This window comes from Macaca fascicularis, chromosome 4, assembly GCF_037993035.2.
Source record: "Macaca fascicularis isolate 582-1 chromosome 4, T2T-MFA8v1.1".
NCBI classification, from domain to species: Eukaryota; Metazoa; Chordata; class Mammalia; order Primates; family Cercopithecidae; genus Macaca; species Macaca fascicularis.
In genome coordinates this window covers 7,180,014-7,252,102 of record NC_088378.1, presented here as the reverse complement: position 1 = coordinate 7,252,102, position 72,089 = coordinate 7,180,014, and the positions used below count along the sequence as shown (strand labels likewise).

Below are 72,089 nucleotides of genomic sequence, written 5' to 3'. Positions count from 1 at the left end.
CCTTTTGTCCATGTTAAGCACCTTGCTTATGAACTCATAGAGTCCTCTGTCTTACTGTACAACATATCACTTTATCTGAGCCCCTCACTAGTTTGTAAACTCTATGCAGTAAGGATTGTGCTTATCTCTTCCATTCTGGAATCCACAAGACACAGCATTGTACAGGAACTATATCTTGAAAGTTTCTTACATGCACATGTAGTTAAGAATGTTTCACTGAAAGATATTATTGTTTAATATATGCTGTTAATACTTCTTAATTTTTGATATTTGATAGTGACAGAGTTTGGGGCACATCCATCAAGGCATTGATTCTGAGAACATTTGGATTTTTTGAGGTAATTCATGGATTTCTAGGATGTAGTTAATCTCATCTTTACTTTTTGCAAAAAATCTCCTACCTTTCCCATCAAAAATACACATAAATGATCCAATCAAAAGGTTTTCGAAAGGTTACAAAAGGAGTTTCATGATGGACACCTAAAAAATAAAGCAACGCAGAAGAATCTTCTGTCATTTTGTTTTTAGAGACTTAGAGACCTTAATTGTTAATGACATTTGTATGTTCACTGTTTGAGATTTCACTAGGGACAATAATAATACGTATCTTAAACATTTAAATAGTCAATGTGTAAAGGATTGGCTCATCAGCTTTCTGTACTTCAATTCTAGTTACCTTATAAGAAAACTAGAATTTCCTAAGTTTCAGGAAGTGAGGAAGTCACATTTTCCTTCCCCCACCCCTGATAGCTAGAGTTGATGTGCCTCACAGGTAAGAAGACCCACCCCTGCCTCGGCAGCCCCACCTTGGGTTTCCACAATGGTGGTTCACCACGCACAGTCCTCCCCAGCAGCGTCAGTCAGTTCTGGCATAGGGCGCAGATGGAGACTTCTCTGCCACTCTTCAGTATTCCTGTGAGCTCTGGGAAACCTGTACACACAGAGCATGTGGTCTGGCCTTGGGGGTTGTCTTGTCACGTGGCCTTGTGCAACCATGTTGTCACGAGCCCTTCTCATGGTTGCTGAGCTTTCATTCACACTTTCTCCCGTCTTTTAATTTTATTTTTGCCTATTGGAAAATCTGGTAATACCTCAAAAAAGGCAACTTTGCAGTGAATTAATTTGCTATTTTAGTATCGGCAAGAAGTTAACAGAAATGCAAGTGGGAGGTGTCACTATTTTGCGTACGGTATGGATTTGAAGATGCGCAGAAGCAAGTCTCACGCTCCCGGGATCTTCACACGTCCACCGCACACGCCGACTTGCGGTTTCCACGGACGTGCTCTTCAGCATTTGGCATAACAGTAGCCAGCAGGTATCAAGTGTCAAGATAAATTATCTACTGCTGTGTGAGCACTGACTATGAAATTGATTCGCTATCTTTTGGGTACTGTAGTTTTGTAAGAAGAACAATATAAACTTTAAAACCAATACATTTATTAGTTATGCAGGTGCTGTTCAAGTGCAAGATCAACAACTTCGGCTATTTTGATGGATCTGTCCATTTCCGATGTGGTGAGGACCATTTCCAATGTCTGTAAAGAGTTGAACTGTCTGACTCTTTACTCACATTTTTCAGAAACTGTGCCAGTTAACTTTTGCTATGTAAAAACCTACCCTAAAACAGTGCATTAAAACAACGACTGTTTAGATCACGGTTCAGTGGGCTGGACATTGGTGCTGGGCTCAGCTGGGCTGTTTTCTAGTTTCAGCTGTATTTAATTTCAGCTGTGATTGCCATGCAGCTAACTCTGGGATCCGTTTGGGGCAGCTGGCCTAGGATGGGTTCAGCTGAAATGGCTCATCTCTGCTTTTTGGCATCTCTTATTTTCTAGTAGACTAATTGGGCTTGTTCACATGGTGGCTGGACATGGTGGTTCTAAGAGAATGAATGAAATCACATAAAGCATCTTGAAGCCTAGAGTTGAGACCAATGTGCTGTCACTTCTGTTGGTTTTATTGGCCAAAGCAAGTCACAGGACCAGCTTCAATTTAAGAGAAGGGGAATAGACTCCACTTCCTGACTATGGGATCTGCAAAGTCACATTTTAAGGGCACATAAAAACATTTTTTAAAAGTGGAAAGATACAAGAAAGAGTGAAGGATTTGGATATCATTGTGACTGACCACAGAGATAAATAAAACAGTTGTAATATATAGACTTCAAGGTAAAGATGGTAGGTTGAATAAATACATTTGCTTTTGATACCTCCTAAATCCCTGCTAAAATGACAAACATAAGTGCACAAGGACAGACAGAAAAAGATAGGGGGGAAATTAACAAATTTTCAAAGCTAGAAACACATGAGTGAGTGGTAGCAGAAATGAACAAAACTGATTTTAAGCCAGTAGTAGGGAAAATCAGAAAACTCCCTGATTTATAGTACAGAATTACCAGCATTTTAGGATTTAGAGATAGCATGGCCCTCTGATAATGGATACAAGGTGGGAGAACAATCAGGAAGTTGGGTTTGAGGTCTGATTCAGAAATGACTGCCTTCCTAGATTCCCTCTCCACCACCATGGAAGATTAGAGAGAAAGGGTGTTCTCTGGAAAGGTCACGAGAGAGTCTTCGTATTTTCAGCAGTGTCAGGCACAGAAGGATCAGATGCCATTGAAAACAAGAGGATTAAATAAAAATGAGCATACAGAATATGTAGCGCCTCAGGCCCTTTTCCTCACTTGAGTTCCAGAATAATGGCACATACCAGTCTTGTAAACTCTAGTACAGAAGATCCTTCAGTGGAGAATCAGACCAGCCCCAGAGAAAAGACCAAAGAGTACTGACATCAAAGTTCTTCAATGAACAGACCTAATCATTCACACACTTAAGGCTACCATTCCGTTTTTCACAGCCTACTCTTAAATATAAGCAGACAACTAAGGATTATTAGATATCTTAGGAAGTCTATAATATGAAAGATAGAGATCAAGATAACAAACAAAACCAATCAAAGGAAGCATCAATTCTATAGGAGAAAGATACTTACAAAACCACACACACACACACAAAACCATCATTACTGTCTTCTGAATAATGAAAAAAATGCATACATTCAGGAAGAAGAATGTGCTATTGAGAAAAGATATATTAAAAAACTTTTAGAACCGATGAATTCAGTCAAGTTACAGGATGTAAAATCAACATACAAAACTGGGTAGCATTTTTTCTATGCACAAATAATAAACTAACTGAAAAACAAATCAAGAAAGCAATCCCATTTACAATAACTACAAAAAAATTGCTTAGGAATAAATTTAACTAAGCAGGTGAAAGATCTCTACAAGGAAAATTAGAAAACATTTGGTGAAAAAAAATTGAATAAGACACACAAAAATGGAAAGACATCCCATGTTCATAAACTGAGAATTTTAATATTGTTAAAATAAACATACTACCCACAGAGATCTACAGATTCAAGGCAATCTCTATCAAAATACCAATGCCATTCTTCACAGAAATAGAAAAAAAATTCTAAATTTAGATGGAATCACAAACAACTCTGAACAGCCAAAGCAATCCTGAACAAAAAGAACAAAGCTATAGGCATCACATTACCAGATTTCAAAATATAATACAAAGTTTTAGTAACCAAAACAGCATGCTTTTTTGCTACTGGCATGAAAACAGATATATAGTCCAATGAAACAGAACAGAGACCTCAGAAATTAAACCGTATATCTGCAGGCAATTGATTTTTGCCAAAGGACCAAGGACATTTATTGGTGAAAGGACAGTCTTTTCAATAAATAATGCTGAGAAAAATGGGTATCTATTTGCAGAAGAAAGAAAATAGAACTTCACCACTCACCCTTTACAGAAATCAACTCAAAATGGATTAAAAACCTAAATGTAAGCCCTAAAACTATGAAACTTCTAAAAGAAAACATATATGCACCCAACACTGGAGCACCCAGATAGAAAAAACAAATATTATTATATGTAAAGGGAAAGATAGAATCTAATATAGTAATAGTTGGGGACTTCAACACCCCACTCTTAGCTTTAACTAGATCATCTAAACATAAAATTAACAACAAAAACATTATATTTAAACTGCACATTACCCCAAATGGACCTAACAGACATTTAAAGAACAGTTCATCCAATAGCTACTGACTACACATTCTTCTCATAATTACATAGAACATTCTCCAGGATAGACCATATGTTAGGACAAAAACAAGTCTCAATAAATTTTTAAAAATCAAAATCGTATCAAGTATCTTCTTGGACCATGATGAGGTGTAACTAGAAGTTAATAACAAGAGAAACTTTGGAAAGTGTACAAATACATGGAAATTAAATAAAATGCTTCTGAATGACCACTGGGTCAAGGAAGAAATTAGGGAGGACATAAAACAATTTCTTGAAATAAAGTAAGAAACCCAGCATACCAAAAGTTATGGGATACAGCAATAGCAGTGCTATGAGGGAAGTTTATAGCAATAAAAACCTGGATCAAAAGAGTAGAAAACTTTCAAATAAAAAATCTTCTGATGCACCTCAAGGAAATAGAAAAGCAAGAATAAATCCAGCCCAAAAGTAGTAGAAAGAAAGAAAGAATAAAGATCAGAGCAGAACTAAACAGAGACTAAAAATGATATAAAGGATCAATGAAGCAAAAACTTGTTTTATGCAAAAATAAACAAAATCGATAATCTACCTGCTAGAATAGCCAAGAAAAAAAAGACAGCAAACCCAAATAAAAAAATTATAAATGAAAAAAGGAGACATAACAGCTGATACCACAGAAATATGAAAGAGCAGAGACTATTGTGAATTATATACTCACAAACTGGAAAACCTAGAGGAAATAGATACATTTCTGACACATACAACCTACCAAGATTGAATCAAGAAGAAATAGAAAACCTGAACAAACCAATAATGAGTAATGAGATTGAATCAGTAATAAAACATTTCCCAACCTCCCCCCCCGCCCCCCAAAAAAAGTCCAGGACCAGATACTTTCACTGCCAAACTCTGTGAAACATTCAAAAAAGAACTAATACCAATTATCCCAAACTACTCCAAAAAATTGACGAGGAGAAAATTCTCCCTAACTCATTCTATGAGGCCAGCATTATCCTAATACAAAAGCAGACAAGGAAGCAAGAAAAAAAGAAAACTATAGGCTAAAATTCCTAATGAGCATAGATGCAAAAATCCTTAACAAAATACTAGCAAACCCAAGGCAACAGCACATCAAAAAGATAACACACCATAATCAAGTGGGATTTATGCCAGGGATGCAAGGATGATTTAACATAGGCAAATCAATAAATGTGATACATCACATCAACAGAATAAAGGACGAAAACACAACCATCTCAATAGACCTAAAAAAAGAATTTCATGAAGTTTAATATCCCTTTAGGATACAAACTAGGAAGAGTAAGAAGATATCTCAAAATAATAAAGACCATATATGACAAACCCACAGCTAACATCATACTGAATAGGGAAAAACCTTTCTTGTAAGAGCTGGAACAAGACAAGGATATCAAGAATGCCCACTTTCAACACTCCTATTCAACATATTATTAGAAGTCCTAGCCAGGGCAAGCAGGCAAGAGAAATAAATAAAAGGTATCCAGATTGGAAAATAGGAAGTGAAATTGTCCCTCTTTGCTGATGACAAGATCATGTATCTAGAAAACCTAAAGACTCCATCACAATAAACATTCAGCAAAGTTACTGGATACAAAGACAATATACAGAAACCAGTAGTATTTCTATACACCAATAATGAACTAACTGAGAAAGAAATCAAGAAGGCAATCCCATTCATAATAGCTACCAAAAAATTAACTAGGAACATATTTAACAAGGAGGTGAAAGATTTCTACAAGGAAAACTATAAAACACAAATGAAAGATATTGAAGGGGATATAAATAAATGGGAAGACACCCCATGCTTATAGATTGAAAAAATTAGTATCATTAAAATGACTATACTGTTCAAAGCAGTCTACAGATTCAATGAAATCCCTACCAAAATACCAACATCATTTTTCACAGAAATAGAAAAAATAATCCTAAAATTTGTATGGAACCACAAAAGTGCTTGAATAGCCAAAGCAATCCTGAGCAAAAAGAACAAAGCTGGAGGTATTACACTATGTGATTTCAAAATATATGGCCGTTGTAACCAAAACAGCATGGTATTGATATAAAAACAAACCCATAAAGCAATGGAACAGAATGGAAAACCCAAAAATAAATTCACATATTTACAGTCAACTGATTTTTGAAAGGGTATCAAGAACATATATTGGGGAAAGGACACCCAATAAATGGTGTCAGAATAACTGGATATCTACATGCCAAAGAATAAAATGGGACCCCTATCTCTCATTATACTGAAAAAAATCAACTCATAATTAATTAAATACTTAAACATAATACCTGAAACCATAAAACTACTAGAAGAAAAGAGGAAAAACAGTTCAAGACATTAGTTTAGGCAAAGATTTTATGGCTAAAACCTCAAAAGCGCAGACAGCAAAAACAAAAATAGACAAATGGGATTATATTAAACTAAAAAGCTTCTGCACAGCAAAGGAAGCAATCAGTGAGTGAATAGAAAACATATTGAATAGAAGAAAATGTTTGCTAACTATTCATTTGACAAGGAACTAATATCCAGAATATATAAGGAACTGAAACAATAGTAAAAACAAACAAACAAACCTCAAAAAACCAAACCAACACATTGAAAGTGGGCAAAAGACATGAATATACATGTCTCAGAAGAAGATGTACAAATGGCCGTAGGTATATGAAAAAATGCTCAACATCACTAATCATCAGGGAAGTGCAAATCAACACCACAGTGAGATATGATGTTACCCCAGTTAAAATGGCATTAGGAAAAAGATTAAAAAAGAAAAACGGTTGTTGGTGAGGATGTGGAGAAAAGGGAACTCTTGTATACTGTTAGTGGGAATGTAAAGTAGCACATCCACGATTGAGAACAATATAGTTTCCTCAAAAAGCTACAGATAGAATGATTCAGTAATCCCACTACTTGGCATTTATCCAAATAAACTGAAGTCAGTATATTGAGACATCTGCACTCTCATGTTTACTGCAGCAGTATTCACAGTAGCCAAGATTCCAAGTGTCCAAAAACAGATAATTGGATGTTAAAAGGTGGTATTTATATACAGTGGAATACCATTCAGCCTTAAAAAAGTATGAAATCCTGTCATTTGTGACAACATGGATGAAACTGGAGGACCTTATGGTAAATGAAATAACCAAGGAATAGGAATTTTAAAACTGCATGTTTTCACTGATACGTGGAAGTTAAAAAAAGTTGGTCTCATAGAAATAAAAAGTACAGCAGAGGTTACAGGAGGCTGGGAAGGGTAAGGGAAAGGTGAGATAGGGAGAGATTTGTTAAAGGATACAAAATTACAGCTGGATGGGAGGTATGACTTCTAGTGTTCTATACCACTGTACCTTGAGGAGAGTTAACAATAATGTATTAGATAGTTGCAAATAGCTGGAAGGAGGATATTGAAGTTCTCAACACAAAGAAATGATAAATGTTGGAAATGATGGGTATGCTAATTACTCTGATCTGATTGCTATACATTGTGTGTGCTGAAACATCACTATGTACCCCCAAAATATGTACAATTATTATGTGTCAATTTGAAAAGTACACTCAGAAAACGAAAATGTGCTCTTAAAAGTAAAATATGATAGAAACAATAAGAAAGTGAATAAGGTGGATGGAAGATAAAGTTGAAGAAATATCCCAGAAAGTTAAAACAAGAGACGAAGTGATGGAAAGTAGGAGAAAAAATATAAGAGAATCAGAAAAAATAGTCGGGGAAGTCAAACATCTTAATAAGAGAGGTTATGGAGAGACAGCACAGGGAAAACAGAACATAGAAATCATTATTGAAATAAATCAAGAAAATTTCCCAGAACTGATGATGATGAATTTCCATGTTGGAAGGTCAATTTAAGAAAAACCACAAAACCTCAGCACAGTGAATTGAAGTAGACCAACGTTAAATTACATCATCATGCTATTTTGCAATATTTTGGGAAAAGAAAATATTCTTTAAGCTTCTGAGAGAAATGTAGATGTCATCAAAATGATTAAGAATCAGAAAAACTTTGGACTTCTCAATAGTTGTATCAGATGTTTGAAGACAGTGGAATAATGACTTCAAAGTCCTGAAGAAAAATGATCTCTAGCCTCATGTTATACTCAGTTCAATTCTTAATCAAATGTGCATGGAGAAGAAAGACACTTTCACACATGCAATTTCTCAAAAGGTTTACCTCCCACACAGCCTTTCCCAGGAAGTCACTGGAGGATATATTCCATCAAAATGAGGAAGAAAACCAAGAAATAAGAAGACTTGTGATAAAGAAAATAATAAATACAATGTAGAAGAGAGGCAAAGTGGATCCCCAGGATGAAGGCATGGGTGATCTCAATACAACATATGTGCAGCTGGCATGAGGTCACAATTCCAAATTGGAGCAGGAAGGGGAGAACACTTTAAGAAAATGAATATATAATGAAAACATAGCAATACAGGCATGTCATTTAGAAATACAGATGTAAATATCAAAAGACAGCAATAAGTGGTTGAGTAGTTTCCTAGGAGACAGGAAAAATGGAAATGGAGAATGCTGCTGTATTTTTAATGAATTTGAGGGCTCCTTGACTCTTTATGTACATGTACCGTGTTTATGTATAATTTTAATGAAATATAAATCTTTACAAATGTTAAGGACAAATGCATTATCTTTTAGGTATCAGAATGTATTTGAATAGGGCTGAAGAAGACAAATAGGTCACAAAATATCCAAATCCATTCCATTGACCTACTCTGAGGAGACAGGACCAGTTTAAAAAGTATCAGGAAGGCAATGTCCCAGACACAAAAGTCTCTTCCATGAGACTGAGGGAGGATAGGTAAAAAAGAGCCGAGGTGAACAGACTCGTTTATTTCTGTGTTTTGGTGCAGAGAATTCCATTTATAATTGGCTCAAACCTGAGTCTATCCTTCAGGCTGATTAAGTCAAATTGGGATGTTTTTCAGTGTTCTTTGAGGCCAAATCTGTTTATAATGTAGTATTTCATCTACCCTCTGATGACATGTCCACTGTGTTAGACGGAAAAGGTTGTTAGTTTCTTGGGAAGAGGTTCCTTACTAGTGTTACAGTAACTAGAGGTCAAAGTGTATGGCTATGAAATAAAGCTAATATACCTTTTCAAAAACCTGTAGTTGGCGTCTGAGAATATGGGAGACATTACAAGAAAAATAATTTTGAGCACAAATACACAGTTTGGAAAATAAATCATTTTACTTTTTACTAATAATGTATTGTTTTCAGTATATATTATTTTTCTTAGTGGTATTACTCAGATAGGGACAGACACATTTTCCATCTGAAAATGTTGATGAGTAAGCAAATATTTTTAGCATTTTAAATCATAGGATTTGGTTATATACAACAGTCTGTAAGCTACATATGTTCATGTAGCTATTTTATTTTTAAATCTTGCACATGAGTAATTCATCTTCTGTGAGGAAATTCAAAATAGTAATCAAGCTTGAGCTCAGTCAGCCACATGGCTCTTAGAGAGGGTTGCCATCTCTGTAGGACCTTCCCAGGGTCACCTTCATGGCTGTAGTCTGAGGTCAGACCCTAGGCTTGGAGGCTCAGAAAACTGTCATACTGGCACATAAACAATTGTCATATTTCAAGGGCAGAGGCCAACTTACCAAACCATGAGAGTAGGTGCAGAATCTAAAGGCCAATGGACAACAAAGAATTAAATAATTCAATGGTAACACTGATATGTTCCTGTTGGTAAAGATGGAGTAAGAGGGATCCAATTTTCTCCCATCAAAGAAACTAAAAACCTGGGCAAAATATGTGAAACAATGGTTTTCCAATACAGGTTGAGCACCCCACATTCGAAGATCCCAAATCTAAAATGCTTCAGAGTCCAAGACTTTTTGAGCACTTATGTGACACTCAAATGAACTGCCCATTGAAGCATTTTGAATTTTAGCTTTTCAAATTAGGAATGTTCAGTCTGTAAGTATAATGCAAATATTTCAGAATCTGAAAAAATATGAAACCCCAAACACTTCTGGTCCTAGGCATTTTGAATAATGGATACTCAACCTGTATTAGACATTAGGGAGTACAGAACAGTGATTCCTGAGAAAGAGACAACAAACATGAACAGTCCAATGATTAAATTCTGGTTACTACACAAAGAGAGTTTCCAGGCCACTGCAAAGGGAGAGGAAATCCAGTTGGAGTAGGAAAACTTCCTTTGTCGAGGAAATGAAACCAGGAGTCCAGGTAGACCAAGATAGCTAGAGTTCCAAGAACAGAGGACTGGATAGCAGAAAGTTGCACATAGAGAGTTCCAGAGATTAACGGAAGATCCCTGGTCAGTCTTCTTCTAAATGCTTATGAGCGTATATGTGTGAGGACATTACTGAAAGCTGTAAGAATAACCACGTGAAAGGACAAAAGGGAACAATTCTCGCAGCCCATGCAGGGCTGAGAATAGGGCTGTTCACACCAGGCAGACTGGAAAACCTTAGAATTCACAGGGCATTGAATAGAGTACTCAGAAGGACTAGACTAAAAATTTTCTATTACTCCCTAACAAAGTGTAAAAGCAAGGTTAAAAAGAATCAAACAATTGCCAAATAATTTAAATGCATCTTAGTACAAAGTTCAAGATATTTATAGGAATACAAAAAAAATACAGCATACAGCAAAGTAAAATTTACAAAATCTTTTGGCATCTAATAAAAAGATTACAAGCATGCAGAGAAGCAGGAAAATACAATCCTTATGGGGGAAAAGGGAAGTAAAACAATCATTCTAATTATTTCACATGTGTTTAGTAAAGTAGAGGAAAGTTAAGCATGCTAAGTAGAGATATGGGAGATGTAAAAACGACCCAGATTGAACTTCTTGTAACATACAATGTTGGGGATGAGAAATACACTAGGTATGATTAACAGCAAAGTAAACACCACAGGAAAAAAGATTAGCAAGCTTAAAGACACAGCAATAGAAACTACTCAAAATGAAACAAAAAGCAAAAATAAAACAGAACCAAAAAAACCCTGAAATTAGCAGATCAGTGAGCTGTGGAAATGTGGGACAACTTTTAAGTGTCCTAATGTATGTGTAATTTAATTGACATCCTCCAATGATGGGATGGGGGCAAAAATATTTGAAGAAGTAGAGAATGAGAATTTTCAAATTTCAGTAAAACCATAAGCCCACAGACCCAAGAATCTCAACATATTCCAGACAGAAGAAATGTGAAGAAAATTGCATCAAGGCATCATAATTAAACTGTTTAAAATAAGTAATAAAGACAGAATTTTAAAAGCAGTTAGAGAGAAAAAAAAAAAGACAATGTATAGAGGACTGTTACCATGAATAACAACAGATTTCTTGCCAGAAACAATGCAAGCCAGAAGACAGTGGAGGAGTATCTTGAAATTACTGAAAGGAGACAAATAAACAAACACATCTGTAAATGTAGAATTCTATGCTGAGCAAAATATTTTTCAAAAGCAAGGGCAAAATAAAATATTTTGTAATTAGTCAAAAACTAAAAGAATTAGCAGCAGACTTGCATTACAAGAAATGTGAAGGAAGACCTTAAGCAAAAGGAAAGTGATAGTAGATAAAAATCTATAAACACAAAGATCTGCAGGAAGAGATGAAGAGCACCAGAAATGCTAAACATTCGGGTAAATATAAACAAGTTTTTAGATGTTAAATTTTTTTTTTAAAGAGAATTAAGTGCTTAAAGTAAATAAATAATAACATATGTATTTAGGTTTATAAAATGACATGCTGTAAATGCTTAACAGTTAAATTTCCAGCAAAAAACAAAAGCCTCAATTTGTAGCATTTGCCTAAAATAATTTCAAGTTACTAAACCGAAGGTAAATTTGGGAAGAGATACACACAATTGACTTTCAAGACATGGAGACATGGCAAAAACTGAGTTTATAAAACAAATAGACATAATATACATGACAAAAATGGAACAAAGACCAGGAGGGGAGAAACGGAAGTATACCATTTGTAAAGTTCTAATACTAAATCTGAATCTGAAGTGGTATAATATTATTTGAATAGAGAGTGTAATTACATACAGATGTTATCCCTAAAGCAACCAGTAGATAAAGCAGAGCTATAGCTCATACACCAACAAAGACTTAATATTCAATCAAAAAGTAATAAGCCTACATGTTTTTATAGATGAATTTTTTGTTGTTTGTTTGTTTGTTTGTTTGTTTGTTTTGAGATGGAGTCTTCCTCTGTCGCCAGGCTGGAGTGCAGTGGTGCGATCTCAACTCACTGCAACCTCTGCCTCCTGGGTTCAAGCGATTCCCCTGCCTCAGCCTCCCGAGTAGCTGGGATTACAGGCATGTGCCACCACGCCCAGCTAATTTTTTGTATTTCAGTGGAAACGAGGTTTCACCACGTTGGCCAAGATGGTCTTGATCTCTTGATCGTGATCTGCCTGCCTGGGCCTCCCAAAGTGCTGGGATTACAGATGTGAGCTACTGTGCCCAGCCTTTTATAGATGAGTTTTAAACCATCAAGGAACAGACAATCCTTGAAAACATAAGGAAACAAATTTACAGGCTGTGGCTAACAGTTGACTTGATACCAATACAAGACAACTAATTTGCTGGGTAAATTGGTCATAACTAGTAAAAATGAATATTCATAAACACAGTGGGTAAATATTTTACTTCTAGCAATTATCAAGAAGAAATTGTTACAGATGTGCACAAGAATATCCACTGCACCATTATCTGTAATGGTGAAAAGCTGCAAACAACCTAAAGACTGCCAACAGGAAGTCAAATAAGTAAAATGGACATACCCCTATGCAATGTTAAGCAAATGTACTAGAGCTACGTGTGTCAACATGGAGAAATCTCAGAAATTAACATTGACAGAAAAAAGCAAATTGTAGTAGAATATATACCTATAATACTGTGCCTATACAGTTTTAAAAATATGTAAATTATTACTATGTGTTTTATAAATATATGCCACACATAGGTGGTTGTAATATTTAAGTATGTTTGGGGATAACAAACATTGAAGTCAGAATAATCATTACCCCCGGAGAGAGAGGGAGGAGGAGAAATGACTTGGCAGAAATTCAAGGAGAGATTCAACTCCATCTGAAATATTTTCTTATCTAAAAAGAAATCTGAAGCAAACATAAGCATGGTCTGATTTGGTAAAGTTCAGTATTGGGATATGGGTGTTTGCTATACAGGGTTGTTATTCTAGCATTTTATAATAAATGCATTTGAAGCAGTTTGTCCGTCACAGGATCCAGCACATGTGAGTTTGCACAATCACTCTCCCCTCTAGGCACCATTCACGGCAACTCCCATTATAATTACGGCAACCAGAGTGCAGCTTGCTGTGCCTAGCTCCGGAGGGAAAGTCGGCTGGTGAGATGGATCAGATGTTTAATGGCACTAACCTAAGAAAATCTAAGGTTACAGAAAGTCTTGCTGTTGGGCTGTAAGTTCTTGAAGCTTATTGTCAACCATTTAGATATTTTAATATAGTCCATAAGATATTTTAGTACATTCAGTATGATATTTTAGTATAATTAGTAAGAGTTGGGAAAAAGTTTGCAAGTCTACTCGACCTTTCCTTCCTCTGCCTCTCTACCTTCCCGTATTTCTTCCTTTCTTTTATCCTTCTTTCCTTTCTCCCTCCTCCTTCTTAAACTCCTCTTCCTCCTCTATCTTTGTCTTTCTCTTCCTCTTTCTCTTCTGCTTATTCATTTGCTAGTACTTTTTTACACAGCTCTCTATTTTGGTTCATTCCACGTGAATATTTTAAATTTAAATTTCATAGGGAAGCATTTTTTTCTTCTTCTTAGACTCTGAAGGATGGAAGTAGGTTGTGGAATAGAAGTACTTCCAGGTAATCCCAAACTACTGGTTATAGCGTACAGCAGATTTTAAACTTTTATTTGATTTTAATTTAAATAAAAATAAATTTTTATTTACAGATTATTGCTCACATAGAAACCATTGCAGATATGATTGTTTATATAGATTATATGCTATTTTTACTTATAATTTTTTTTGAACAAAGGTGATTTATATCTGACCATAAGTTATCATTACTATAAAGAAATTATAGTGTATTTCATCACAAAACTGTGACTAAATCATCTACTGGGGTTCCTTTGGCTAATGGAAGGCTTTGGGCAGAAACAGACTCAAGTTCTGGGTTGGCTTTGCCCTACTCTGAATGTGCCAATTTGGTCAATTACCATTCCTTCCTCTCAGTTTCCTCATTAGTAAAATGAGAGAAATGGACTTTCGGAGGTTTTGGGAAGACCATATGTCACTTGTTTGGTAGCTCTAGTGTCTAGTGTTTTATTCCACGTGTTGAGCTGCCTCATGGTGAATGAGTTGGAGATACACCAATACATAGGAGTCCTCAGATGTCTTCATTGCAGATGACATTCAGTATTTGGTTGTCAGAATAAATACGTAGCATGATCTGGGAGTAAAATGTATTGTTATGGCCATTGTTATCAGGAATTCTGTGGGGAGCTTCAACAGTCTCTGGTGAATTGTTTATTGAATGATTTTGACTGGAACTATTTTCTACAGTTTCTACTATCTGCCCTAATACTGAGAGAAACCTAGATTATGTTATTTTTAATGTTTCAGAGCTCAGGGAAAATGTGGTCAGTCTAAATTGTGAGCTTGGGTTTATGAGAAATAGAAACATGGAATAAGATCAAATTATTCTAAAGTTATTAAAAAATTAAGTTCAACTAATTTGGGAAGGTGCTGTAAAATTAAAAATGAAGAAAATGAGGCTAAATATGGCCTGAGTCAATGTCTAGTATCATTCCTGGTGTCTGAGTGTCAGCAAGAGTCCCCAGACACTGAAGACTGACAGAGATACATTGAATAGATATAATGAATGTATTTTCTAATTTTCTGATGGAAGAAGTCAGAGAAATATAGGTCATAGTTATCCCTGTACAGAATCACCTGTGAAGATGACTAATGTCCAAATATCCAGCCCTACCTATCCAAGATCTATCAAATCAAAATATCTGGGTAGAGCCTTAGCCAAGTGTGGGCTCGACAGGCTCCTCGGTGGTTCTGATGTACACCATGTATAGGGGATCCCAGGGCTACCTCCTTCTTCTCCAAAACTCAGAGCAGGGGAGCCTCTCAAACCTCAAATCCTCCCTCTCTCTCCAGAGGTAATGATTATTCTGACGTTGATGTTTGCTATCCCCAAACGTATTGGTTTGGTTTGGGTGCCCTGGTTTCTCTAACATCCTAGGCCTTTCTCCAACAGCATTGTAAGGAGGGTTTCCTGGGCAGATCTACCACAAGACTTCAAGCTCATGGCGCAGGAACCATGTCTCAGTCAGCCCTGTCCTGTGGCAGCCTGGCAGAGGGGCTGGTGTGTTATAGGTGCTCGGTCGAGGTTTGCTGAACGGATGGTTCTGTGAATGCAGTGGAGTGTAATGATTGTGAAGTGTGTGACTTAAGTGTAATTGTTACAGAGAATACCACTTTTCATATCTTGTCTGCAAATACAGTCTTCCCAGATACTTAGGGAATAGTAATACAGCTTATCCCTTATTAGTATTATTAATATTAAATATAAATAAGAATACCTTACACTATTTTCAATTAAGCATTTTGGATGATTCACCTAACAACCTTGTAAAGTATATCTTTTAAAAGCTCCCATTTTACAGATGAGAAAACTGAGTAAATGGGAGCTTAAGTCGCTCGCTCTCGCATTCCCTCCGTTAAATCCCGAGTCCAACAATCCAGTGCCAGCCTCGCACCTGGGAATATTTATGCGGGGGCTGCAGAGCGGGCGCTTCCTCCATCTGGCAGGACTGTTTTCTGGGAGCTTAGAGAAGCTGAATCATACAGCCAGACAATTTGGTGGAGGCTGGAACAAGGCTTAGCTAGAGGCCATCTGCTACAAAGGACTAGAAAGCAAGGAATGGCTCCTAGAGAAATCTGTTTAAGCTGATAGACAGGATTTGGGGAGAAATTCTTTAAATAAATACTAAGAGGACACCAAACAAGGATTGCATCTCAAGTGGGTGCTCAGGTGTCCGTGGAGGGTGCACAGGAGAGTCTCACCTGCAGGGCCAATAAGGAGGACTCAGAAACGTCATGGGTCATGTTGCGACCCCACTGGCCTGAGAGTCAACGAGGTGGAAACCGTGACCAATTCAGACTCCAGGGCTTTATCCAGTTGGGTAAGAAATGACTGAGTTGTTTACACTTGTTCACTTTGAAAAGGCACCACCACGTAGAGAGGTGTCAGAGATCATTAAAAACTAGAAGTAACTTTGATGGCAACCGAATGTAGAGTCCCTGTCCACTGGTGGGTTTCCTTCAGCTTGTTTCACTGCACACCACCTGGGGTGACCTAACTCGTACTGTTTAAGGGCATGGACCGATTTACACTCGCTTGTAAACTCTAGGAGGAGTTTTCATTTGTTTTGTCTTTTGCTGTATAAAATGCTCTCTTGCTTTTATAAATATTTGTTCAATAAACAGACTGTGGAGTGAGGCAGACCTGTACTGAAATCCCATCTCTGCCACTTACCAGCTGGGATTTTGGACAACTTAGTTCATTTCTCCAAGCCTCAGTTTCTTCATCTATAAAATGGGGACAGTAATGTTACCTGCCTGTTAATTTCAAGGATTAAATGCTAAAACTGTAATATGCTGGAGACAGTTTGTGCCAACAGTGGCTAAACTGTTGGCAGCTTGAAACTGGCAATGGTGGAAGAATTTACACAACAGAAATTGGCAAATAAGCATCTTTCCTTTGTCCCAGAGAACTAGTTGTTAACCATTTCCCAGAAGACTTCTGAACATTAGGCACTGGAACACAGCACCTGGCACCCAGACCTCCGCAAAGGCTAGGTCCTGGTATTTATCACACAAGATGGGAAGGGAGGGGGGCCTTCCTGGATAAATAGCTTGAATGTTGATAAGAAAGCAGTTGTCTATGAAACTGCATTTAGCATATGCTCATTGAAAGGGAGAACGTGCTAAAAGTCCCAGAACTGAACTCTCGGCAGAGATGACGCTGGTCAAAGGAGAAATTTGTGGATGTTGGGAGTTAACAGGTGTCTGTTTCAGTCTTTGTTGACCTGGATGCTAATACTTTAATTGTTTTAGCATGAGATCCCTGCCTTCTTACAATTTATTTTCTACTAGTTTGTGGTCTTCTTGGACTTGCACTTTTTTCCCCGCCCCACAGAATGAGACGGAGTCTCATTTTTTTTTTTTTTTTTTTTTTCCCTGACAGAATGAGACAGTCTCATTCTGTCTTCCAGGCTGGTGTGCAGTGGTGCAATCTCAGCTCACTGCAACCTCTGCTTCCCAGGTTCAAGTGATTCTCCTACCTCAGCCTCCCAAGTAGCTGGGATTACAGGTGTGCAACACCACACCTGGCTGATTTTTGTATTTTTTAGTAGAGATGGGATTCCACCATGTTGGACAGGCTGGTCTCGAACTCCTGACCTCAGGTGATCGACCCGCTTTGGCCTCCTAATGTGCTGGGATTACAGGCATGATCCACCATGCCTGGCTGCACTTTTGATTATTTGCATTACAAACCACCTTGAATAACTAAAGCTATGAGCAGACATTACTACAGACATTTTTCTCATGGATCTTATGAATGCTGAGTAGCCTATATTAGATTAATTTATTCAGATGCTTATACCATCAGTGCTAAATACTTTTTTGTTAACATCTTCAGGTTGATGTCTAATGGAAGGCCCTTCTCCACACAATCTAGTTATACTACAATTTTATTTCAGTAAGTTTCTCTAATTAATGTGGGATTATTATAATGACTACTTCCTAGTACCCATGGGAAAGAAACTATATTTATTATGACCATATGTCCCAGATTTTCTAAGATGGTTCCAATTTTATATAATTTTATTCATTTCAATTAAGGAGATTCATTATATGTCAAATAATCATTATCTAATTTTATGCCCCTTTAAGACTCGAATACGAATGAGTTTATGTATTATAAAAATAGTATAGTTTCTTAATGCAAAAAGGAAATTAAAAAATCATACAAAGGTAGAACAATTAAATCACATTTGGTCATAAATTTAATAACTCCCATTTATTAAAAAGAAGAAAATTACCCAATATTAAAACTGTCTTGGATGATTCAAGACATGTGGTCACCATACACGGTCTTGGGCAGATGGTGACTGATGGTAAGCAATGTGCGGTATATTCATGGATGAACTACTATATAACAATGCCCACAGGATTAAGTTTGATAATCCAGACAGAAAAAGAGCTAAAGCAAATTATTACCTGGTTATTCAATTTTAGAAAAGTCGAACTATGTAACTTTTTCATTACAGGAAAGAACCCCCAAAGGATTAATTCTAAAATATGTAAATAATCTATAGGAAATGTGGAGACTGATTAAGAAATCCCCCACCTTTTATTTTTCTCTGCCAAGGATAGAAAGGCAGTGAATTCAGAAAACAAAAAGTTGTATATGGCTAACTGGATCAAGAACAGAGGCTGTTATGAGTGGGCAATGGTGCTTTCCACAAAAGGAAGATGGTCTAAGCAAAGAGCAAACAAGCATGAAGGAAATACAGTAGGTTCTTTAGGTTGAGGGGGAGGAAATTAACATTATTTTGAGCACAGTTATGTTTCAAAGACTGCACGAGGGGCTTTAGATCTATTTTAAAAGTTTGATTCTCAACAGTTTATCTGTTGAGAATTTAGGTCTATCGGATTTCAAAGCCCTCTCTTTTCAGGATGCTGGACTGACCCGTAGCCACTTGTTGGGCCTCTGCTAAATGCCAGGTTCTTCACTGGCAATTTCTCAGTCCCAGAAAAACAATTACAATTTTTTTAGACAAGTGTGTCTCATTTGTAATATAATATCCCAGTTTTAATTTGCAAAAGTTCTTTTTCTGTTATCTGAATGTTCCATTATAAGATTTTTCATTTTGATGATAAAATCAATACAACATATGAAGGCAAAATTAAAAAGAAGATAGCAGAGAAAGACGAAGCAAATTAATCACATTTGCTTCAGAGTGGTACTTTTAGCTGGTTGAGCTCAATGCTTAATTTAAACCTAGTTTAATAATTTTGAGCCAAACTGTGATTCCAAAGATTTAGCTGGGGAACTTGATACCAGTGCAGTTTTGTGAGCCTGGTATAACAACAAGTTTCACTGTGGTGACTCTGGAGTGCAGCTACAGGCCCGTGCTTACACAGGTTCCCCTGTTCATCTGCCTTAGTCTTAACTCTCTCATCTATAAAATATAAATGAAAATACAAATCAGGCGAGGTTGTTGTGAGCCATGAGATGATGGATCTAAAGCACTGATATGGTTTGGCTGTGTCCCCACCCAAATCTCATCTTGAATTGTAGCTCCCATCATTCCCTCATGTTGTGGGAGGGACCCAGTGGGAGGTAATTGAATCATGGGGGTGGTTTCCCCCATACTGTTCTCCTGGTAGTGAATAAGTCTCACGAGATCTGATGGTTTTAAAAGGGGAAACCCCTTTCGCTTGGCTCTCGTCTGTTCTCTTGTCTGCTGCCATGTGAGATGCTCCTTTCACCTTCTGCCATGATTGTGAGGCCTCCCCAGCCATGTGGAGCTGTGAGTCCATTAAACGTCTTTCTTTTGTAAATTGCCCAGTCTGGGGTATGTCTTTAATCAGCAGCATGAAAACAGACTAATACAAGCACTTTGGAGGAACTTGGCATGCAATATGGGCAACTGTCAGTTGATGGTACCCTACTCTTTTAAACATGTATCTTTCTTGGCTTTGTGGAAATGTGCCCCTTTTTTGTGTAATTTGTAGTGGTAATGCTATCTTCATCCTTCCAAAACTGTATGTGTCTTGTGTTTTTATTTCTTGAGACCAGTCTCTTTATAAGGCCAGGATGAGCCTCTTAAGCAAGCTGCACGTGGTTTAGGCAATGCTGTGAGGTGAGGAAAACACAGTTTCCGTCCTCAGATGACTTGCTACAAACCCATGGCCTTGGTGAGTGAAAGTCGGGTCAAAATGAATCACGGGTGCTAATCAGCCTCCTTGGCAGAAGCCACAGGCAGAAACAGTGTTCTCCCCAGGATTCTGTGGGATCATTTGCCTTTTGTCCTGGGTGTCAGCCTCAAGTCCTGGTGCCAGAGCTCTGATGAGGGAATCCTTGCTCGGGGCCGTGCATCCTGACACTAACATCCCAGGCAGGTGAGCCCCAGAGGTAGTTGCAGGGATTTGTTCACCTGAAGCTACAGTCAGCTGGTTCTGTCTCTTCTTGAGACTGAAAACAGAATGATCTCCTCTTTTTAAATTTAAATTTTAACAAATAACACGTGTATGTAGTTTAAAAAGTCAAATAGGACTAAAACATTTAAAATGCAAAAGACAACATTCCTTTGACCTTTTCCTTCCCCTGACCCACAGCCCCCTACTTCCACTATTTTAGATAATTCTTTTGGTATTTACCTCCACATTCTAAATATTATACAACTATTTTTTTATTTTTTAAATTGTAATATTTTGGCTTTATAAAAATGAAAGATAAACATTTAGCTCTGGCAGAGCTCTCCTAGCCCTCTCCATCTCTCCCTTTCCCCATCTTCTTCGTAGATTTAGATTACGGTTTTTGAAAGTCAGTGTTTACACTAAAGTGATTTGTTCACAGATGATGACAGTTTCACTCTCGTGCACCGTTTTAGACACAAGAGCACCATGTGATGAGCAGAGGTTGCAGTGAAGCAGCTCCAAGCCAAGGACTGCCAGTGCCTGCAGAATGTGGCAGAGGCAGGAAGGGTCCTCCTGCAGAGGCTTTGGAAGGAGCGTGGCCCTGGCGATGCCTTGCTTTTGGACTTATGGCCTCTAGAACTGTGGGAGGATACATTTCTGTTATTTTGAGCCACCCAGTTTGTGGCCATTGGTTACAGCAGTAGTGTGAAAGTAATATGGTCCCATCGATTCTACTTTAATTTCTCTCCATATTGGTCCCTTTACAATCCAAGTGTAATGGTCTTTGTTAAGGCCCTATTATGTCTTACCTGGATTACTGCAGTGGAAATGTTCTTATTTATTCTGGAGTTGGTCCTGCTGTATCTTACCACTTGGATATATGACTCTCTCAGTTCATCTATTTTCTGAACTGCTCTGGCTCTCTCATTATTGTTTTAGTGTTCTTGACATCGGTCCATTTTCTCTTGCAAGCTCTCCCCAGTGGCTATGTTCAACAGCGTTTATGGACATAGCTGATTACTAGATAGTATCCGCGATGGGACACCATCAGGCTCCCTGGGTATCACTATTACTATTGGAAACCAAAGGTTTTGGATTAGTGATGCTTAATTCTTTCTCATTCTGACTCCTTAAGACTCTGCTATCTTAAGCATGCCCCGCTGCCACCAGTGGCACTGCCTGTGTCCGTGGGCCACATCAATCTGAGCTGAAGCAGCAGTGAAGGAGCCAGAGCCCAGGATGAGTGTCAGGGGCTGGGGTGAAGACCTGGCAACGCTGGACATGCTGCCAGCTGGACATGCTGGACATGCAAAAGGAAGAGACTTAAACTTTGTGATCTCTGCGCACCTTCCAAGCTCCAGCCTCAGATGGGAGATGTTGGCACGTGAGGTTGGAAACCATTGCCAGCGTTGCCTGATGCCCTGTCCTGACGCATGTCCTGTCCCGACACATGCCCTGTCCCGACGCATGTCCTGTCCCGGCCCATGCCCTGTCCTGACGCATGTCCTGTCCCGACACATGCCCTGTCCCGACACATGCCCTGTGCTGACTCATGCCCTGTCCGGATGCATGCCCTGTTCCGACACATTCCCTGTCCTGTCTCATTTAATCCCAAGGCTCTGTGCTATCTCCTCATGCAACAGTCATCCCACTGGACTGGTTGGCGACCAGGCTAAGCTTGCTGAATTTGCTTTGTGGGTAAGAGTCGCTCCTTTTGGGCAGCCAAAATGCCTATCGTTTACATAATAGGAAAGATATATTTTTAAGCTTTTTGTCTAAATTAAATAATGACGGTGATAGTTAACATTAACTGAGTAATTACTATGTACTGAATAGTGTGCTGGGGGATTTGCCTGCCTTTCCTCAAGTTAATCCTCATTAGGATTGACGAATTCATTCTGCACATATTCCAGACCCCCCTTTTTAGACATGAGGAATATACAAGTAAATAGATAACATGAATTCTCTGATCTCCTGCAGCATTGTAATTATTATCCCCACTTTACAGATGAGCAAACTAAGGTTTAGCAAGCTTGAATGACTTGCTTAAGATCATGCAACCAGTAAACGACAAGAGACAGGAACAAACTCAATTCTCTCATACTCGTGCTTTTGACACTAGGCCATGAATGTATGTGCGTTATTAAAAAGCAAGGAATAGGCCGGGCGCGGTGGCTCAAGCCTGTAATCCCAGCACTTTGGGAGGCCGAGACGGGTAGATCACGAGGTCAGGAGATCGAGACCATCCTGGCTAACACGGTGAAACCCCATCTCTACTAAAAAATACAAAAAACTAGCCGGGCGAGGTGGTGGGCGCCTGTAGTCCCAGCTGCTCGGGAGGCTGAGGCAGGAGAACGGCGTGAGCCCGGGAGGCGGAGCTTGCAGTGAGCTGAGATCCGGCCATTGCACTCCAGCCTGGGCGACAGAGCGAGACTCCGTTTAAAAAAAAAAAAAAAAAAAAAAGCAAGGAACAAGATCTGGAAGTCCATAGAGGCATCTAGTTGCTCACAAGAGTTTCGAGCACTCAATTTCTTTATCCTACAGAGAAATTGCCAAAATGTTTGTATACGGATTGTAGACATTACTAGCTAGTATTAGTGATCAATATTTATAGCTGACTTGCCAATATAGGAGGCAGGGCTATTAGTATTTAGGGGAGGGAGAATTTGCTGGTGCTGTCTGCAGATTTCGTTCCTGGTCAGTCAGGTAGGACAGACAGTATGAGGACTCAGCACTTTGCATTTCAATCCGTGGCTGAGTACTAGGGAAAAACAGGAATTGCTTTATGAGTCAGGGCAATAATGTCTTAGAATTGCTGGAAGTAACCATTATTACGCTTGCTTGTTTCCCCAGAATAAGACATAGGAAGAAGACTGGGCCGGGCCTGGAGGCTCACGCCTGTAATCCCAGCACTTTGGGAGGCTAAGGTGAGCGGGTCACTTGAGGTCAGGAGTTTGAGACCAGCCTGGCCAACATGGTGAAACTCCATCTCTACTAAAAATACAAAAATTAGCTGGTTGTGGTGGTGTGCACCTGTAATCCCAGCTACTCAGGAGACTGAGGCAGGAGAATCCCTTGAACCCAGGAGGTGGAGATTGTAGTAAGCTGAGATGATGCCATTACACTCCAGCCTGGGTGATAGAACAAGACTCCATCTCAAAAAAAAGAAAGAAAGAAAGAAAGAAAAAGAAAAAAGAAAGCAGACTGAATAGACATTACTCCTTTTTATTTTTTGGTAACAAGTTTACACTGGAAATAACAATAGTTACCTTTTATTTATTTATTTATTTTGATAACCTTAATTTGTCCTCATTTGAAGCATTAAATTTTATGAACAGCGTTAATGGAAAGCCTTTTAGTCTAACAATGCAGTCACCATCTCTTTAACTTCTCACCCCCAACTCCACAAGGGAAAATTCATCTTGCAAAGCTTTTAGAGGAGGGTATATTTCATGTGAATATGCCTTTCCCATTTTGTATGCCTTCCCCCTGTCGTTTTACATTACTTCTTTTGGCCACTATTTCATTAATAGCATTAGGATTTTTATTTTCCCGGTCTGAGGGCACGAGAATTGGACCCATTCTATCTGGTAATTCATCAAACAATTTCTCTACCACAAAGAACATTTTTTCTTCCTTCTCTCTGGGTTTCTGGCAGCTCATCTCACCCTGCCAGGGGGAGATTGAACACTTTACTCTTTTGAAGAGTTCACATCAGAAGATCTCACCACATGCCTCTAAGATTTCACCTCATGAGAAATTCCCCTTCAAATCTGTGGTTTTGCCTCTTCCCAGGACCTTTTGAATTCCATAATGGCGTCATGTGCTGGCTGTGCAGTGTGCCCCCTTTGAAGCATTTACAGATGCTTTTAGGAGTCTCTTTAGAATGAAAAAGGTTGGTGGTCATGGTGGGGGAGGGGTTGGAAATCCCTCAGCAGCCAGAAGATGATCTCTGAATAATTCAGGACATACCGCGGGGCACTGCTAATACCAGCTCTCCCAGGGCCGGGGTAAACATTACCACTCTTATTTCTGGTCTCTGGGGAAAATAATGGTAGTAGAAGGGGGTGTCTCTTGGCCACACGTGATTTCTAGCGGGTTAGGCTTTCTCGAAACTCTGGCTGCACATCAGCCTTTCCTGGGGGAATTTAAACCAAGCCCAATATCCAGGCCCCTCACCAGGCCTGTGGAATGAGAGCTCCTGGTGGTGGGACCAGGTGTGGTCGTCTTCAGAAGCTTTGCAGCCGGCTCCGATGCACACCCAGCATCAAGAAGCTGAGAACCGCTACTGTAGGCCTGGGCCCAGGCTGGGTCACCCTACTGAGGAGAAGCTTCTGGAAAGAAGTAGAAGCCCTCACAGGCACCTCTCTTCCATCCACACCAACTTCCTCTTCTTGTTCTCCCCTTCTCATCTTAAACTTTCAAGAGGAAGAAGGGTTGGTCATGGGTGAACATTCCTGGGCATGGTGAGAGGCTGCTCTGTGGTGCCCATTCACACTGAGAGGGACCCGCCGGGGATGCCTGACGGTGCCACTGAGGCTTTGGGGTCCTGTTTCAGAGGGGGGCATCTTACACGCAAGTCTTAGTCTGTCCTGGATTCCCATGCTTGGTGGCAGCTCCTCCACAGGCCTGCCTTCCCTTTGTTCTGAAGAATGTTCTGCTTGGCCGGAGCATTCGGTGCAGTTATTATTTGGGTGCAGTTCTCCAGTGAGAGTGCTAACTCACTCCAGGGTAATGCCAACCTCCACCGCCAAATGCAGCTACCTGGCACTTGTGTTTACCTTGGGGCAGCTGCAGTGCCCAGACTCCTCTGCCTGAGATGCAAAGAAAGCATGTTCTGAAAAGAGGAGAAAAAGCCTAGAGAAATGGGGTAGAAAGTAACATTTTTGACTTTGCTGAGCTGGCACTTAACAAGTGAAAGAAAGGAAACATTGTAAAATAAAAAAATCAGGCAGTTTGTGTATTTGGTCTCCTCGATTTGACTGTTTAGCACATGCTTGTTGATTATTCCCTAGATGTCTGTGTCAGTTCTGCATGGATTAGTTAAAATCTTCACTAGAGAGCTTCACAAGGCCAGGGGAGAAGGCTGCTGGGGGCTGTCGCCCACCGGTGCCTCCTTGTCAGCCTCTCCTTCGGCAAAAAATTGTATCCTTGCCGATAAAACTATCCCACGGCAAAATGATGTAGTTAAGCACAGGCATTGATGAAAACTTAATCCTTAATGTTTTCTTATTATAAAAGTGACATATGTTGTAGAAAAGTTAGCAAATATTGAGATGCCAAATTGATCCCACCCTTTGGTTAAAAATCCCTGTGGCTTTTTTTTTTTCTCTCTCCCCACCCACTCACCCTTGCCACAAAAATGAAACTGTTGCATCATGACCCCACTGCTTTGTAACCTGCTTTTTTTGTGTGTGCTAAAAAGTACATATGTTTTTAGTTTTTATTTAATATTGTTTTGAAGATTGAATAACATCCCATAAAACTGATGTACTATAATTCATTTATGTGATCCTTAAATTTGGACATAAAGTTTAGATGTTTAGGTGGTTTTATTTTTATTTCTTTTTTACTCTTTTCCCCGACTTCATTTGTAATGTTCTGCAATTAACATACCTTAACTAAATATCTGGGTTCATCCAGTGGTGTACTGGGGATGGTTCGTGAAGCTCCAGGGAAAAAGAAAACGAATCCCCCATTACTGCAGGTCCTGATTTTCTGTGGTGCACCTTCTCTTCCACCGTGGTCAGTGGAAGCACCAGTGTGAAGGCCCTGAAGGTGGAGCTGGGAAGGGGTGAACGTACCAGCTCTTGCAAGCCCAGATAAACTGGCGCCTATGTGCAACTGGGAACACCCATGCTAATGTTTTAGGATAAATTCCTAAAAGCGGAATTTCTGGGTCAAAGGGTATGAACATTGTCACGTATTTTGTTTTGTTTTGTTCTGTTTTTTGAGATGGAGTTTGGCTCAGGTGATTGGCCCGCCTTGGCCTCCCAAAGTGCTGGGATGACAGGTGTGAGTCACTGCACCCTGCCCATTGTCACATATTTCGTACGTGTTTTGTCTAGTTGCCTTTCAGAAACATCGAAATCTATATTCCTATCAGGGGCCTATAAGGATGTTCTAAAGTGTGTAATTTGTCCTGAGATGGAATAGACCGCCTCTCCAGGCCACGAGAGCTCCATCTGTGGGGTCTTCTCACTGAAGCCCAACGACCAACCACTTGGCCGTGCACTAAAATATGAAAGGGGTGGTTGGAATCTTCTAGGTGTCTCTTTCAGCTCTGAGATGTTAGGAGAAGTTAAACAAAAAAACAACAAACGAGATGCCAGAAGGCAACTCATGATAAATGCCAGACATCAGTGCTGTAGAGGTTCAGAGCAAGAAGAAATTTGTGCATGTGAGCCTGGCTAGGAATTCCTTCCAAAAGAGAAGAGAAGGTGTTAGCTGGCATTGGGGTTACTGTGCTTTATCCATTCCCTTCCCATCACAGAAGCCTGGATTCTTTACATCAGCAACAGACTAGATGGAGGCAGGAGGCAGTGCGGACCAGAGAGCGGAGTTGTTGCCCGCAGGGTGCCCTTTGAAGGCTGCCTTTGCCACCATCTGCAGCGCGCGGGCAAGGTAATTCTCCAGAATGAAATCCCTGCCTGTGTTTCTGGCCAGGTTTTCTCAGCCAACCCCCAGCCGACTACTTTCCCTGCTGCCTCTCTCTTTCATATTAAGACTTTAAAAATCCAGATTGTAATTCATCTTTCCACTGTTGCACACAGCACTGCTATGATGGACAGAAGTGTGTGGTACCAATTAGATCTGCAGCTCTGATTCCCTGCCTGGGATTAGACTTTTGTGTAATTTGCTTGAGTCTGGACAACTCCAATATCAGATAACATTAAGGTTTACATTCTCTGTAGAAACCTGTCCCAGGAATTCATTGAGGTTTGCAGCATCCGATTATACTCTATAGCTAGAGATCGCCAAGAGGAGAACCTTCTATTTTTCTTGTTGACCTTTGAAAAGTAGCATCCTGTGACTTCCTCCGTAAAGCCCATGACCTTCAAGCATCTAAATCTTCAACTTTTCCACAAATTATGCTGCTTTTTTCCCAATGTTTTCTTTAACAGATATTAGAATGGCATCAGTGTTTGCTTTCACTAAGAGGAAGCAGAGTCCTGGGAGAAAGAGCTGCTGCCTGTGATTGCACGGCCTTCCCTCGATGGTACCTTTACCCTGGCATGTGAGCTATCAGCCGACTGGGGATGCTTTCAAATGAGACAGGAAACAGTTTAGGGTAAGAAATGCTTTTAAAAAATCATTCTCACGCCAGATGAAATCTCAGATCTTGCAATTTTGTTTGTTTTCTCCCTTCTCAGCTGTTTCCCTTTGAAGTCAAAGACTGCTATTTCTTTGTGTGAGTGCAGCTGTGACTAGTCGATCATGGTTTATTTTAAGACAAGAAAAGAAGTGGAGCAAAGAAATACCAATTGTTATTTGTCATCCATTAGCAAAATTCAGATGCACCCAGTCTTGTTCAGATATGCAGATGCAGGTTCCCTATATGGAGACGTTCAGGCTGGGGGTGCCATGCCCAGATGAAAGGGGCAGGCTGGGAGGTTTCTTGTCAGCCCTTGCTCAGGTCTTCTGACAGCAATGCAGGGCTGGAGTTGGCCCTTGTCTTTTCTTATCCATGTTCATTGTCCCCGCCTGAGTTCAAGGCTTTATTCTTTTGGGTCGGAATGATTGCAGTTGCTTCCTGATAAGTTTTCTCTAGAACCGTATCTCTGGTCAATCATTTCTGCATAACACACCCAGACAAATTCTGCAAAGTCGTGTAAATTGTACCATTTATGTGTCTCACATCTTCAGTGGCTATTTCCAAGGGGTGAATTCTAAGTCCATTACTTACCATTTAAAGTGTTTCTTAGTTAACCACTGTCTTTATTTCCAGCCTGATCTCCCACTTCTCTTTCTGGATCACCCGCTGCCACTAAAACAGTGTGCTCCCAGCCAAACATCATGTTGCCAAGACCTAGAGCGAAGCCCATGTCCGCCATGAAGTCTGTGTTGGGTTGACACCTGTGGGAACACTTTTCCTGCCCTGAATTAGATCTTTTCTCATTTTTATCATGTATAGATTTTTAGAATCGATGGAGACTTTAGCTATTTTTGTCCAATCGTCCAGCTTTACAGATGAGAGAACTAATGTGGGGAGGAAGTGAAGTACTCAAAGCTACTAATAATGATGCTGTCATTTATTGGCTGCTTTTATATATGCCTGGCAAACTGCTCAAAACACCTCACTGAATTACTTCAACATCGTTATGCTATTAACAAGGAACTTCGGGCACAAAGAGGTTAAGTCACTAGCTGCCGTTTACCAGGATGGTAAGAACCAGAGCCAAGATTCACGCCTCAGCGGCCTGATGTCACTCACAGACATTTCTCTGTACTCTACCTACCCATGACCCTTGTCATATGTTATTTTGTTATATTTGTGAATGTTTCTTATTTACCCAACTATATTTGTAAGCTTCTGGATGGCAGAGACTTTACCTATAAGCCTTTGAACAACAAAGCATGGATTTTTTATTTTATTTTATTTTTTAAAGATGGAGTCTTGCTCTGTTGCCCAGGCTAGAGTGCAATGGCGCCATCTTGGCTCACTGCAAGCTCTGCCTCCCAGGTTCAAGGGATTCTCCTGCCTCAGCCTCCCAAGTAGCTGGGATTACAGGCACCCGCCATCACACCTGGCTAATTTTTGTATTTTTAATAGAGACGGGGTTTCACCATGTTGGCCAGGCTGGTCTTAAACTCCTGGCCTCAGGCGATCTGCCCACCTCAGCCTCCCAAAGTGCTGGGATTACAGGCGTGAGCCACTGCACCTCACCAGATTTTTAATATATATATGTTTGTCCTGCCTCTAAAAGTCAGGATCCAGAGATGTTGAGGAACATGGTCGTGCTCTGAATGTGCCAGGCCTGTGCGCCATGCTCCTGTGTGGACAAACAGATTGGCAGTCACTCTTTCCCTCATGCACATGGTGTGAGCCTCATCACCTGTCTGTACCTGTATCTCAGCATTCCCCTACACACTATTCTTACACGTATCGCACACAGCGCTCTGCCAGAATTCTGCTTCCGTTACACGCATTTCAAACCTTGTCCCTTAACAAGCACGAGAGGTCAAAGACCTAAATACACTGCAGCTCTGCCTCTCCTCCCTGTCCCCAGTATTTCCCAATAATACCATCGGGAATTATACGTACCTATGTGTTCCTTCCACCAACCCTAGCTCCATCTCTAGCCATTCCCCGCTTAGTGCATTTTGAATAAATACGTGAGTTTAATAAGTTCATAATAAGACTATGAGATTGATAGGAACCAAACAGAGCTCTCTCTGCCCTCTGGGGCTCTACAGTCTGTTAAGAGGTCCCGGGGTCTGGGGAAAACTGGTATTTTTTTCAGAGTCTATTCCATGTTAGCACAATGTGAAGCAACACACACTGCATCCTGTAGTTCTTGTAAATATTTTTATCTTTGATTAAGGAATGAGGAAACGAATTCTTTAAAGATCCATCACTCACTCACTCACTCACTCACTCACACAGCACCCAAGAGGTGTAACCAGGATTTAAACTCACCTTTGGCTCTAAAATCCATGTTTTGCCTCCTCTTGCCCTCTGCAAGGCTTTCTGACGCCTCCACAATAAAGAGGGCAATGTCCTAAACCGCCTGCTAGTATTGACTGGTGCACTGTTTGCCTTCAGCACTGATGGAGTTTGGAGTTCTGGGAACTCTGGGCTGGGCAAGTATGGGGGAGGCTGGTGATATTTACAATGAAGTGAGCCTCAAGCTTTCATTTGACCAGTAAAGGAAGTGGTGACCACCTCAATTAAGAACCGAATCAAGAAGAAGTCACGCCATTAACTTGTGATAGACATGGAGGCCATTCTGCAAAATGCCAGAGACACCATGTGACTAGGATGCTTCCAGGAATTTAGCAAAATTCCCATGATGACCTTGTAAATACATAAAGAAGTGGAGCTTGATGATAATCCTTCTGGCAGTTTTCACCATTGCACCCTCAGTGGTGTTGATGAGCAGATTGAAAAGGTATTGCTGAGCATATTGAAAGAACAGGAACAAGGTTTTATCCTGAGCCTTTTCTTGTTCAATGTTTTAATTGAGATCTTGGATGGAATACTGGAAGGTATGCCTAGCTCACTTAATAGGGGCGTAGGAGTTGGTACTATTGATCTCTCCTCCTTCTTCAAAGTCGCCCTTCTTGGGGGGCCCATGACACAGTTTTCTTATTTTTCTGAATCTGGTCTTTGTCCATATCTTTTATGGATTCCTTTCGTTTGCCTATTCTTTTTTTATTTATTTATTTATTTTTTTTGAGATGGAGTCTCATTCTGTCACCCAGGCCGGAGTGCAGTGGCACGATCTTGACTCAATGCAAGCTCTGCCTCCCAGGTTCACGCCATTCTCCTGCCTCAGCCTCCCAAGTAGCTGGGACTACAGGTGCCTGCCACCGCGCCAAGCTAATTTTTTGTATTTTAGTAGAGATGGGGTTTCACCATGTTAGCCAGGATGGTCTCGATCTCCTGACCTTGTGATCCACCCGCCTCAGCCTCCCAAAGTGCTGGGATTACAGGCGTGAGCCACCGTGCCTGGCCTCATTTGTCTATTCTTTAGAGGTAACCCAGTTCCTCAAGGTTTCTTCTTGGGCCACCCTCACCTCCAACTCCATGGGTGACGTCCGTCTGATTCCATGGCTTCAGTCTGCCATTGTCCAAAAGGACAACTCTTGGCTTTCAGACCCAATTGACCACTGGTGTTTCTGCCTTCCTGTTCCATACGTATTTGATATTTAATCACACCCGAACTCAATACCTTCTCTTCCACTATAAACCTCATCCTACTGTAGTCAGTGAATGTGCCTCCTTTTTGCCATTTGTCCTTGCCAGGAATCCTCTGATTTCATTCTCTTTTCCACCCCCACATACCAAGTCTGTGGTTTCTAACTTCTAAATACTTCCCCAAACATGTCCATCCTTCTCCCTTTCCATCGCTATTATCTTTTTTTGTTTGTTTGTTTGTTTGAGACGGAGTCTCGCTCTGTCGCCCAGGCTGGAGTGCAGTGGCACGATCTCAGCTCACTGCAAGCTCCGCCTCCCGGGTTTACGCCATTCTCCTGCCTCAGCCTCCGGAGTAGCTGGGACTACAGGCGCCCGCCACCTCGCCCGGGTAGTTTTTTGTATTTTTTAGTAGAGACGGGGTTTCACCATGTTAGCCGGGATGGTCTCGATCTTCTGACCTCGTGATCCGCCCGTCTCGGCCTCCCAAAGTGCTGGGATTACAGGCTTGAGCCACCGCGCCCGGCCGCCATCGCTATTATCTTAATTCTTTCCACCATTAGTGCTTCACTGAAATTATGGAAATAGCTTCCAAATGTATGTGTCGTCCCTGAGTGGAAGCTTGCCCCCTTTATTGCATACTCACTGATGCAGCCAGAGTGGTCGTTTACAAATATAAATGTGGTCAGGAGGGCATTGGCCTGATGGAGACAATTCACTTGTTCCTGCACCTCTTGACAGCAGGTTTCCAAGAGAGCCCGCTCTGCCCTTCACTCTTCAGCCTCTCCGCTCGGATCTCCATGTCCCTGGACACAATACTCCGGGCAAACTGAATTTTTTTACATCTCAAATAGGGCCTGATTTCTTTCATTTTCTTTCTATACATGTTTTTCCCTTTGCCTGAAATATTCTTTCCTCTACTGGTGTAGCTAATTCCTGCTCATTTTCTTCTCATCTTAGATTTCCTTTACTTCAAAACCTCTGATTCCTCAAGTCTAAATTAGCTAGCTGTTCCTTTTATCTGTTCACCCAGCTGTCACTCATGTAGAGGTAGAATGGCCAAAATACGGGGTATTTAAAGATTGATGGAAAAAAAAATAACACTCTGGAGTTGAATGTTCAAGCCATATGCTGAGGTTTAGCAATGCTTGATATATCTTATAAACAAATAAACCACATTAGCCTGTGTGGGAGATCCGCCTGATTGCGGATCTCTCGTTGGTGAAGGTGAGTCCCACCAGGGACTTTCAGAATGCTCCTAGGAAACCTTCACACAGACTCTTTGGCAGATTACACATCTCTCTCCCTCTCTAAAGTTTTCCTTGCTTAATTGAACAGATTTTTATTAAAGCAAGCCAGAATCCAGCCGCAGCATTTAACTGCGCTGCTGCAGGGAGTAATGCATTCTTTTGTAACACGACTACAGCTTTGATTCCCCACTTTCTTCCTAAGATTTGTTGTTGTTGTTTAATTACATGAATTATAAGGGTGTGACCCTGAAATTTGGGAAGAAAATTAAAAATAAAAAAAAAAAGATGGTAAATGCAGCTGACAGCTCGTTTGTCAATGCCCACTCCACTGCCTACTCCTGACTTGTGGGTGAAGAGCTTCATGAATCAAATTTGTAGCTTACGGCTACTGTTAGAAGCAGTGAAACTTCATGGTTTTCGTTTGTGAAAATATTACTAGGCTATTGCCTATTTTCTTCTTTAGATGTTGTTTTTAGTTGTGCCAGTGTTTTCATTTCTCTGCTTGAGTAACATCTAAAAAGACATGCATATAAAATCATATTGAAGAGCACACTGAGCTATATAAACCATCTTATGATAACTAAAACAACATAACACTGGCACACTGTAGGTTCTCAATAAATGTCTATTGAATTCCATTGAATAACGTTCGTTAATATATTTACTTATTTTAACTACAGAGAACTGCCTTTTTTTTGTTTACCAGTATTTCTAATTGCTTTTGGTAGTTTAAAGGATTTCATTTCAATGTATATTAATAGTTTTCCTTTATATTATGACATTATGCGTGATGCACATTGTCCTGAAGGATATAAAACTCTATACTAGGAAGAAATAAATGGAAGTTTTAAAGAAAATCATCATTTTACCCAGTTCAGCTAGTTAAATCCTGAGAGGAGAGTATTTAATTTTTTATTTCATTGTTCTTATGTCTCAGCTGAGTCTTAAATAATCATGGAGAAAACACACTGTACTGTTTTATTAAGAAATAAATAGCTATTCTGTAAGCAGGAGGATAACACAGTAAAGTGTGATATTCTATTGCTGAGATAAAGAAATGAGTAACGCTGCATAATGAAGCATAGAAGGTTACTTTATAGAACAGCAGTGAAGTGTGGCCGACCTCGGGCAGTCTTGATGGGTTGGGCCAGAGGAACGCACACCCGAATAAAGGTACTAGTGAAGAGCAAAATAACACTGAGAAGAAATAGTGCGTGCGTGCTCTCTGTCTTCTGTTCACTGATGGAAATAGATCTGTTTTTAAATCATGAGTGTAATGAATAACTGAGAAACATCCTAATTGAGAAACAAAAATAATTCTGACTTCACATTCAGAGGGAGAAAGAAATTTTGAGTTTAAGGCAAGGTTGCAAGTATGTTTGGGGGGCCATGACAAGTCCTAAAATCTTCATATTTATGTGACTACAAGTGTTTTATTCCATCTGAGTGGGCTGTTTGGTTAAATCTTTTACCAAATTTGAGAAATTTTCAGTCATTGTTCTTCAGTTATTTTCTTCTGCCTCACTCTCTTTTCTCTCCTTCTGATACTCCAATTGTACATAAATGTGTATGTTATTGTCCAGCAGATATTTCAGGCTCTGATTATGTTCTTCAATTGATTTTCTCTTGGTTCTTTAAATTGAATAATTTCGTCTTTTTCTGCTGCTGTTTCTTCTTCCTCTTTGTCTTCTTCCTCTTCCTCCTCCTCCTCCCCTTCTTCTCCTTCTTCCTATTCTTTCTTCTTTCTTCCTCTTCTTCTTTCTTCATCTTCATCTTCGTCTCACTCTGCCATCCAGGCTGGAGTGCAATGGTGCAATCCTGGGTCACTGTATCCTTGAACTCCTGGGCTCAAGTGATCCTCCCAGTTCAGCCTCCTGAAAAGGTGGGACTACAGGCACCATGGTGGGCTAAATCTTCTTTAATTATTTGTAGAGATGGGGTCTTTCTGTGTTGCCCAAGATGGTCTTGAACTCCTGGGCTCAAGGATTGTCCTTCTTTGGCCTCCCAAAACGCTGGGATTACAGGCTTGAGCCACTGCACCTGCCCTAGGTTGAATAATTTCTATCTATCTTCAAGTGTAATGAATCTTCTACCATTTCTAATCTGCTATTAAACCAAGCCCATATTATTTTAATTTTATATTTTTCAGCTCTAGAATTTGCTTTAACAATTTTTATTTCTCTTCTGAGATTGCATCCATTTTCATGATGATAATATTTTCCTTTGAGTTCATGAATGTATATTTATTTGATAGCTGCTTTAAAATCTTGTCTGCTAATTGCAACATCTTGATTATAATGTGGAATGATTTTTTTGACTGCCCTTTCTCGTGACTTCTGGTCAATTTTCCTATTTTATGTCTAGTGATTTTTAATTGTAGTTGGGACATAATAATACAGAGAATATGGACACTGCCCTGTCCCTCTGAAGAGTATTGAATTTTGTTCTCGCAATCTGGGCTCAAGCTCCAAATTCCATCTCCCCTGCAGTGGGCACAAGCTGAAGTCTCTGCTCTATTGTTAATGCCTCCAGCTGCTGTTTTCTCCTGGGGATCACTGGGATCTGTGATCAATGAATGCACAAAGTGTGAATACAGAATTTAGGAGTCAAGGTTATCCCCTCTGCATCCCTCTCCCTTCCAGGATTCCCTCCCATACTTGCAGCTGCTCCCCCATCCATCTGCTCTGTTCTCTGCCCTTTTTAGTGAGTAAGGGTGTGGCTTCTGCTACTCAAAGTGTGTGGGTTGGGAGTACCCTCAGGCAAAAAGCAGCAAGCTCTGGAATCTCAACTGTTGATGTTTCCATCTTTCAAGGCTGGCCTCCAATCCAGTTTCTACCTGCCGTGTGGTCATTTTCAGTGCCTTAGTTTTTTTTGTTTGTTTGTTTTGTTGTTGTTTTTTTAAAAATATTATGTCTATCTTTTCTAATTCTTTTTGTGGGAGGGTAGTCTGACCATGCCATCCACTATTACTCCCCTTTCATTGAATTCAGTGACTCGAAATGGTATCATAATTTCCATAGACTGTTGGTAAGTGGTCAGTTTTAAAGATGTGTTTAATTTATACACAGAACTAACAAAGGTAAAGAAGGTTATAGCAGAGAAGAGACAGTGCGAAGCGACTCATCTAGTGTTTTTTAAAATAGACTTTTAAAACGGCAAAACCCAAGATATTTAAAGTATTTATGTAATCACTTAAAATATGTATTAAAGAAATATTTGTAGAAAATATATGTAAAATTTACAGTATGGATAATTTAAGATGAGTCAGATGCGAAAGACTTCTCAAGGAACTCAAATTCAGAAGAAATGGAAAGAGATGCCCAAAGTGGTGAAGGTGAATAAAGCTGGAGAACAGATAGGATATCATTCTAATCCTTCCCGTAAGAACGTCCTTTGTCACTGAAATAGCGTGTGTCTTGAGACCTGGTCTAAATGAAAGTCACCAGGGAATAGTTAAACAACAAAATGCTAGGTAGCTATATTCTAGGGGAAAATGAAAAGGGAGGTAAAGATAACCGAAACAGGAAATATTGTAGAAGTTATGATTTCTACACAACGTGGAATTCTTTAGATTCAATTAAGAAGCCCTCTGCTGCTTTATAAAGCACCCAAAGTTTCAGCACTGGTGGGTGGAAGTAGGATAAATGCTCAGAATTGAGGAGAAAGCACTGTAGTCTTCAGAGGCAAATACTCCAGGAAACAAATCTCCTGAAATGCATGGGTAAGATGTGACCTTTGAGCAGCCATGACCAGGAAGGCTGACAGTTCTCTTACTACAAAGAAGAAACCATCCAGGCAGATGAATATGGAGTGGGACTTAGCAGTGTGAGGCAGAGCTAGGCAGGAAGAAATGGAACACCCAGACCAGCCGGGGTCAGAAATCACTCTGAGGACACCCACACTGCAAGTTGCATCAAGCCTCTGGTGAATGAGGATTTGACATTTATGTAAGAGCTGTGAAAGCTAGATAGGTAGAGAGAGAGACACATATGCATATAGATAGCTACACATGCATGCATATAAAATGGGGCTTCACTGTTCAGAATGATGTACATAGTTATCATTTCATCTGTCAGTGCAATGTTTCCCAGTTATTTTGCTGTCTTTTACAAATAAGTCTTTCTAAATTTTGTTACTGAATTAGAATTCAAAGAAAAAGTTATTTCAAGATTTTGGCCCTAGAATGGACAAGCCAGTTTGACAGCATCCTGTACAGACTCCTGCCTCCATCAAACACATGCCACAGGTGTGCAACACGGTGTAATGGAAATAAATTATGATACAATGAAGAGTGGAGCAACTTTATCTGTAAACTCTTATGAATTGAGTTTAAATCACAAAACACTATAATTGAGTTTGGATAGGAACTTTGTTTCTGTCCTGTTCTGTATTGCAATAAGTTGGGTGGGCAATGAACCTGTCACAATACATTTAAAATGGCAATGAATATTTGATGTCTTTGTACAAAAGAGAGCAACTTCAAGAAATAAGATATTTCTCTATGGTTATACCTTGCAAATGAATAAACAGGCTTTCATCTCTGTGACCTTGTGCATTTAGTATGTGGGTGGGCATTCATGGGTTGAATGTTTGGGTGGCAATAATTTTACGTGGAATGAATGACTTCTTGGAAGCCATACTGTTTGTTTCCCACCATCTGTCAGTCAAGCATTAGTCTGCTCTGGACCAAGGCGTCCATCGTCATCCTCACAGCTTCTGCTGGGATGCCATGTCATTCCTAACACCAGCCTTTCCTTTGGTTCTGGAAGACACCGGTTTCTTCCAGAGCATTATGTGGTTTCCTCTCCTTTCGCAGAATTCACATGCAGTCAATCTGAATTTTAGAATTATTTAATATTGAGCTAAGTAAAAAATCAGCTGGATAAACTACAGGTTATAAGAACTTTTCAATCTAATACTCTATTTTAGCAAACTTTTATTGATGCATGATGTACAGAAAAGTGCACAGATCACAACTACACAGCTCAGTGAATGCACAAAGTGAATCTGTCTTGTTCACCACAGCACAATCCCAGAAAGAAAACACTGCCAGTGCTACTGAAGTTCCCCTTGCTCCTCTCTTGATCATTGTTACCACCCTAAAGGTAATTACTATCCTGACTTCTAAAACTGAAGATTAATTTTGTCTGTGAGTGAACTTCATATAAATGGAATCATGCGGGGTGTACTATTTTTGTTCATGTTCTTTCTCTTCATATGGTGACACTCATTCATGCTATTGAATGTAGCTGTAGGCTGTTTTTGCTGTGAAGTATTTCATTTTATGGATATACCAAAATCTGTTTTTCTCTTGTATATGTTTGAGTTGTATTCTCATTTTTGGCTATCATAAATAGTGCTGCCGTGAACAACCTTGTACAGGTCTTTGGATGCACAAAAGTACAGGAGCGTCATTTCTGGGTGACAAGAGATGCATACGTTCAGACTTACTAGATACTGCCAGTTTTCCAAAGTGGTTGGACAAATATACACTCACACCAGCAATTTATGAGAATTACAGTTGTTCCACTTCCGTGTCAACTCTTGGCATAGTCAGTCTTTTTAATTTTAGCTTCTCTGCTGGTCATGTAGTAGTATCTTTTTGTGTTACTGTTTGTTTGCTTTCTTTTGGTATGAGACAGGGTCTTGCTTTATCTTCCAGGCTAGAGTTCAGTGGCGAAATCACAGCTCACTGCAGCCTCAACTTCCTGAGCTCAAGCAATCCCACCACATCAGCCCCTCAAATAGCTGGGACTACAGGTGCCCCACCACGCTGTCTAATTTTTGTGTGTGTGTGTGGTTTTGTTTTTTGTTTTTTGTTTTTGTTTTTGTTTTTGTTTTTTTGTAGAGATGGAGTTTCACTATGTTGCCCAGGCTGTCCTTGAATTCTTGAGCTCAGGTGATCCACCTGCCTCAGCCTCCCAAGGTGCTGGGATTACAGGCATGAGGCACTGTGCCTGGCTTTATCTTGTAGTTTTAATCTGCATTTCTTTGATGACCAAGTGACTAAGGACATTTTGTATCCTTATGAGCCGTTTCAATGTCCTCTTTTGCAACGTGTTTAGCCTGCTTTTCTGTTCAGTTGTCTCTTTCTTGTTGACTTCTATGGGTTATCTATGTTTAGATGGAAGTGCATGATGACAAGGGGTTCAGTGCAGCCTTGGATTAGAACTTGCCCAAAGTCCTTGCTTGTTCTTGAGGACTCACCGGAGGTTTCTTATGATGTCAGTTGAAGCCTCTGTCTTCCACTTTCAGTGAGATTCCCTGGCAGGACCGGACCAAGAATGAGGTGACAGGGGAGACTGTCTATGGCATGTGCCCTTCTTGCCTTCCTACTTGCCTTGAACAGATGGGAAGAAGTTGGTGTTAACCTGTGTGCTAAGAATGTTGGGGCCAATAACCCCATGAAACTAGCTACTCACCAAATGTCCTGTGTTGGGGCAGAAATAGCAGGAAAATAAAAATCTACCATGTCCCACAAAGAGTTGGAGGATCCCAGAAGTTAAAGGACAAGTTCAATGTAAACTTGTCTAAATGAAAGTTAACCCTCAATAGCACCCCTGACAGATGGTGGCCCCAGCTCTGCCCATCAATTCCAGTGATAAGAAACCCAACTCTGTAATATTCGAGGCAAACTGACCCATTATTGGCCAGCTCTGATGATGAGAAAATTCTTGTCTACATTCATATATGTAATGTGCCTCTCTGTCACTTCCACTGCTGATCTTAGATCTTTTCTCTGGAGGCGGAAGGGGGTAAAGGCACTTGCTCCCTTGCTTATGAGAGTTCTTTAAATATTTGAAGATAACCACTACATCATGATGTCACCTCTTAATTTTTCCTTTAAATATAAAAAACTAACCTCCTTGAAATAGACATCAAAAAAGCACCCAAGTCACAGAATACGCTAAAATCAAAGATGAGTAATTTATTATTTATTTTCTTGTTCGATAACATATATCATTTTCCCTTTTGTTCCTTTTATTAAACAGTGATTACCAAGTGGATCCCAGTAGGCTCATTAAAATGTTTAACTTTCATTATTACAGGTAATACCCCTCATTTTGTAGGCCAATTTCTTCTTGCCTGCTAACACCTGCTGTTACCTTTTATTCTGATGATTGTTAATGGAATAATTTTGCGGTGGGGATCTTTTCAGTGTGTGACCCTGGTGAATAGCAAAGCCCTGTTCGAATTTTCCTTCTGTGTGTTGTGTTGTTCGTAATTCAAGGTAATCTTCAAAATGATTGTAATGTGTCTTTTCTCATTTACATGAGAAACTGTCCTTCGAAATTTTGTTTCCTGGAATTGGAGAAGTTTCACAGAGCTGTTCTGAACATACACTGCACTGTATGTTTGTACCTTTGAGTGCAGGGGAGAAAAAGGAAAAAGAGATTTGTTGATTCATAAAAATAAAGGACCACTCTGGCACATTTGGGCAGTTCTTTTTTAGTCTTAGAATTTACTGTGCATATGCATTTATTCATTCAGTAATCAATAAATATTTATGAAGGGCCTATACCAGTCAGGTGCTCTGCTGAAATATTGAGGATACATTAGTGAAAGCTGCCCTCCTTGAGTTTAGCTGCTGGCTGGGGAGACTGGTAAACACATAGGGGTTTTTGATCCCCTACAATGTACAGAATGGAAGGAGCTCAATAAATGGTAACCATTATCACTGCTACTGTTACTACTACTGCTGCCATTACTGCTACTGTGATGCTATTGTTACTACTGCTATTATTACTCCATTTCTATTTTAGCCCTGCTACCCAGCAACTATAAAAGACCCTGGGCTGGGCGCGGAAGCTCATGCCTGTAATCCCAGCACTCTGGGAGGCCGAGGCGGGTGGATCATGAGGTCAGGAGATTGAGACCATCCTGGCTAGCACGGTGAAACCCCGTCTCTACGAAAAATACAAAAAATTAGTTGGGCGTGGTGGCGGGCGCCTGTAGTCCCAGCTACTCAGGAGGCTGAGGCAGGAGAATTGCTTGAACCAGGGAGGTGGAGGTTGTGGTGAACCGAGATTGAGCCACTGCACTACAGCCTGTGCGACAGAGCGAGACTCCATCTCAACAACAACAACAACAACAACAACAGCAACAACAACAAAAGACCCTGGAAAAATTACTGAATTTCCTTGGGCCTTTTCTAACACCATAAAACTAGAGAAAACTAACTAGGTACCTGTTTCTATCTGCAAGATGGCAGTAAGTGCGTTACCAAAACAAACAAACAAAAATGGTGGAGAAAATCAGTGTGCAGATATTTTGGGGAATGCCATTTTAAGCCAAGTTTGCTTATTGAAGATTTCCCTTTAGTGGGTTAACATGCATTATGGATCTCCAAGAACATGCACCAAATTTGTTTGGCTGCCAAATATATATATTTTTTCCTAGTATCTCTCAGTATTAACAAAAACCAGTTTCTCAGAAATAAATCTCTTGTTCTGGGGAACAGATCTTTTCCCCCTCAATACTGAGCTACATAATTTCCTAAGTACTTTGCATCTTGAATGTTCCGTGACTCTACTATGTCTTAAGGTCTTCTGACATTAGGGTAACAATACCCTCCAGTGTGTGTGAGATAAATAATTAACAGTGCTCCCTTAAAAAATATTTCCCGCTTTGAATGATAAACTACATGGTCACCTTACCTAGTGTGGTGATCTTAACTCATTCTCATAGATATTTCTTGGCATATTGCTTCAGTTGCCCACAGAGTTTCTTGACGCAAAATACCCATTAAATATTGAATAATAGGAGCATCTTCCCTCTCCTAACACCATCTCCTCTCAACTGATTACCACCAATTTCCTTTGTATGATTCTCTGTTAAGTAGAGAACGACGAATAGACTTATTATCTGCTCCTTAGCTGTGAGCAGAGCAGAGTCTATGGCACATCTGCTGGGCACCTCGCCCGCCATAGAGCTGTGACATAATTACAAGTCTGGGGCATGATCTTTGCCTTCAAAGTGTTACTTAAGATCTATTATTGCCTTCAATATATTTCTTAAAACCTATTAAATCTATTGGGTGTTGTCGTGTGTTTGGCAAGATATTTTATAATGTAGTAAATGTATAAATTAACCAACAATCCCCATAATTGTTTATTATATTTATCATACATCTCTGCCTTAGGGGCAATAAATGTATTTTTTTTAGCCCATGGAGCAATAGTCTGAATAAAAGCACGTGAGTTGGATAAGGGCTGATTGACTCAATAAATGGTAACCATTATCCATTTATTTGAGTTTCCATATTTGTGACATCAATTTGATAGAACTTACTCCATTTTTTTTCACCCATTTCACCCCTCATCTTTCCCCTTGTTTCTAGTGACAATGATAGGCTCTGGTCTCAGTGGGATGGAAATACAGCCTGGAAGAAATAGGAAACTTTAATATCTGGATGGATTCCTTAAACAGGTAACAGAAACTATAGCCTGAAAACCAAACTGATTTTGATGGACAAGAACCAGAGTTTAAGGGGGAAATAATACAATACATTCTTAGGGACTAAAGAAGGTGGGGTTTGAATATCAAGAACTAAGCTTAGAACACTATGCACAAGATTTGTACCAAACACGTTAAAGGAAAAAGAAAATCTAGATGACATTATAAATTCCACCCCTCAGAGAAGAAATGTGAAAGTAGAATTCGGCTGATTTGAGAATGCTGGGGGAAGATGGAAATGCGCATGCCCCAGAAATCTTCACACCTTTTACTCCTTATCCACCAAATGCTAGGGAAGAAGCTGAAGGTGGAACAGATATTTCGAGGGGACCCAGCAGCAGGAAGGTTGCACCTCACTCTCCGGGGAAAAGTCTGGGAAGGCTGATGGTCTTTCAGGGAAACTCTGTGTTCAGCATGGCCCTGGCACCATGGAGCTTCTAGTCTGGACAGGAAATTTGAGGAGCTTTCTCTGTGGGGTTGGTGGTAGCCACGTGTATTCTACCATCCCCAGCGTGGTGCAAGAAATACATCCAGAAGTTCTGGAACATCCTCCTCTCTACAAGGGGACTAAAAATATATTGAGAAGCCCAGCGGATGGGGAGTTGCCTGGGGTCAGGACCAGAAGTGACAGATTTGATGAGGTGCCAGAGAAAAAGACCCAGCAGCCGGGCAGGTCAAATGAAACCTCTGCAGGTGCCACAGTTCAACTTCCAGGGTTCCGGAGGGCACATGGCCGGGAGGGGAGGAGGGGCAGCAGGGGCCGGAGGGCACAGGGGTCAGAAGCCTCTGTTCTGATGCCAGGACAGTACGCGTCTCGTTGGACACAAGATGAGAGATTGGAGCAAATGACAAGAAAAAGAGAAGGGGAGATTTTTTGAGTCAAGACTATTTATTTAAGGGAGACCTGTTTAAATTGCAAGCGATCGCAGTTGTGGAACTGACGATTTTAAACAAGTTTTCCCACCATCCCCTCAGGTAAAAGCTTGAAAAATAAAGTTCACCTGGGTGATGATTGTCAAAACAGGCCCTGCCCCTTGGGCACTGACTGAGGAGTTTGGTGTGTTCCACACAGGCCGGAGTTTCCAAGGTGGAAGCGCGTTTGAAGTCTGAAGAACAGGGACGGTCTCAGCTTGCCAATCAGGTAAATATTAATCTGAAAAAGCAAGATTTTGTTATAGATTGTAAACAGAAGTTTGACCTGCTCTAGCTTAATAAGAAGGAAGTGTTTTTACGTGCATATTTCTCTAGGGTTTGTAGCTTAATGAGGTCTTTCCTTGGAACCTGATGGACATATCACTCCCTTTGAACTCTGTGGGTAAATGGAATCCTCTGATAGTCCATCTGTTTCCCATTTCCGTTTTCTGTCTCTTGGTTTCGAAGCACACGTTCCCCATTACCTGTTGCTGACCCTTGTTCCATTGCACAGCGGCCTGTCTCGCATCCCCACCCACCCCTCGGGTTGGGAACTGGTCAAAACCATCATCCCTCCGTTTAGCCATCATGGCATTGAAGGGTATTTAGGGTTTTGAGTTCATTGAATTTAAACGGATACACCTACAGCCACAACTGACTTTAAGAAATAATTCTTCTGTTGAAAGTGAAGCATAAATTGGATTTTTTATAAATTAAATCACTTAAGTTTATACTAAAGTGGCCTGAGGAAAGAATCTACTTGTCAGTTCTTTTGACAAGGTAACACATTACTTTACGGATTGTTAATTACCATTTATTCATTGATCCAGTCAAGCACCTTATTTTTGTGTGTAGGGCACTGTGCTAGGTGCTTAACTTATCTTGGCTCTAAATGCATTTTGCCAAGCATGGAGTTTGCATTAAGATATCCTTGTTGCTGTCCTCTGTATAGTGATAGAAGGCTCCCACCTAAAGGGTGACCGGAAAAAATGTACAAATATATATTTTAAAGAAGGTGATAGAGTTCCCTTTGAGTGCTTTAAAATCTCTACCTTGTTATTTTTGGTATTTCACCTTTACTCCAAAGACCCCCTGAATTGCTGGAAGCAGTACAAACTTGGCTAAGTCAGTTACATGACCAGGCAGTGAGCATGGATTTCTGTGCCAGCTTCCACAGGTGGGCCTGCTCTCAGAGGTGGGATCACTTCCTGCTGTCAGACGGGGGATTACTTCCTGCTCCCAGAGGGAGATCACTTCCTGCTCTCAGAAGGGGAATCACTTCTATCTCACGTTCATTCTTTGGCAAGAATTTGAAAGCTGAAAAGAATGATGGCATTTTGACCCGTCATCAATTTCAGCAGGGTTCGAATTTTGTTTTTTCATTCAGCGAACATTAGTACCTACACTGTGTCAAACACGCTTAGATGTTGTAGATACACCGATATACCTGAGAATAAGACTGTCTTCGAAGGGTTCATGGCCGATGGCAGGAAACAAACACATGAATAACTAGTTAAATGCACCATTTATTTATTTATCCAACAACTCTTTATTAATGCTTGTATGTTTGAAGATAAATATTTTATTAGAGATTATTTACAAAGTGCTTGGTGGAGAGAAATGAGAGAGACTTCACTTGGCGTGCAGAGGTGGGATGGGAACTGCAGGGAGCTATTAGGAGCAGCTTTTAGAGAAGAAGATAATTGAATTGAGCCTTGAAATCAGGTGGGGAAATGACTACAAGCATCAGCATCGAGGTTTGGCAGATGAACATGGATAATGAGGATAAATAATGTACACCCTTAGGCTAAAATCAAATTCCTGCTCAGGAATTAGGGACATAAGCAAGTAAGCACTGGGGATCTTTATTTCTGTAGGGGCTGCTTTGCAAGAAACCTCAAATACTACCTCTAGCAGATTCAGATTCAGCTTTTATTAGTCACTCACTTACTATTTGGAATCAGCCACCTTTTTTTTTTTTTTTTTTTTGGAGACAGAGTCTTGCTCTGTCTCCCAGGCTTGAGTGCAGTGGCATAATCTCGGCTCACTACAACCTCCGCCTCCCATGATCAAACGATTCTCCTGCCTCAGCCTCCTGAGTAGCTGGGACTACAGGTGCCTGCCACCATGCCCAGCTTTGGAATAAGCCATTTCTAGTCATTAAAGAGGCGGTATTCATCAGCTTGGACTGGCAGTTTTGCCAAGTTCTGCTAGTTCCCTAATGCCCATCAGATACTCACAGTGCACTTAGAATAAAGACTCCACAGCTGTACTAGTCAGTTTTCACACTGCTGATAAAGACGTACCCGAGACTGGGTAATTTATAAAGAAACAGAGGTTTAATGGACTCACAGTACCACGTGGCTGGGGAGGCCTCACAATCATGGCAGAAGGCGAAAGGGGGGGTGTTCCCTTGGGTTCTCCATGTCCTCTTCACTGATTTCTTAGCCACTGGGCACAAGAAGCAGAGTGCCTGGAATCCACAAAAGATGTTTAGGGGCTCTGAAAAAGTTTTCATTCTTTCTAAAATCAGAAGGAAAAAAATGAATTTCTAACTTAAAGAAAATGTTTTACTATAATGTTAATATACCTGTCTATACCAATACAGCCATAAAATATCATTTTTAATACGTACTTGAGGAGTCATGAAGGCAGAAGTGCCCAGGGCTAGCAAAAGTCAGAATGCAGCTCTAGTTGGAGCAACCCCTTGAGGAGAACAGAGCGAGTAGGTGGGGCCGCCACACAGCACTCAGCAGCTCACCTGCGTATGTCAAGTGTGTGCTGCATACACCCCCATGTTTCAGGTGCTGTATGAGGGTTTCTGTTGTACGCAGCTATTTGAAATTTTGAACGAACACAGTCATTCCTCCCCAACTGGCCCATGCCCAGCTTGTAAGTGACTGAACGGAAATGGTAACAAGGGAGTTCCCCGACTGTGCACACACTGCAGCACCTCTCACGGGATTGGCTGAAGAGCTTTGCTATTTAAGGTTGGGTCAACAGGATATTGCACTCCCAGGATTTTTTATTTAAAATGTTTTTTTCAGTGCATCTCTTTAGTGTAGGGCTATGGCCCAAACGTGGGCTTAGTAGTATTGCACCTATGCACAAATCAATTCCAAGCAACATTTTGGAAGGTTTGGGTGTTTTCTCACTTCAAAATCACCCAGTAGAGGAAACTGCCTCTTTTCCTATAGATGATCTACTTAAGGAACAAGAAGTGTTTTTCTCCTCGATAGACCCTAGCGCCCTTTCCTCAGTCTTCTGCTTCATTTTTAAAGCCAACGCCGGGCTCTTATTCGGCCCTGCACCCTCACATCCTGTCGGCACCTGGCTCAAGTGGGAAAAGTCCCTAGTGTAAACGCAATCTCATTTAAAGAGAAGTAACAAACTCATCTGAGCTGACTTCTTCGGAAATCAGTGATTTCCACCTCCTTTTAAGCTCCTTCCAATGCCTGCCATGGCTGGTGTTAATAAGAACGCCGGCCCCTCATTTCAGAACTTTCTCCGGTTTCCTGATTTGGATATGAATGAGATGACAGTAATAAGAGGCCACCGAGATCGCAGACTCATTGAAACACATTCTTTAGTTGAAGTGGAGAAAAGCTTGGAGAGTCTCCTTCTAAAAGAGCGTCGTCCTCCTCAGCATCTTGTAATTTATCTACATCATCTTAAAGGGTGTTTGAGTAAAGCTTGGTGGATCATAAAGAATCAGTAGAAACATTCAAAATAACAGAGCATTTCTCTCTCTGTCCTTCTGTCTCAGTTTCTGCCTCTCTCCTTCTCCTCTTTCTTCTAAGCTTAGCATCAACCAGAGTAGGCCAGATTGAGCCTGTCTGGTGTTCATTTACTGAAGCAGTTTCTGTACCGCACTGGTTCTCAGCGTATCAGTGAAAGCTAAAATATCACCTTGCAACAGTTTGCTTCAAGCCTCGATCACGACAAATCTGAGAGCAAAGAAAGTCAGGTTACTTGGTAAAAGAACTACGCTTGAGCAAAGGGAGCCTGATTATTGCAGAGAAAATTAAAGAAAAACTAAAGTAGGTCTCAAATGGAGATGGAGTAAAGGAGAAATGAGCCTTCATTTGTGAAGGAAAACGAAGAGACAGAATTAGAGTTACCTCGAGGTGTAAACTGTGGACCAGATGAATCAGAAGCACAGAAATATTCAAGGGCATGTGCAAAGATGGGAGGGTGACGTGTCGCACGGTGCACACACACAGCAGAATGTGGGTCGAACGTGCCCCGCGGGCTGCAGGCCCAGGAAACCCCCGCGTTCCCGGCCTGAATTCAGTCCAGAGGAGGCTGGCTGGTGTTAGCTGTTGCATCATGCCTGCAGGAGAGCAAACGAGTTTTCTTTTTCTTTTTCTCCTTCCCCTCCTCTTTTCCCCTTTCCTCTCTGTTTCTTCCTCTTCTCCCTCCTCCTCTTCCTCTTCCTTCTCTACTTCTTCCTCCTCCTGTTACTCCTCCTCTCCACTCTTTTCTGCATCTCCTCGTTTCCTTTTGAGGCTGATTAGCGGCGTTGTGCTGAAGAAGGCCTGCTCTGGTGTTGCTCTGTCAGCTTTATTGATACATACTTAAATCTTACTTTTATTATATCCTAGGGTGGTAGAAGGTACTAAATTATATCCGTGATGTCTCTGCAGCTGTTACATAATTGTTACATGCCCCATCACGCTTTATTGCCAGACAATTGACTGCTTTGGGAGCTGTACCTGTAAGGTATTAAAAAAATAAGAAATAATGTTATTAATGGTTTGTTGGTAAGAGGCTCAACATCATTTCAAAACAAACTTTGTGCCTCTTTTATTTTTTTCAACAGAACTGCAGCATCTCCGAGTCTTGTGCAGCTGGTTAATGTGATGGCATTTATAGCGAAGGGTCCATGAATGCTTCATGACGGTGCCTCTCTCCCACTGGTGAATTATGTACATTTATGTGGCGTTAAAGCCCTCAAATGGCCCCGTGGAGGCGTGGATCACAGAGAATTGAGGCTGCCTGAAAATGCCTTGCAGGTGGCCTCAGCCAGCCCATGGGGCAAAATGTTCCTTTCCCTTTCCAAAACACACAGCAAAGTAAAAACCAAACACCAATGCTGTTTCTGAATGTTTATGTCCCTCCAAAATTCCTGTGTTGAAATCCTCCCCTCAAGGGGATAGTATTAGGAGGTGGGGCCTATGGGAGCCACTTAGGTCATGAGGATGAAGCGAAGCCACCTTAGAAAAGAGGCCCAGGACGCAGTGGCTCACGCCTGTAATCCCAGCACTTTGGGAAGCTGAGGTGGGTGGATCACGAGATCAGAAGTTCAAGACCATCCTGGCCAACATGGTGAAATCCTCTCTCTACTTAAAAATATACAAAAATTAGCTGGGCATGGTGGCGCGTGCCTGTAATCTCAGCTACTCAGGAGACTGAGGCAGGAGAATTGCTTGAACCAGGACCCAGCAGGTAGAGGTTGCTGTGAGCCGAGATCACGCCACTGTACTCCAGCCTGGGCTACAGAGCAAGACTCCATCTCAAAAAAGAAAGGAAGGAAAGGAAGGAAGAAAGGAAGAAAAGGAAGGAAGAAAGGAAGAAAAGGAAGGAAGGAAGGAAGGAAAGAAGGAAGGAAGGAAGGAAGGAAGGAAGGAAGGAAGGAAGGAAGGAGAAAGAAGAGAAGAGAAGAGAAGAGAAGAGAAGAGAAGAGAAGAGAAGAGAAAAGAGGCGAGGCCCAGGAGAGACCCTCACTCCTTCTGCCCTGTGAGGCTAGAGTGAAAAGTAGCTGTCTATGTGTGAACAGCAGGCAACTGCAGGTGCCTTGGACTTGGACTTCCCAGCCTCCAGAACTGTGAGAAATAAATGTCTGTAGTTATAAACCACCCAGAGTGTGCTGTTTTGTTATAGCAGCCTGAAGGGGCTAAGACAACCAATCATGACAATGGAGAGCAAAGCAACACCCGTCCCGGGAACATGATGGAGGGTTTCCAATTGTGATGACTAGATTACAGTTTAAAAATATATGAATTCAGCCCTCATTTGTGCTTTTATAGTTCTTTGTATAGATTTTGACCATTAAACTTACAATCACTTTGTTTACTTTAAAATAGTTTTGGGTTGCCCTTTCTTTATAGCCACTGTGAACTCTTGGGCTGAAGGGTAAGGCCTGAGAGCCACAGTGGTGAAAAGCATGAACAATACAGGCTCTGGGAGATCCAAGGCCAACTCCAGCTGGTCTGCAGAATGGCTGTGTGACCTTGGGCAAATGATAGACCTCTCTGAGCCGCTGTCTTTTTCTGTGCAAAATCAGGCCAGTGTCTACTGCATTTGTCTGTGGTGAAGATTCAATAATAGATCTAAACTGCCTACCTCAGAACCCGAAACCGAGTAGGTGCTCAAGAATGGTTAGCTGAGTTGAATTGAATTAAATGCATAATTTGCTTTATTTGGACACAGGCCATCACCAATTAAATGATTCTAACAACACCAACATAAAATATCAAAACTAAAAATCTTTTCCCTAGAAATAATGTTTCACTTCATCTTGCATTTGAAAATCCTTTATCCTGTAAGAAATTCTCCCAGAAACCTAATTTATCTACAATTTCAAGGGCCGAGCTTAGTTTCTGTAACCATATAGTTTCATTCTGCCATAATTATATGTCTTTTAAGAAACATTCCATGAGTTGTCCTTGTAGCCCAAATGTATTCGTTTTTGTTAACTCTGGAAAGTGCAAGTTGAGGGTGTTTTGCTTTTGGAAACAGGACTTGATACAGTGAGCCATGACGATTTGACATGCTGGGGTTGTCTCCTAAGAGAAAATCAACTCTCTAATGTGGTTCCAGACCGAGACAGGAATCACAGCGTGTCTGCTTGGGCTGACAGCATTGTGAGGGGGTGTGTGGGGAGTCATGAAGGGTACACCATTAGGCTGGGAGGGGTGGGTTGGTCTCCTGAGAATGGGGCTGCAGTGTTTTCGGAACTAAGTGGGTCCTTTGGGCTTGTCTCCTTGGTTTTGTCCAGGCTCAGTGGGGCACTGTTGGCTGGGAGGAAACATGGCCTTCGATGTTGCCCACTTGGCAGTTTCCACCATTGTTGACTCACTTAGGCTGATGGCAGCTGCCTCTGCTGGGAAGGAAGCGTTTTTCCCACAACATATTAAATTCGGCACTGGAGGATGGCTGGCTGGTCCAGGGGCCGGATCTGGCTCTGTTGCTCACAATGATTCTGTTTGGCAAGCATTTTTAAAAAGCCTTGGTAAGTTCCAGATGGTGACCACTTGCCTCATTTATCCTCCATTTGAAAAAATTCAAAAACTATTCATTTGTTTGCATACCAAGGCAGTACAGAATCTTCTACAGTGGCACTTCAATGGTAAGAATTGGGGTTTTATTTTTTTCCTGTGATTCTTTCCTCGATGTTGTTGTTTATTTAGCAGTGATTGGCTTTTTTGTAGGATTTTAGAATTGGGTATATATTTGGATCAGCTGTATGCATTATTAGGACCCACTGTATGCATTAGCATCAGCTGGATCCATTAGGGTCAGTCATGTATTAGGACCAGCTATATGCATTATGGTCAACGATATGCCTCAAGGTCTGCTGTATGCATTAGGGTCAGCTATATGTGCCAGTTATATGCATTAAAACAGTGATATGCATTACAGTCAGCTGTATGCATCAAGGTCTGCTATATGTATCAGCGTGAGCTCTACGCATCAGGGTCAGGTATATGCATCAGGGTCAGCTATATGCATCAAGTTCAGTTATATGCATCAGGTCAGACATATGCATCAGGGTTGGCTATATGCATCAAAGTCAACTATATGCATCAGGTTCAGGTATATGCATCAGGGTTAGTATATGCATTAAGGTCAGTTATATGCATCAGGTCAGCTATATGCATCGGGATCAGCTATATGTATCAGGGCAGCTAAATGCATCAGGACCAGCTGTATATACGAGGGTCAGCTATATATATGCATCAGGTCAGCTGTATGTATCAGGGTCAACTATATGCATCAGGTCATCTATATGCATCAGGTCAGCTGTACACCTTAGGGCCATTTATGCCCACGAAGGCCAGTGATCTGCATGTCCCTGCTCTTTCATCTGGCAGCTCTTCCCCAACCAATGATCTACCAATGCCTACCTGAAAAGTGACACCTTCCATGGGGGAATTTAAATCGCTGCTACTTTGCTCGGTAGTTTGAAACAAAGCTACATATAGGACTTATTTGCATGAAACACATAATGTGGGCGGCCCAACTTTGGGTATTTCCCCCCCACCACCTCTGCTGAAAGGCCCTAAATCCACATTTATCACACACCCACCTGCTATGAGAATACAATTAAATACCAAATTCTATTCAAGTTTATCTTTTTAAAGCCTCAGAAAAGCTTTAAAACCAGACACTAACAAAGCCAATAAAAAGAAAAGAAAGTTTTGTAGTAAACCAGGGAAGAGTATAAAAGAAAAAATATAAAAGAAAAAAATAGGTAAGCAGCATGTTGAAAACACAGGAAGTCTTTTCAGAAAAGTAAATCAATGTAGAAAAAGGAGTCATTCAGAAAACGTTGACGTATCATAAGAGAAAAATAGTAGGTAAAGAATTAAATTGACAAAAAGTCAATAAGAAATGAAAAAGTGAAAAAAAAAAAAAAAAGGTAGAAAGCAGCTCACACACACAATGCAGAATTGGAAGTTTCCACTGCTAAAGAGGCATTGCTAGGACTGAAGACCAGCCCGAAATCAAGGCCTGGGTTCCTATGCTTCCAAGATGCCAAATGCTCCCCTAGGAATGTGATCATTCAAATTGGGTTCTAAAGCTGAAGGGCTTTACTGCTTTTCTAATTTACTAGAAATACACAAATACAACTAAGGAAAATGGGAGAGAGATCGCTTTTTGAAGGCAATTTCCTTTTCTGTCATCCCTAGCTCTGCTGGCCAGAGCACAGGTTGAATCTCAAGAGGACCCTGAACTCTAGCAGGAAAGCCTAGAGTATGTCTCTTGAGTTTCTTACAGAGCTATATGGAGCTGCTGCTGTTTCCAAAGGGGTTTCAGTTCTCTCCAAGCATCCTGACTATATGACCATGAGCTACTGCTTAACAAACAGCTGCGGTGGGCTTGGAAGGCATGGGTTCCTGATGCATGCCTCTGGAAGGTTCCAGTGAGGTCCTGATAGGCCCCCTACGGCATCCTGATGGTCACACTGTGTTCCTGCCTCGAGCAAGGAACCACCGCCATTATGGCAGGGGCACCGCTTGTGACTTTTGCGAACCCATTAGCATTGCTGTCGTTTATAAAAGCATGATGGCAGTGGGAAAAGAAAAGGTTACAGGGAAGCTATAAAGGAAAGAAGAAAATTAAGGAGAGCTTTCTCCTTTCACGTCTTGCTTTTGTGGCTTTTGCCCTTCCCTGCACTCTGGAATTACTATTGTTGGCAAAAGTGATTGGATGAGTTCTTGAACATAAACATGGCTAGACTTCTCTTTATGTTTGTGGAGGAATTCCCAATGCCTGGAATTTGTAATATGAGTTTTTTATTTATAATCAGAATTTGAGGGATGAGTCTAAGAAATGACTATAGGAATTGATTATGGATGAGTAGTATTGGTTTGTCGAGTTTACAGATTTAGTCAGCAAATGCTCATTAAGTTTCTATTCTACTGCAGGTTTAGGTATTGGGGATGGAGCAGAGAAAGAGGCAGACAAGCGCCCAGCACTAGTAGAGCTTCTGTTCCAGTGGGGAGAGGTCAACAGTCAAGATAGAAGTCAGTGTAATGCAAGTCTTAGGCCATCAGAATTGCAAGAGACACCAGCTGTCTGTAACGCAATAGAGTGCTGCGGTAGCCATGTGAGTCTGACCAAAATAAGGAGAAGGAGTCAACAGTGAGAACAGGAGAGCTGCTGAGAAGACTTCCGGTGGGAATGGGTTTATTCTGCTTGAGCAAAAGAAAGCAGGCCAAATAGGCTAGAATGTAGGCTAAGACAGAGGGACATATGACGTGCTCTAGAGGGAGGCGGAAGCCCATGTGGGGCTCTCCTATAAAAATAGATTTGCAGATGATCGATAACTAAAGCTGTCATGAAAACTTTGACATGGAGCTTACCAATACTGAGCAACGACTGCCGAGTACGATACCAGGCCCTTTATGTTCATAATTTCTAGTCTTCAGGACAGCCCTGGTAGGCTTTGTAGTCCTCATTGTGCAGATGAAGAAACTGATTCTAAGAGGCTTAGTTGCAGGTCATCCAGCTATTAAGTGACAGAGCTGGGATTCGAATATGGGCCTGCCCGACGTAGCACCTTGGCTCAAAACCCTACCCGGGGGCTCTCCAGTCACCTGCAGAGCTGGTTTGACACTGGTGCCTGGCTCCTCCAGGGATTCGGATTCTATAGGTCTGGGGTAGGGCCCAGAGACACATGTATTCTTCAGAATCTCCTCAGGGCATTCAAAAGTTGGCTGAGATTTATAGCAGGACTATAGTTGACTCTGTTATTTTCTAAAAAACTTTAAATAATCAAGCAATCAGTTAAGTAGACAGACAAAAATGAACAAAACCTCTAAGTGTGGTAGGACCCAGGGGTGTACTCTTTAAATCCAGGGTCAGACACAGCAAGCATGAGCCTATCTTCCCCGTCTAACCCACCATGGCTCTTAGACACTCAGTGATAAAGTGGTCATTATCCTTTGTTTAAAATTCTCTTTCTCTTTACTGAGGATATCAGGCAATACCACAGACTCGCAGGAGCTGATAAAGGAATGCCAGATTTTTTTTTCATAAATTGGTTCTTTTTTTTATTATTATACTTTAAATTCTAGGGTACATGTGCGCAACGTGCAGGTTTGATGCATAGGTGTACATGTGCCTTGTTGGTTTGCTGCATCCATCAACTCATTTACATTAGGTATTTCTCCTAATGCTATCCCTCCCCCAGCCTCCCACTCCCCAGCAGGCCCCAGTGTGTGATGTTCCCCACCCTGTGTCCATGTGTTCTCACTGTTCAATTCCCACCTGTGAGTGAGAACATGCGGTGTTTGGTTTTCTGTCCTTGCAGTAGTTTGCTTAGAATGATGGTTTCCAGCTTCATCCATGTCCCTGCAAAGGACATGAACTTATCCTTTTTTATGGCTGCATAGTATTCCATGGTATATATGTGCCACATTTTCTTAATCCAGTCTATCATTGATGGACATTTGGGTTGGTTCCAAGTCTTTGCTATTGTGAATAGTGCTGCAATAAACATACGTGTGCATGTGTCTTTATAGTAGCATGATTTATAATCCTTTGGGTATATACCCAGTATTGGGATGGCTGGGTCAAATGGTAATTCTAGTTCTAGATCCTTGAGGACTCGCCACACTGACTTCCAAAATGGTTGAACTAATTTACACTCCCACCAACAGTGTAAAAGTGTTCCTATTTCTCCGCAAGGAATGCTAGATTTTTTACTAAAAATAAATTTTTGTGCAGAAATATATAAGTGGTACAGCAATAGTGAAATGAAAGACAGAAGGGTTTCAGCATGGGCTGCCCATTTTTCCCTGGACCCCTCACATATGTTGCAAATCTTAGATATCTGCAGATATGTGTATGTGAAGCTTGAGCTACAACCTTTCCATATTGTATTTTATTTTTGTTTTTGCAATTCACTCTCATTTTTATTTGCTCAGTTAATATGTTGTCTCTATTATATAATTGAAGAGCAACCAGAGGTTCCTATTAATGAATATTTAGCACTAAGGATCTGTAATCACAGATTCTTACAGGAGATGATGGAAAATGCCAAGCAACTTTAGAAGAGTTTCCTCCAAAAGAGCTGTTTCAGAGCCTGCCGTGTAAGGAGGCTGTGTCTGTTGTTTGGATTAAAGTTTGTGAGAATGAATTTTCTCACTGGTTTGAGGTGCTTAATGATATTCATGATATTAAGTAAAATATGTACATGTTTACTTTCCTTCAAAAATATTTTTGAACTTTTACTGTGTGTAAAATAGTTTCTTAAATGTTGGGGAGGGGAAGAGAGATGAATCAGACCTGAATCCTCTTACAAGCAAGATTGTTGTCTGGGAGGAGAATAGAGACAGATAAACCAACTCTACTGTGAGGAAGAAGGTAGTGGCTGGAGAAAAGCAGAGATTGCACCATGGTAAAAGCAGGATGAAGGACAGTTACCCAGAGGAGCCAATGTTCAAGCTGGGTCTTAAAGGACGTGTTTCAACAGATGTCTCCACTTCCTATGTTCAAAACTGAACTCCTAATCTTGCCCCCTCTTCCCAGCCCTCCACAGCCCTCAGTGCTAACTGCATCCTTCCTGTAGCTCAGGCTATTCACCTGGAGTCTTCTTCCTCAATTCTTCAGCAGATTATATCTGCTACGTCTTGAAAACACGTCCTAATGAGGCTCAGATGGAATCATTGTCTTGTCCAAATCGTGTGTCAGCGATGAAGCCAGCATTTGAACCCAAACTGCCTTACTTCAGAACTCATTCTCTGTATTGCTCCCCAAGTGTAACATGGAGGGAGAACATTTATTTTGTGTGTAGAGGCTGATGCCATATGGAGAGGAGCATTAGCCTCAGACAGTAGGTTGGGATCAGATCACAGAGGGGTTTAAACTCTAAGTAGAAGAGCTTGAATTCTATTTCACAAACCACAGAGATGTTTGATAATTTGTGGAGGCAAAGGGTGGAATCCAAATGCTACTTCCAGAGGAGTCATCTGGCCAGAGTGTGAGGTTGCTTGAAGAGAAGCCTCTGGAAGTGGAGACTCTTCCAAGGGTTGGGATGAGAAGCACTGGGACCCAATGAGCATTGGGGCTGGAAAGGAAGCAGTGGAATTGGACATTTCAGAGGTTTATTAAACCTAAGTTTGGAATTTATTGGCTTTGGAGGCAAGAAAGGGATGCTCAATGGTCTTTTCCCACTTTCTCTGACACATAGTTTACATACAATAAATGCATTGAGATTGAAGTGAACCTGTATGGTTGGAGATAGTGATGTCATTAACAGAACTTTATTTTGGAAGGGAAATGAGGGAGAAGTTCAACTGATTTTGAGGTGCTTACGGGTCATTCTGCTGAAATTATCAAATCAGGCAGCTAGAGATATGAGGATGAAGAGGGGTGCCTGAAGATTAAGCGTAAGTCACTTAACTTTTATATCAGCAATATTTTGAATTAAATAATCTGAAACTCCTCCATCAGGAGTCCATCTCCAGACAATCTTGACAATATGTATTATATAAAAAATATTTTAATTGCAGAATTGAGCTCATCAAGCAGGAAGTTCCAGAAACTATGAATGAAGTAGAAGTAGGATCTAAGACCATGACCTTAAAGCTGGCATCCTCAAGTGGCTACAGCAAGAGTAGAAAGTTTCAATTAAAAATGTACCCACAAGGGAGGGGGGCCACTACGAGACTTATGTGTCTTAAGTTCTGCACATAAAAATCTCCTCTAAGGTTTTGTAAGCATAACAGTGCCCTCAAACTACTTATAGGGTTGAAATATATATTATCCATGTGGTCCAGGAGCCCATAAGGCAAAATCATTATTTAAAAAGTGATCCTAGGCTGGTAATACTCCTGGAGCATCTGATAAAATTCAACACAAAAGAGTTATAGTTTTATATCTTCATCCAAGGTTACAAAAGACTCCTTCTGATAAAGTCTAGCTGAAGATGTGCTTATGCAAGGAACAACTCCAGTATGAACAACAGGCATAGGACAGTGTGATGTTGGAAGAAATAATAGAAACATAGAAGGATGGAAGACAATGGAGAGCCCAGCATTAGACCGCAAGATTTCAGAAAACAGCACACGAAATTGGTAGAGAAAAGGATATAAATTCACTAACCATCATGGAAATTGGTTACTATATTTTAGAAAGGTAGATTATGTCTGTACCTCCCTCTATACACCAAAATCAATTAAAATAGTAAAACTTTCAGAAGATAATGAGAACATATTTCTCATCTTATAGTAAAAAGTGATCTCTTAAATATGATATACTAAGGACAAACCTTAAAAGATTATGAAAATTAAAACTTATTTACAATGAGATGGCTAAAAGGGCTACGAAGACTGAAAGAAGATATTTGCAAAGGTATAGAATCCACACAGGATTAGCATCCAGAGTTTATGATGAGCTCCAACAATTCAACAAAACAAACCAATGAAAATTTAAACTATATAAACATAATTTTTTAAAAAGTAACCTAAATGGTCAATAACATATGAAAGGATGTTCAACCTTTTAATTGAATGCAGATTAAGGTAATAGTGTGATGTAATTTGAAACCTGGAACTCTGACATGACCAGCTTAGGGTATAGGCAGAGCAGTAGGGCACCTCAAGCACTGCTGCTAAGAACATTAATTGTTGCATCTCTTTGGGGAGCAATCTAGCAAAAGTAGTAATACTGAATATGGTCCTGTCTATGATACCACAGTGTCCCTCCTGGGGACATACCCTGGACTTCAGGACTTGGAGAGACTCTTGTACACATAGCAGATGAAACATGGAAGCCACAGGGTATACAGAGATACAAGAAGGCATCAAAGATGGATCTTTACAGAACCTCTGCCTGAAGGAGACAGAAGGGGCATCTGGAAAGAAAGAAGGAGACCTCAGAATATAGGTCAGGGTTGCCAAAGACACAGAATGCCAGGAAAGAGGATTGGTCTGTTGTATCCAGTACCGCTGAGTTTAGGGAAGAGGATGTCTTCAAAGGGGCTGTTGAATTTGTTTGTTGAAAACCATTGAGGAAAATCTTGAAAGAACACAGAATGATAAGGATGATATGACAGGGATTAGCCCATGTGTATTGAGAGGGCGTGGGAACCTGAGCAGTCGTTGGAATTAAGTGCTGGGCTTAAGCAAGTAGATGAGTTATTCAGTAAGATTGGTTGTGGGAAGAAGGAGGAAGATCAACTTATTCACTTGTGGATATGTCAGGATCGAGGGAAAGATGGTTTTGTTTTCTGGAGACCTGAGATGAGCTGTTTACAGAGAAGTGGAGAGAGTAAAGTTACAAGAGGAACACTGGCGAGTGATAGAGGGGGGCCTGTATCTGTAAGATTTGATTTCTGCTGCAGAAAAAAAAAAAAGAGGTATTTTCATATACTTTCAATTGGAATTTGCATACATTGGAAAGTAAGGAAACTTTACAGAATGAAACGCTAAAGGGTGTTGAAGTACTTAGTAACTCTAATTCCAGGACCAGATGACATGTGAAAATTACATTGTTTTTAATTGCACTCATTTCAAGATTTTTGTCTTTTGTCTTCTTCTGGATTTTTATTTGTTTGTTTTTAGTCAGGCAAGGAAATAGTTTCATTATAAGATCTTGGGAACTGAGGGGTGGAATGCTTTCTGTCTTTCCTTCATGAACTTTTGGCAAGAGTTCAGATTTACCTTGTGGAATGTATTATACAAAACTATGGTATTCAGAACAGGGCTTTGTTTGTTTGTCTTAACAATCCTTTTTCTTTCTTTTACTAGTGGGAGAAAGTCAGTGACAAAATTCAAATTGCATTTCTTTCCATGACATTTTAAAAAAATATAAATGCACCCTGGTCTTTCTCCTGGCTTGGACAGAGCTGGTTTCCTCAGCCCCGGCCTGGCTTCCTGTGTCCCAGCTGCTTCCTGCCCCTGCGTGGCCTGTGCATCCCGGATGCTGCTGTGGGTCATTTTGCCCAGCCTTGGCTGCCCACATAGCAGAGCCTCTGACTCTCAGCTCAGTGCTCATAACACAAAGGCACTAATAGCCCCAGAGGGCTAGACTTCAAGACCTCTCTCTGAAATCATATTGCACCAGCAGGTCATCTAGTCCACAGAAGCCTCAAAGAGAAACTTTTCCTAGAGCCCCAAGGGAGACATCAGGTCTTGGGGGTGGTGGCAAGAGTGGCCCTGGTTTCTGTGTTATCCTCACCCATCTGAAGTTCCCCCCTCTCTCAGGGTACAGCCTAGAGATTTCTACCTTTGACTCTCTACTCTTTTATTTTCTTCTTGATGTTCTCAGTATATCCTAGACCATAACTATGTAGCAGACTTCTTTTCCTTGTCTCATGTCATTTTTTACAAGTAGTAGAAGCAAAAATCTCATCCCAATTGAAAGGGGGACCGTCTCCGAACTCTAGGAGATAGGGGAATGGATGTGGGTCTTCTGGTCCTGGTTCTTGATGCGCTAAAGGAGGAGATAAAAGAAAACAGTAGCGCTTCCTCTCCAAACAGTCTTTGGTTCATGAGCTCAATATTCAAAATATTGAACAATTCAACAATATTTAGTTATTGTGCTACAAAATCTTATTTTACTGTAAAAAGCTGTAAAGCGACAAAGAAAAAATATTATACAGATTGTTGGTTCTACCCCCTAAATCCATTCTTCTATAAGCCAAAAATAAAAGTCAAAGCACGTCAACCAACTGATGGGCCCTCCCCTTGGCCAAGGGCATTCCAAAATTAATCTGAAAAATGAATTCAGGCCACAGTGGGAAGTGGGGGTAAGACATGCCTCATTATCTCTTCCTTTCTTTGGAATTCAGGCATAGCTGACCAGCATTAACATTAAAACAGAAACCTTAAGACTGACAGAAAGACTTTTTAAGTGTGATAAGAGACATTTAAAATCTATTGTGTCTGAAGCCTGCTGCAGGGAGGCTTCATTTGTGTGATAAAACCTAGATCTCCTCAACCCCGTATCTGAACTCAGATACTCCCTTCTATTGATTCCAGGTCTTTAGATGAACTCTTTCAACCAATTGCCAATCAGAAAATCTCTGAATCCACCTATGACTTGGATGCTCCCTGCTTCCAGTTTTCCCATCTTTCCTGACAAAACAAATATACATTTTACATGTATTTATTGAGGTCTTATGTATTGATTGAGGTCTTATGTGTCTCTGAAATGTATAAAACCAAGTTATAGCTTGACCCTTGGATACGTGTTTCAGTATCTCCTGAGGGCTGTGTCATAGGCCATTAGTCACTCATATTTGGCTCAGAGTAAATCTCTTCAAATATGTTATGGAGTCTAACTCGTTTTTCAACACTTCTTATCTTGCATTCGTGTTAGAATTTCTACCTAGACATGCTGCTGCCTAGCCAGGCCATGTTTCCAAGATTCCATTGCAGCTCATTTTGGCCATAAGGCTACGTCCTGGCCAATGGGGTGTATAGAGAAGGATGTGTGGAGCTTCCAGACGGTACCTCCTCTTCCCTTCTGCTGTCCAGGATACCAATGTGGGATAAGCCAACTTTGGTGCAGAGCACAGCACCTTGTGAACCTCACATATGTGAGAGAGGTCTCAGTCTATTTAGGAAGTTTATTTCACCAAAGTTAAGGATATGTGCCTGTGACAGCCTCAGGAGGTTCTGGTGCCATGTGCCCAAGGTGGTCAGGGCAGAGTTTGGTTTTATACATTTTAGGGAGACCTGAGTCATCAATATGTTAAGATGTATGTTGGTTGGGTCTGGAAAGGCAGGACAACTAGAAGTAGGGAGGGGGCTTCCAGGTTGTAGGTAGATAAGAGACAAACAGCTGCATTGTTTTGAGTTTCTGATGAGCCTCTCCAAAGGAAGCAATCAGATATGCATTTATCTCAGTGAGCAGAGGGATGATTTTGAATCGAACAGGTTTGCCCTAAGCAGTTCCCAGGTTGACTTTTCTCCTTAACTTAGTGATTTTGGGGTCCCAAGATTTATTTTCCTTTCACAACCTTATGGAAGACAGAGCAACAAGGAGAAGGGAGCTGCCCTTCCAGCCGGGTGTTCCTCTCACTATTTTATGAGAGAGAAATAAACCTGCATCTTTTTTAAGCTACTGTCATTCGTGGTTTCTGCGATAGTGGACAAACCTATATTCTAACAAATCTGCACATTGATAAGTTTGAAAACGTCATCCTGATTAAATTAAGATGGCATAATAACACTGAACTTCACAAAACTTCTCAGGATACAGGCCACGCAGACAAGCTGAATGAATGATTAGTGAACCAGATAAATACATAGGAAACATTCTTAAAACATTAAAGTACTTGCAAATTTAAAGTAATGCTACACACTTATTTAACTTGGTAATCTGGAAGCTAGCCTTATCCCAAAGCCTTTTTTGTCACATTATTTTTAGTAAGCATGAATGTGAATGCCTACCCTTATGCTAATTCTTGTTGATTAAATGATGAAGAACCTATCTATGGGGCAATCAACCCAATCAACACACAGAGGGACATTAGAAGTAGAGGAAGCTTTTGCTGGTGTGACCATTTGGTGAAAGTTGCATTTGATATTTGAGTCATACAGGATTGCAGCAGCTGTGCATTTGATGCTGATAAAAACAAAATAATCTCAAATTATTTCAGTGAAAGGTCAAAGTAAAGTATTGCCATCTCCTGTTTATTAACTTATGGGTGGTAGGTGCAGGAGTTAGGTGTAAAGCAGGGCTGTTCTATTTTTTTCTAAATTTGTAAGAGTGTACCTGTTTTTGAGGTCATGGTCACAAAATGTGGACGTGAAATGGTGCTGCCTTCCAAAGGGGTTCTCAGGTGCATCCCCAGAGAGCTAATGTATTGTCAGAAAACTCTGGGGGCCACCTTTTCAAGAAGTCTTGCTGGCATACTGCCTTACTGATTAGATGTTTTCCAAGCTTCAAGAAGCTGCTTCTTGAAAGGATTGTTTCCCCAAGGCCCAAGAGGAAATGATTCTCACAGGGCTGGGGCGGTCCTGTCCACGACATGCCTGACGCTGTCAGATCTGAACGTGTGCGCAGACAGACGGACTTGTCACCACGAACTCTGTGTGCACATCACCCGGGGCTCAGGTGCAAGGCTGTTCCCTTCTTGCCTGGCCTCTGTGATTGTCTTAGATAGCAATGTTAACTTGCCCTGTTACTGGTACGGGAAAGTAAAACATTTTCTTATTTCAAGCCTGTGTCAGTCCATTCTTACACTGCTTAAAGAACTACCTGAGACTGGATAATTTATGAAGAAAAGAGGTTGAATTGACTGGCAGTTCCACAGGCTGTACAGAAGCATGGCTAGGGAGGCCTCAGGAAACTTACAATCATGGTGGGAGACAAAGGGGAAGCAGGCACCTTCTTTCCATGGTGACAGGAGAAAGAGAGAAAGAGTGTGAGGGGGAAAATGTCACACACTTTTAAACCATTGGGTCTAATGAGAACTTACTATCATGAGAAGAGCAAGGAGGAAGTCCACCCCCATGACCAATCACTTCCCACCAGGCCTCTCCCCTGATTACAATTCAAGATGAGATTTGGGTGGGGACACAGAGCCAAACAATGTCAAAGCCTTTGCATTCCAACCAGTCATCCTTAAGTTTCGCTGTATTTATTGTGAAGATTTTAAGGTTGTGGCAACAAATATAGAGAAGTGGTGTGACCCACCCTAAATCCACAGGAACAAGCTTGGAAGGTACCATCACGCACTGTGTGTCATGGAATCCCTCTATTCTAGGTGAAGTCCGGCTTTCCCCAAAAGACCGAGGGCTCTCCCCTTGCACCACAGCCTTGGTTTATCATCATCCCTCAGCCTCACAGTGGGTTTTCCAAACCTCAATCCACCAGGTGCTTTCCAGCCCCCATCTACGAGGCTGCTCCCATAGCCCACCCAGCCCACTCACCCTTGGGACTCTTCAGGTCCCACCCAGGCCCCTCAAAGGTGGCTTCTGTGCTTCCCACAGCTGTTACTCATTTCCCCTGCACCTTGTGCTTTTACTTTATATTTTATTATAATTAATTACTTTAATGATTATTGGTTTAATATCTTTGCTTCCACTCGACTGGGAGTTTCAAAAAATGCAGTCTCCATTTGATGTATTTTGCTACTGTGTCTCTATTGGTTAGTAGTGACATGATGAGTATTTTTGAATGAATGTGTGTATACCTTTTAGAGTCCACTAAACCTAGGATTTTCCTGGGTTTCTTGCGAATCTATGATGTGCTGGGCATGACTAAAAATTCAACTTGAGTAAGATAGTCCCTATTCTTAAAGACCATACATTCTTGCATTCTCTAGGTCAGCCTCCTGTTTAGAAGCCATTGAAATTTTGAATTTAGAATTCACCTGTTGGGAGGCCTTTTTAATAATCCAGGTATGGGTGAGGGATGTCTCACCTGGAGAAACTGCAATTGGCATGTATGGAAGGGAAGCTGAGGAGGTTTAAGGAAAGATGAGGTTTGTTAACTGATGTGGACTTGGAGTTGAAATTAAATGAGCAAAGGTGAGGCCAGAGGGCAAATACAAAAGAAAGAAGGAAGGAGATGAGGACTCAGGAAAAGAAATAGGATCAGGGAAAGAGGTAGGGGAAGCAACAGAAAATGTCAGCATCATGGAAACACAAAAGCGAAGTGCTTCTGATGGGTAATGGGGGAACAGAATGAAGACCTTCAGGAACATGGTTTTGCATACTGGTGGGAGTGGGAGTGAGGCCACAGAGGCTGAGGGAAAAAGAGAGGGAGCAAGCAGTGTGAGTTCAGGCCACGCACTCAAGATTTTATCCTGAGGGGAAGGAAAGAAGAATGGCTCTGCTGACCTCCAGCTGCCTTCCAATGCCAGGACCTGAGAGTGTGAGGCTCCCTGGTAGCTACGATGTTTCTCAGGGATGATTTTTATGGTGTGTGACTAGAGAAGGTAAATAGAAGACGCAGTAAAGCCCAGTGAAAACCTTTTTGGGACTTCAAGAGACCTACCCATGTTTCAAGGCAGGGGTGTCAAAGGTTAAGTGAACCAGAGCGACTCCATCTTGAACGGGGGCTGGGTAAAATCAGGCTGACACCTACTGGGCTGCATTCCCAAGAGATTAAGGCATTCTTAGTCACAGGATGAGATAGGAGATCAGCATAGGGTACAAGTCACAAAGACCCTGCTGATGAAACAGCATGTGGTAAAGAAGCCGGCTAAAACCCACCAAAACCAAGATGGTGATGAAAGTGACAGCTGGTCGTCCTCACTGCTCATTATACACTAATTATAATGCATTAGCACACTAAAAGACACTCCCTCCACGCCATGACAGTTTACAAATGCCATAGCCATGTCGAGAAGTTACCCTATATGGCCAAAAAAGGGAAGGAACCCTCAGTTCTGGGACTTGCCCAGCCCTTTCCTGGAAAACTCATGAATAATTCCTCCCTTGTTTAGCATATAATCAAGAAGTATATAGTGAAGAAGTACCATCACTTGAGCCGCCCATGCTGCTGCTCTGCCTATGGAGTAGCCAGTCTTTAATTCCTTTACTTTCCTAATAAACTTGCTTTCACTTTCCTAATGGACTCATCCCACAATCTTTCTTGTGGGAGGTCCAAGAAACTGGATTGGGACCCCTTTACTAGTTACTGTCAATTATTGCTAGTTACTGATCTGCTCTGGTCTTCAGGGCATCCTGACTCAATGCCTCTTTCTGGGAAGGACGGGAAGGGAGGGGGGTTGGGGGAGAGGAGGAAAGGGAGGAGAGTATGTAAAAGTGATCCAGGAAGTAAAGGAGCAAGCTCAGGGTTCGCGTCTGCTTCACATTTTGAGAAATAATGTTTTAAGTGGATCCTGAACAATTCTGTGGGAGAGGACAGAATAGGTGAGTTGTGTGGATGTAAAAGAATCAATACCGATTGCCAGTGTCCTAACATCTTTGTGATAAAGAGGCATTATATTCATGAGGGAGGTGAATGAGGGAAAAGATGGATTTAAAAATGATTTCTGGCTTTTATGGACAAATCATATTTCTTATTCACCAAAGCTCTAAATGGCTCTCAATCTTTAATAACTCCTTTCATGCCGTATATTCGAAGAAACCTTTCAAAATGGTAAGATTGCAGCTCAGTTACACATAAATACGCTGAACTTTTTTTTTTTTTTACAAGTTTGAATTTAAATGATGAAAATTGACATTTTCATCTTGCAAAAGAAAACGAATTGCAGATCTCCTAAATAAATACTTACAAACAAAATGCAAACGTCTTTGAATCTGAAAGCTTGCCTGAGAATGACAAGGGGGTTTTTGCCTGGGTAGATTTTGAAGCATTCTGTAAACCTTTTAAAGAAAGGAGTGCCTTTGAAACCTCAAAAACTCGTAGCACTAAATATTTTAGTGGTGATTTATGAACAGTGTTTAAAAAAACACCTTTTCTTTCATTAAAAAAAAGTTCTGACACTTAGCAACATGATGAGGATTTATGTGTTAAAATGTTTTGCATGACAGCTTCTGAGTAATAGATTCATAAATATTTCCCTTTTTAAATTTAAAAGTAAAAATAAATTAGAAAAAAAAACTCCACCAAATTGGCCGGGCGCGGTGGCTCAAGCCTGTAATCCCAGCACTTTGGGAGGCCGAGGCGGGTGGATCACGAGGTCAGGAGATCGAGACTATCCTGGCTAACATGGTGAAACCCCGTCTCTACTAAAAATACAAAAAAAAAAACTAGCCGGGCGAGGTGGCGGGCGCCTGTAGTCTCAGCTACTCGGGAGGCTGAGGCGGGAGAATGGCGTGAACCCGGGAGGCGGAGCTTGCAGTGAGCCGAGATCACGCCACTGCACTCCAGCCTGGGCGACAGAGCGAGACTCCGTCTCAAAAAAAAAAAAAAAAAAAAAAAAAAAAAAAAAAAAAACTCCACCAAATTAAAGGTATTTAGTTAAATAGAGAAGATGAACTTCGGGTTTTCACCTCACCTCCCAGTGTTTGAACACTGAACTACATGCCTTCATCAAAGGTAGGCAGGAATGACCTTCTAAAAGTTCTGTCACCCTCCCTCTATTGTATACACGCGTGCACATGCACCCCAACAGAATACATCAACATTTTGATGATTTACTAAGTTTGCTTTAAAATCATGCTCCTCTCAGCACTATTTTCTATTTAGGTTATTACTATTAAAAAAAATCTGGCCAGGCACAGTGGCTCACGCCTGTTAATCCCAGCACTTTGGGAGGCTGAGGGGGGTGGATCACCTGAGGTCAGGAGTTTGAGACCAGCCTGACCAATGTGGTGAAACCCCGTCTCTACTAAAAAAAAAAAAAAAAAAAAAAAGATTAGCCGGGTGTCGTGGCGTGCACCTGTAGTTCTAGCTACTCTGGAGGCTGAGACAGAAGAATTGCTGGAACCGGGAAAGCGGAGGTTGCAGTGAGCCTAGATCGGGCCACTGCACTCCAGCCTGGGCGACAGAGGGGGACTCCGTCAAAAATAGAGTAAAACAAAATAAAAAAAATAAGAAAATCCAATATGCCTAGAGCATTTTATGCATGTAAAAATGTAATTTAAAACTGATACACAATGATTGTGTGTTGTGCAGGAAAAGAGTTAAGAAATAGTCCTCATGAGCCGCTTGAAGAGGGGATGAAAAATGAGACGAGACGAAAGGATGGCAGGGTCCTTTGGGCAGCATGAGGGCTCCCCGTTGCCGGTCCTTTTGTGCTTTTTGATTGAATCCAGCCAGACCTCTGGGCACTCCTCTCCTTTTTGCTTGTGTGGCGATGGGGGTTGTTGCTGGGGATAGGCAGAGGCAGGGGGAGTGAATGAGAAAAAAGAAAAGTTGGCCACACAAACACAATGCCAGAGACTGTGGTCCGGGTTCTATGGGGGAGAGCGAGTGGGAAGTTGCCGGAGCTCCACAAAGCAGCTCTCGTTCCCATGGAAACCGATGTTTAGTGCTGAATGCCTCGCTTGACTCTGCATAGCCCCCTTCCTCTGTCTTTTTAAATCTCTGTTGGAGATGCATTGTCTTCTTGGGGTTTTTTGTTTGTTTGTTTTGTTTTAATAAAAATAAAGACGATGGAGAAGAAAACACTTTCCGCCTCAAGACATCCCGTGGATGGGTTGATGACACGTATCCTGGGTGGGTTTGAAATCTGGCTGGATCTCCCCAGATCTAAGATCTGTGTACCTTGTCTTCCAGCCATGTACTGACAGGCCACCAAGAGCTGTGCCAGGCAGAGATTGGCAGACTAATTTGAATACCAATGCTGCTCTGGGCTGCCTTCCAGTTAGCAGGCGGGGAGGCCCAGGAGGGCAGGCAGGGTGGGGACGGGGTGGGTTCAATAGAGGCTTCTGCGGGGACAGGGGGAGTTCTCCCACCATTATGTGCTTCCTTCCTTCTCTTACTCCCATGCCCCTTCTCTGCTGGGTTATTGGCAAGTCTACTTTCTATTCTTCAAGGATTAATGCCTCAGTGCAAGAGGAAAATTGGCAATTAAAAATATCTCAAAGCCTGGGATTTCTGTCGCTTTATCGTTTTCCAGTTAGATTTCATTAGGATGACGCTGCAGAGAGAAGTTGAGGGCTTTTGTTGTTGTGTTGTCAAAGAGTTTAAAACTATGAGCAGGATATTTTTATCTTTAGAGAAAAAAGACAGGCCACCTTTTGTGCTAATGGAGCTTAGCTAACATCTATAAGCAGGGAGAATTTCTAAGGGGAAAGTGAGTTATTATAATACTCTCTAACAAAATAATCTGCTTATAAAAAATAAGATATTAGGTTCTTATCAGCACTGCTGAATACAAGTTATTTGGTACTTTTCCATATTTGAAATTTTTAAAAACCAGAGATTATATGTACTCATGGAAATTCCTTTCACACACCCCCAACAAAATATTTTCAATGTAAAAGATGATAAGTGTGCATCTTTGCATTGTGAACTGTCGTGTTGAAATAATTTCTCAGCTTCTGAAATTCTAATGAAATTCTCCAGGCAGGCTGAAGTGCCGAATCCCCTGGTGGAAGCTCCGGAGGAACCTTCCTTCCATCCCCGTTTGCGGCTGGCAGGCTGTGGTGGTTTCCGGCAGGGAAGGGTCCCGCCCCGCAGTGTCCCTCCTGTGGCCACACACACTCCTTTATTGCTCCAGCGCCCACCTGCTGCTTGCATTTGTGATTTGGGTGGCGTGATGCCAGTGACCTCAGACAGGCCAGGGTATTGTCCCAGTCTCAGGGCAGATAAAAGTTGTCATCATCAGTGAATATTTATTAGGTGTTTTTCAGCATAGGGCTTTGTGCCAGGAGTGATCAGCGAGAGACCAGGAAACACAGATGAAGCTGGATCATTTTTGGGGTGCAAGGCGCCTTGTGTCGGTGATCACTCGTATGCCAGTTTTATTTCTTTGTAAGTGTGAAAAACGTGGCCCCCAATTTCTGTATCATTATTCTGAAAAGGTTGGCAAAAGTGCTAGGCCTTTGTAACAGGTAACAGCTTTTCTTTATATGGTATTTTTGAGGTTTATTTATGGAAAGCCTTAAACATTCTTTTTTTTTTTCTTCTCATGATTATCCTTTAAACCTAGTGCATTATTACCTGGGAAAACTCAGGGAAGAGTTCTTGTTCAGAGCTAAGCAAAATAGTATTTCCTGTAAGATGTAATGAAGCGGCCCAAGTGGGTTTTTATTTCTAGGCTGGTCGTAATAGTGACTTTGCCGAGTTTTGAAAACATATCTGTAAAGAAGATTCAAGCTAGAAGAAAATACTAGTTATTGGAGGAAGTCTTTTATTGTGGGCAGCACGGAGGTCACCTTGTCTGTGTGCCTGGGACTTTTCTCCTTGCCCAGCCTATGAAATTAATGGTTTAATAGAGAGGGAAAGTTCAACCTCAAAATGTAAATCTTTAGCCCAGTTAATAGACACACTGGGGCACTGTGTTAACTTGCATTTACATTCAAGCAGCGCAGTCGCTCATCTGTGCTGGAAAGCAGCGTCTGCAGAAACTTGAAAGGGCCTAAGCATGTGGGTTACTGGGTGAACCCCAAATAGTCAAACCAGTCAAACCAGTCTTTCCCAGCTCTAATTTATCAGATGTACTGGAACACTAGGTAAGAAGTGAGAAGCACTGGAGTGAGGCGCTGGCTCCCTGAGGAGGAGCTGGGGAGGAAAGGGCTCGTGGAGGGCCAAAATTGCTTTGTCTGTCCATGGACTGTGGATGGGGAGTCTAGCCTTCATTGCCTCCATGTTACACATTCACCTTCCATGGGTTTTCCCGCGTGAGCCTTCTAGGGATGAGCTATTACCTACCGTCTCGCATGTTCCTTTTCTTCAGTTCAGGGGCTTACAGGGCCAGATGCAGTTTGACACAGTTTGGTAAATGAAAGAATAAAGACCGTTAACAAGTTCCACTTTCTGTTTTCTGGTAGAATAGTAAGAACGGGCTTTTCATCGATTTCCACTTTTTCTTATTTGGACTTCTAAGCCTTGCCAGGGTAGTCAGACTCTCTTCGTGTTTTGAGGTGGGGTTGTGCTGTTGGAGGAAGCTGAGGGGCAATTGTGGAGCAGGCAGTCACTTCGATTCTCTGTAAGTGCAGGAATCAGGGTCCCGAGCAGTTTCACTGCAAGGTGCACGGTTCTGCTGGACTCTTTGCTTAATATCTCAATTTTTTGAGGCCCTGAAATTGTGCAAACCTTTGGATGAACTTTCATCTCATTCTGCAGCATTATTTCCAACTGCCGCTCCAACACCGCAGTTCTCCTAGGGGCTTGGTTAATGAATATAATTTTACAGCAACAAAAGAAGCTACTAAAAGTTCTAGAGGGAAAACAGCACTTTCTTTTTTCCCCAAGTCAAATTTTTAAAGTTGCAACTGTTTTCTCCAGCAGACACACATTCACATGGGTCCCTATTTAGGGAATCCTAGTTTTTTCAGTGGGAGGTTTTGAATTACTCACCTATCAAAACACTTGCTTATATTTAAGGGCTCAAAATCCTCATTTTGGATTCTTTTCAGTAGTAATAACACACACCCTTTCCCTGTGCATTATCCAGTTCAGAAATACGTGTGGTACTTTGAAACTGTGTCAGGCCACAATAATGAAAAATGAAGAAATGTGAGCTTTGAAAAACAGGACTCCATACATGATGGTGGTGTTGGAAGTGTGAACTCCATAGACCCAGGCCTTTTTCTCTCTTACTTTCAGTCTTGCTCCCTCCCTCCATCTGATTCACAGCTGCCTGTCCACTAAGGCACTAAGACCTCGTGGCTGCAGCGTGGACAGTGGCTGGACCTTCCCCCGGTATTTCTGCTGCCTCTCAATGAATTTGAATAATGGGTTTGTTTGTTACGCAGAAAAATGCATATTCATTCCTAGGAAGTTAGCTCCTTGAGAGGAAGTTTCCACTGGCAAACAGGACACAAAGGATAAGCAGACTTAACTCACCAAAAATGTCCTCAATTCCAGTTGCCTTGGCTACCGCAGCAGCAGTTCCTTTCGATCATAGCCCTCTTACGCCAGTGTGGCATTGCTGACAACTTCACCACCTGCCCCCACACTTCTACACCAGTGGAGACACACCTTCCTCTCCCCCGTGGGCTTCCCTGCTCATGACAAGGCTTGGTCGGTGGATGGTGTGTGTACATTTCAGTGAGTGAGAGCAGTGCTTGAAGTACGAGTCATTGATTACGTACTGATGCCTTTGCTCATTGGTTTGTATACGAAACATTGATGAATCCTCTATAAAGGTAAGTAAGATAGGTTCAGCCATGCCAAGGGTTCACAGTCCACCAGCGCTCATGAAAGGATAATTGATATTAATATAATGATTGCTGTAATGGATATTTATACTCAAGGTGTTATGGGAACACAGAAAAGTGAGCTCTTGAGTTCGTTGTTGGGAAAAACATGGAAAAAAATGATGAAGTGAATTTTACTGTAAAAGTAAAGCGGAGAGAAGTAAAAGTGTTGGTAAGCTTCAGCAGAGGGAGAAGGCAAGGATGCATGATGACTCTGTGGGCTCTGGAGACTACATGTGGGCCACTTCTTCCATAAAAACATTATATTCGCAATTACGTAATTATTTTATGACTCTGTTGGTATGAAGATTAATATATCAGTATTGTTTATTGAAACATTTCGTTTGACCCCAACGTTCATTTTTTTTCTTCTGATTTTAAAAGAAATAAAAATATTTTGAAGGCTCCTTAAAGTATTTTGGGCCCTTGGCAGTGGCCCTGTATCAGCCCTGGGAGAAGGTAAAGAGAGGGAGAAAGAAGAGAAAGAGAACAAAGTTTGTCCTTTGAGTAGAGTCGGAGAGAGAGGGAGGGCTTGGTCTTTCCCACAACTGCTTGGTAGTAAAGGTCATCCCTGGGGCAGGGGCAGGTAGGGAGAGAGGCGACCCTAGGACAGGAAGTTCTGAAATGGGCTGGGCCCGAGGGAGCTTGTCAGGTGAAGACGGTACCCAATGATTTACCCTGCCTTAAGACGCAGATTTTGTGTGCAAACCGAAATGGTCTAGTCTTCCTTCTACAAATGGAGTCCTAACCCAAAACTCAGAAAAAGAAGGAATCATATTCACAAGCATCACACTTATGATGGATCATTTACAGCTTTACATTTACCTGAATATCATTAGCGTTTTACATTCTGGACTTTTTTGTTCTTTCTTGAGACAGAGTCTTGCACTGTTGCCCAGGCTGGAGTGCAGTGGCATGATCTCAGCTCACTGCAGCCCCTGCCCTCCAGATTCAAGCAATGTTCCTGCCTCGACCTCCCCATTAGCTGGGACTACAGGCACACCCAGCATGCCAGGCTGATTTTTGTATTTTGAGTAGAGACGGAGTTTTACCATGTTGGCCAGGCTGGTCTCGACCTCCTGGCCTCAAGTAATTCGCCTGCCTCAGCCTCCCAAAGTGCTGGGATTACAGGTGTGAGCCACTGCACCTGGCCCATTCTGGACTTTATGACATTTATTTTGCTCTTGTTTCTTATTTCCTATCACAGAACAAGCTTTTCATAGGTATAATATATTTTCATGTACTTATTTATTTTCATATTCACAGTAGTCCTGCGAAGAAGTTATTACTATTCTCACTTTATAAATGAGAAGCCAGGCTCAGAGTTTGTGATTGGCCCTAAGTCACATAGTTATGGAATTTCATGAGGAGGGACTGACTTGACACTAGGGGTGTGTGTGTATTCACACCTGTGTATGTGTGTTTCATTGGCACTGCCTTTCTGTGTAATGTTAAAAGATAACTGATTCCACGTTGGCTAGGGTATTCTTCCACATGTTTTCCCATTTTTTTCTCATTTGGTTATTTATACATTTTAAAGTCTGCCTAACATTCCTTTCATTCTCTTTAATGAAAGCACCACTCTGATCATCCATCATTGGTTTGACCCAGCTGACATCTTAAATACAAAACCATGAGTAAGCTACTCTTCCTTTGATACTTAGGCATAAAAATGGGCATGCCAAATGTTTATGTTTATGAAGTATTTCTAACCTAGCTTGGAATTTTCATGTATCTCTTGATGACATGCAAATTGTTTCCCTTAGCATGCAAAAAATCCA

The 72,089-nt window shown here is 41.1% G+C and overlaps 1 long non-coding RNA gene across 1 annotated transcript; it reads right to left on the bottom strand.

Annotated features, from left to right (window-relative positions):
• Positions 1 to 42,732: 42,732 nt before the first annotated feature.
• Positions 42,733 to 47,078, bottom strand: LOC135970384 (uncharacterized). The gene is made up of 3 exons (XR_010586062.1): positions 46,960 to 47,078; positions 45,191 to 45,311; positions 42,733 to 43,079 (listed from the first exon to the last, which is right to left on the bottom strand). It is a non-coding gene; the product is annotated as an uncharacterized lncRNA (long non-coding RNA).
• Between the last annotated feature and the right edge of the window lie 25,011 nt (positions 47,079 to 72,089).